The 72,089-nt window shown below is 38.7% G+C and overlaps 2 protein-coding genes across 6 annotated transcripts in view; both read left to right on the forward strand.

Moving 5' to 3' along the window:
- Positions 1–254: 254 nt before the first annotated feature.
- On the forward strand, positions 255–31,595 carry LOC108442929 (integrin beta-1-A-like). 3 transcript variants are annotated; one of them, XM_037530971.1, is made up of 17 exons: positions 255–854; positions 14,904–14,970; positions 17,564–17,649; positions 19,481–19,697; positions 19,896–20,066; positions 20,256–20,494; positions 21,001–21,156; positions 21,241–21,336; positions 21,451–21,540; positions 22,220–22,360; positions 22,471–22,673; positions 22,750–22,988; positions 23,654–23,876; positions 25,280–25,509; positions 25,718–25,884; positions 27,854–27,961; positions 29,587–31,595. In XM_037530971.1, the coding sequence occupies exons 2-16, from the start codon at positions 14,904–14,906 to the stop codon at positions 27,929–27,931; spliced, it is 2,403 nt and encodes an 800-aa protein (XP_037386868.1). In that variant the 5' UTR covers positions 255–854; the 3' UTR covers positions 27,932–27,961; positions 29,587–31,595. The 3 variants fall into 3 exon arrangements, with proteins under 3 accessions (XP_037386868.1, XP_037386869.1, XP_037386870.1); XM_037530972.1 differs by having other exon boundaries at positions 27,854–27,937; XM_037530973.1 differs by lacking the exon at positions 27,854–27,961 and having other exon boundaries at positions 259–854.
- An 8,842-nt stretch (positions 31,596–40,437) lies between these two features.
- Positions 40,438–72,089, forward strand: part of LOC108442945 (integrin beta-1-like) — a 35,169-nt gene continuing 3,517 nt past the window's right edge. Inside the window, exons 1-15 of one of the 3 annotated variants that reach the window (XM_017723266.2) lie at positions 40,438–40,603; positions 42,958–43,024; positions 49,166–49,266; positions 50,553–50,760; positions 52,718–52,888; positions 53,546–53,781; positions 58,664–58,816; positions 58,963–59,058; positions 59,675–59,764; positions 65,085–65,225; positions 65,787–65,989; positions 67,055–67,293; positions 69,974–70,196; positions 71,353–71,582; positions 71,939–72,089. The exon at positions 71,939–72,089 is cut by the window's right edge and continues 16 nt beyond it. In XM_017723266.2, the coding sequence (XP_017578755.1) occupies positions 42,964–43,024; positions 49,166–49,266; positions 50,553–50,760; positions 52,718–52,888; positions 53,546–53,781; positions 58,664–58,816; positions 58,963–59,058; positions 59,675–59,764; positions 65,085–65,225; positions 65,787–65,989; positions 67,055–67,293; positions 69,974–70,196; positions 71,353–71,582; positions 71,939–72,089 (2,303 nt within the window). In that variant the 5' untranslated portion in view covers positions 40,438–40,603; positions 42,958–42,963. Of the gene's footprint in view, positions 40,604–40,864; positions 40,933–42,957; positions 43,025–49,165; positions 49,267–50,552; positions 50,761–52,717; positions 52,889–53,545; positions 53,782–58,663; positions 58,817–58,962; positions 59,059–59,674; positions 59,765–65,084; positions 65,226–65,786; positions 65,990–67,054; positions 67,294–69,973; positions 70,197–71,352; positions 71,583–71,938 lie in introns of those variants that run through there. The other 2 variants (XM_017723267.2, XM_017723268.2) reach the window with 2 other exon arrangements.

The raw sequence follows: 72,089 nt of genomic DNA on the forward strand, positions 1-72,089 counted from the left end.
AATCTGCATCTGTTGTACAACATGCTGACTCGCATCCCACAGCAGTCTAGACTGAGATGTTCCTGTGTGAAAGGAAAAGAGCAGGAAAATCTCCTCTCATGACGCATCATGAAGGTGGGACGACAAGCGCTGCGGGGCGCGATGTTTGCCCGGCCTTTCTGTTTGAGGCATGCTGGGTATTGTAGTGAGAGAACGTTGATAGACGTAAACACAAGCGAAGTCGTGAGCGGTGGAGCAGATGAGGCGGAGGCTAGCAGCGCTGCGCCTCAGACAACTTGACAAACGGCAGAACAACTTCTCAAAGTTCTGGTTGGAGAGTTTCCGCAAACTTGGCTGAACAGTCACGCGGGCCGGAGCCGATGACCCTGGTCACGTATATTTAGACTCAAACATGTTACGAAAGTTATGACACACCGCGCTCAAACTCCTGAAGACCTCCCGCTGGGACAGACCACCGGCCGCCGTTAGGATTTCCGGTTTGGGCGGGTTTAGGAAGAGGAGGCGGTCCGAGAGCTCCACGTCCGCTCAGCTGCCCGCAGCACGCGCGCGCACACACACGAGCAGCACTCCCTCTACATCCAGCCAAGGGCGAGCTGGACTCGCTGCCCTTTGTCTCAGTGTTGTCTGTACTGACCGTCGTCCTTTTACACCGTCACTTTACCAAAGAAAGGGAACATTAGCCGCTCGCCGTGTTTGTGAGGCCGGCGTATTTTTGGGGCGCGCGACGAAAAACGTAGCCCGGAGTGACCGTTTTCAGAAGAGGAGCTCGCGCCGAGCAGACTTCACTGAGGGGACCTTTCTGTCTGCAAATGCTCTGAAAACGCGGTCCAGAGGCGATTCGTCCGTGGGTTGAGGTCAGTATCTGAGTGAATGGGATCCAAAACAAGTTTTTCCAGAGTGAGTAAGCGAGTTGCCGCGGTGTGGAGAGTTTATCACCGAGTCTCTGGAGTCCTGGTGGGGCTGCTGTCGTTGGCTGCTGGCTGGGAGCGGAACGAGTGCGGGGACTTTGGGTGGGGATGTGTGGGTAAAGCTAAAAAGACGCAGCAGCCAAGAGTCTTCACTGGCGTTAACTCACTGAACTCCCTGCCTATTCATTTAATCTGTGGTTAAAGTTGTTCTCGAAGGTGTGGTCACTGAATTTCGTTGGTCTGATGGGTGGTGGGGTTTAAGGCCCGGGGGGAGGGGGAGGGGGTGTCTGAGGAAGAAGAATGGCCGCCGCCGCTCCTGCAGCAGAACAATGCTTTATTTGGTAGTTAGTTGTTGGTGGGCTAACGTGAATACGCTCTGGTCCAGATTTAACAGCCCCTCTCGTTCATGTCATTACGAAGCGATGCTTGGCCTTCTGGAAGCGCTTACACCACCACACGAGATTAAAAAAGATGGAATTTATTCACAGCCTCTTTACTACTACACCTTTCAAGGAAAATGCAATCGGGCTTTCAGGTTTTCTGCTTAACTTAATTGTCAAGATGTAAACACAGCGATGCAGAGTGGTTTGGTGTGAAAAGCTTCGTTCTAGAGAAGCTTGGGTCAGAATTGTTCACAGTGCTGGTGATGGGAACCAGACATCTGAGGAGTGTAATGACTTTTACAGAAATCTATACAGTGAACCAGTTTCAGTTACTTTTCATGATGTCTAAGGGTTTGTTTCATGATTGTGTCGAGCTGGAAGGATTTGGCCTAAAGCACATACATTTCGATCTGTTCATGGCGTTGAGGTACATGCAGAGCCAAAGGTTTTTTTCAGGTTTCCCATATTGTAACATTTGGCTGTATGTATTACATATAAAAACTCAAGACGCGTGTAGCTTTACAGAAATGGTTTGGAGAGTAAATAAAACGAATGTATAATGTGTTGTAGACACGACAATCTGGTTCCTATCACCAGTTCTTTAAAGAAAGGCGAGTCGGTAGGTTTCGCTACAATGAAACTCAACCACAGAATTGTGTAGGACATTTGAAATATCAGTGCATTTCCTTTTCACTCAGACTTAAAATGGTATTACATTTTAAGCAGCCTGTGAGTGACTTTTACAGTAGCTTGAAGCAGTAGGTTTTTTTTTCCAAAGTGAAATTAGATCGTATTAGATAGAAGAAACCTTTGAAAGCACGGTAAGACAATGAGCCCTGCAAACTTCCTGCAGCCTTGGCTTTCTGTAACTAACTGAGAGCAGTGGTGCTGTTTATCTGGGACGTTTGTGCTGTTGTCCGCCTACATTAGAGAGGTTTACTTTTCTCCCCAACACCTTTCTTCCATATCTGGAATTCAAATTCGGTGGCCTGGATTTTTTCAGACTGACTCATCATTACTCCCTCCACACATCCCAGTCCAGATATCTCAGTTGCTCCCCAACAACGAATTTGTGTAGACCTACGGCTTTCTTGACCAATTAAACACCACAAATGAATAAACCAAGATCACCCGTTATGCTGATTCACATGAAAGTAGAATCGAAATCCTTTTATTTTGCAAATGAAACATTTGGCTGTAAATTTCACCCAAACTCAACCCACATTTACACACTGACCGCACTAATAAGCCTACTGCATTTTACTGTATGCTACTATCATTACCTCGCTTCCACTTGTAATGTGTTGTTCAAGCATTCACAGATGAATATTTTCCATATGTTATTAATATGTTGGCTATGTAGCTCCCTTCAGTTCTTTAGAAACATTTAGTTGTTTTAATTCCTCATATTTTTTTCAGTCTGACTTGTAGTTTATGGGTGTGGACTGAAGGCTTTTTCCAGACTAGACAGTCTTCAGTCTTCAGTAACACAGCTGAGAGATTTTGCTGCCGTAGTGCCCGCCATACAACCTTGAGCTTCCTTCCTACTCATGGCTTATTATTACATGAGGAAATCTGATAGTTTCACATAACTGTAAAGCTCAGCTTTTCCCTGAGAGAGAGGTTCTCACGATTCTTGATTGTTTTGGGAATCATGATTGTTTTGGTTTAGAATTGAGATTCTCACTTCAGTTCTTTTACACACTAATTTAGCAAAGAGCAATGCTTATATTTTAAATGGTATTACATTGCATTTACATTTATCACAAAAACAATACATTACATGTTAAATTGTAAATATACTGCTCTTTAAATAAGTGTAAATGTGTGATGGTAAAATTTGCTAATGTAAAAATTAATGTTTGTAAAAGACAGTCTCAGCATGCTTGAGCATACATGGCACAGGGTCTCTTGTCATTGGTCACAGGGTTTATTAAGAATTGTATTGAGATTGTGAATTGAATGCAGCTAATTTTGAGGTCCTGTGCAGAATAGCCTGAGATGGTAAACATGTGTGCCAGTGTCATCAATGGGAGATAAGATGATTCACTGACGTGGGACTGTGTCTTTAATATGGCAACATTAATTACAGACAGGCGCCCTCATCTGCTCTGTAATTCTGTCCGACTCTACATCACAGACTGAACTGACGCATCGACTCCAAAGCAACCCCCATAACAAACACAGCTGAGTGAGTGAACGAGCGTGTGTTTTTAATCATCCGAAAGAGTTCAAGAGTGAATCGACAATGAGCTCGCTAAGGGAGGTCTGGAGCTGACCATGGGTTATTTAGAATGTGTGAGGATGTAAGTGGTTAACCAGCTGGCTTTCCACCATGTTTATGGTGTGTGAGACAACATCCTCTCGACAGCAGTGCTGCTGCTAATACTTCCTCTAGAAAAGAACAGATCCTAAGGGTGTATGATTGTCTTAGAGAAGCAGATATAATGCTAGATGGTCTGTGAGTGACTCAGGGATGGATAAGGCTGTGTGTTTGGTTGTTGATTATTAATGTTGTTTACAGTCTTGGGCAGTAGCATCATTATATGTAGCAAAGCTGTTGGATAAACTGTTTCCCAGTAGAGTGGTGGAAGCACTGCTGTTTTCCAAATCGAGCAGCTTTTCAGTAGTGAAGCTGTTTATTGATTTAAGTGGCCTGGTAGCCTTGACAAACCCTGTATTGTTTTATTTCCTCAGGCTATATATAAATAAATAACTTGTTTTAACCATGTGTTCTTTGTTGTTTACTGTGGACAACTACAAAGTTTTCAGTGAAATGAACAGTTGGTTTACCTTGTTGAATTCTTAGTAATTGTTGGAGCGATACATCTATTATTTCAAGGAGAAGACAAAAAGGTCTGTGTGCGTTTGAAGGCTACCTATGTAATATCATGATCTCTCAGCAGAGAAGATAGAATCTGAGGTCTGCAGATCAGTCAAAAAGCCTCTGAAGTAATCAGTCCTTACAGATGACATGCAAATAAAGGAGCAGTATTGTTCTTGTACTGCAGAATGGGTAACCATATTATGTGCATTGGTTAAATGTGTAAAATTGTAGAGGTGAGTGCAGCACATTGATTCACTCTGTTCATGCTTTTCTCCTGCTTATTCTCTCTCTCTCTCTCTCTCTCTCTCTCTCTCTCTCTCTCTCTCTCTCTCTCTCTCTCTCTCTCTCTCTCTCTCTCTCTCTCTCTCTCTCTCTCTCTCTCTCTCTCTGCCTCTGTTCGTCTCTCTGTCTGTCTGTCTCTGTTCCTCGCTTTGTCTCTCTCTCTGTTTGCCTCTGTTCCTCTCTCTGTTCCGCTGTCTCACACAGACACATTGACAACAGACCCATTTGTGAATGGGCCCTCCTCTTACAGATTGTTGTTGGCACAACGACTGGCTGAATTTATCTGGTGTTATATCTGATTCAGTTCCTTCTTAAATTAATTCTCAGCTTCATAAATAGAGTTCTCTGATGCACTTTCTTCTTCTTCTTTCGGCTGCTCCCTTTAGGGGTCGCCACAGCGGATCATCTGCCTCCATCTTGCCCTATCCACTGCCTCCTCTACTTTCACACTAACCATCTCCATGTCCACCTTAACTACATCCATAAACCTTCTCGTCTGCCTCTTCTCCTTCTACCCGGCAGCTCCATCTCCAACATTCTTTGACCAATATATCCACTATTCCTCCTCAACACATGTCCAAACCATCTCAACCTGGCCTCTCTGATGCACTTTCACTGGACAGAAATCAGCACAGAGGATTCAGAAAATGACAAATAACAATGTAATGTTAACATTTCTTGAACTCTTTCTCTTTCTGTTGTTATGTTGCTTGTAGTTGATTTCTGTTCAATGCATCTGCATCCCAGAAGACTTGATTTGTAAAGGGGAATGTGAATTGAGGGTCACCTGAGCACTGAGTTCTGAAATGTTCTTGAACACCTCTGCCATTTTCTTTCCAAAACTGATGCATACAGGTTAACTCCAATAAGTTAGTCTTATCTATATTATCATCACAATGCTATTGATCACTGAGACCCAAATCTTCAAATAAGCTTTTAGCAAGTATGTACATAGCCTAGCTAGTAGGAATAGCTAAGTTAACATTAGAATAGTCGAGGTTAGTACCCGGTACATAGCTGATGGTCATTATCAACTGCTCGTGCAAGAGGATAGCATTAATGTTAATTCTTTAACTGTGACGCTGAAGGTTTGCTCCCCAATCCAAATGAATACTGAAATATTTTCCTGTTCTGAGGAAGCACAAAGAGATGTAGTAGCAAAAATAGTTAGTCTTAAGAAAACTCACATGGGAAAGCTCAACAGTCCGACCAGTGTGAATAGTTATCCAGTTCAAGAGAGGGTCAGAAAAAGATAGCTGTAGGTAATGAAGAGAGAGATGTGGGAGAGCCAGCTAGTGCTGCAGCAGCAGGTGAGATGGACAGTTGGGAGTGTGGAAGAGAGATAGTGTGTCTATGTGTGAGTGGTGGAGAGAGAAAAAGAAACAATATGTGTATGTGTGGGAGAGAAAAAGAAAATAATTTGGTTATAAACACAAGGTATGTATATTTTTGTTATTGTTCAGTTATTTAAAGTGTTTGGCAGTTAAAACATTTGCATTGGAACTAATTTATTATTATTATTATTATTATTATTATGTAATTTAAAATGTCCCCATCACCCCCGGTCAGCTGCAAAGTAGAATTCTCTCTTTGAAATACCATATTTCCAGTAGCCCCTCTCCAAAGACCTGTGTGCTCTTAGCCTTGATATCCAGATTGGTGTATTTTATACACAGGAGACAATGGGTCTCAACAAGTCTTTTCTAGTGAACCAAATAATCGCAGAGACTGCTGATAGCTGAACTTGTCAAGGCTGGTGTGCTGTAATGATGTGTGATTCTTTCTGGATCTCTGATTCCCTCAGGTTATGTCCTGCTTGCATGTACATGTATCAGTAATTCAGTACGTCCCTTCACTTGGGGTGCACAGTATTTTGATCAGTATATGATTCACCAGTAAGTATAACTATCAGTCCTGTGTTGGAATTGCTAACTAAATTTAAAACTTGTTGCCCCTTTCGCCCCGTGTGTGAACACTTGCATGTTTGCCCACCAGTGAATGAGCTTTTCCATTCTATTCAAACTCCATGAAATGGATAGCTTGATGACTAACACCATCACCCCACACATTAAAATCAGAGTTTAAATTTCCATCCTGGAAGGAATGCCACAACAAAGTCTTTTGGAATACGTAATGTTACAATCGCAGGCCACTGAAAGTGTTTGCATAGTATATAACTGTTTAGAGATTGTCTTGTCTGATTTGGGTGTGTCATGGTTTTGTAAAAGCTGAATCGGATGTGTTGAAGCAGGGAAAATACAAAAAAGGACAGAAGATGGAGTTTTCAAGTCTGGCATTAAGAATATGTGGTATGGACAAAGATGGCCACAATCATGCATGAGTTATGAATGTAGGAGAACAAAAGGCTGGTGACTGTGTGCTATAAGGTCCTACCTAGCAAGCTCTGAGTGCTGATATGAGACAGCATGTCTTAATATGGTGTGCCCAGTTCTATACTGACTTGCATTCTGAGTCACTTCCTTCAGTTGCCTTGTTATGATATGTTAACAATGGGAAAGGACGGGAGTGGCAGGGGAGATTCCGGTACAGCTGATTGGTCAGTCATGAGTCCATGGCTTCTGGGCATGATGAACTGGACTGGAGCTGTTTTGGAATTTAGCCCTATGAGTGAAAGTGCTGGTTTAAGAGCAGCTTCAATATCAGAGCTCAGTGAGGAAATGCATTGAACATACACATACAAGAAATGTCAGTGCTGTATTAAGGTTAATGCCACCTTTATTAGAGAAATAAAAATGTTGACTGTGTGTGTTGAGCATCAGTGTGTTATACAAAAGGTGCTATAGTCAAACCTCTTGTTAAAAATAGGTTATTTTGAAATGAAGCTCATTTACATATGATTTAATTTGATGGCTTTGTTAATGAGAAAAAAATTGTAATATCTCAAGTCAAGTAATGTCCTCTTTGTAAAGTCTAACCTGCAAATCTCCCAGATATAGTGACAAAAAAGGGCCCTTCTGACACATATACTTCAAAATGATTTCCATTACTAAAAGATACTCAACTTCCATCTCAGCAGATCTGTTGTAGTTCCAGTGTCTGTAACTGGAGGGTCCATGGTATGCAGTGAAAATGTGTGATTATGTGTAATGATGCAATGATATTAAATTTGTTGGCTGATACCAAAATTCAGGACAAACTCAGTTGAAAACCAAATACCAGGGGAAAAAAAATAATCATTAAAAATAATAAGATGAAATAAACTTGCCAAGATAATCACTAAGGATGTTCACGTACTCCAGTAAGTGAATACTGAAATCACTAATTGGGTATTTGTTATGATTACTTGCAGGACAGTGAAGAAAATTGAGACACCGAGTACCTGAATGTGAAGGAGTTGTGATAAAGGTGGGGACAGTGTGGGACAACACACCTCTAAATAGGCTAGCTGCTGTAGCTAACGCTAGGCTAGGAGAGTGTTGATGTGCTAACAGGGATTTCTTCTTTGTTAAGGTGCACTGAGTAGGATTCTGTGTTTTTAAATGGTGTTGAACCTGTAATACAGTCTTGGATAGTCTTGGGCAGGGGTTCCCAATACACTGATTGTGACCGACCAGTTGAGTGCAGAGTGCATGTTGAAAGCTATCACATTTCAACACTTTCTTATTGCTTCTGGTGGCGGACACAAAAATGTGATTGATTGCGAAATGTGGCCACTGTCTCTTTAATTTACTGCTTGTTACCATAGCTACGCCTAAGCCCGCCTAAAGCACTGTTGTGAGTTTGCCTCTCTAGAAATGTAGAAAATCATTTATAGGTAGCCAGTTTGTGCAGCATCATTTGCTGAGTGTGAGACCTGCACAAAGAAACCAAAAGCTTACCTCTTCCATGCAGAGCAGGAGAAGGACTTGTCACACTCCAAATACATCTGCTTGATTTGCCAAGTAGCCATCGCACATCCAAAGAAGGGGAATTTCGAGAGGCATTTTGGAACTACTCACAGAAACTCTGACGACGAATTCCCAGCTAAAAGTGAACTTGGGAAGAAAATGGTCCAGACTACACATACTGCCCGACATCATTTAGTGCAAATCATCAAGGTTATTGTGGTTTTTCAGTACATTGCTCTGTATTGCTGATTTATTAATAGGTTTATTATTATTATTATTATTAATAGGCCACCGAAGTGCATTAACAAGTTCCAGAGTTTCTAATAAGGGATGACACCAGCCGTTTTCTTTTATCACAGTGACCTGTCTACTGGAAAAGTACGTCTCAAGCCACAAAAGCATGGGCACCCCTGGTCTTGGGAGTTGTCCTCTTTTGTGACCTAAAGGAAATTATATGTTGTAGAAACAAATCCACACAGTGTTTTTCCCTTTGCTGTTGATCTAACTGTTTGTGTGTATGTGCTGTCCGTTTTAATTATTATTTCCCACTTTTAAAAGACAAATTGCTGTAGGCCGGTTAAATTTTCATTTTTTTATCAAGATTTCTGGTTATTTTTGTCTTAAGGCAGAAAACAGAATTTTTGATGTCTGTAGTTTCAGTGTGTTATTAGTTGAGTGCCAGTATGTTTGTTTCCTGTAAAGGTGGGGTTTTCCTTCTGCAGTCTCTTCCATCGAGCTAGATCCTTTTTACGGACACATGCTCTTCCCGATCACTCATCTGTGTGTGTGTATGTGTGTATGTGTGTATGTGTGTATGTGTGTATGTGTGTGTGTGTGTGTGTGTGTGTGTGAGCAGGACACAGAAGAACAGCGGCAGACTTTAATTAAGGAAATGGCTCAGCTGCCCTGCTCCAGGGGTGGGGGAGGGAGTACTGCACTGTGACTTATAACAGAAGATCAGCTGTGTGTGCGTTTTCCATCATATAGCTCCTTTTAAAGGAACTGTCTTTGTAACAAATAAAGCTTGGAAGCGGTCAGTCAGCCTTTAGTCATCCTAGCAGCATTCATGATTCCATTACTCTCCTGGATTTGGTTAGTCATGAAGATTTGTTATGGTTAAGAAATGGAGCTGTTACATTGTGAGAGAATTAAAAGTGATTAAAACAAACGTGTCTGACAGACAGAGCCTTTTACAGAACATCTTTAGAAGAATGCCTTCTGGAGTCAAAACTGTCGTTTTATTGGTTGCTATGAGAGTGGGTCTATGAGATGGGTTTAACAACAGCACACACAAGTCTCAGGAATGTGTAAAGAATTTATATCTGTGAATACACACACAGGCACACACTCACGCATGTCTGAAGGCTGTTTTTTTTCACACCTCCCTCCAGGGATGCCTTTTAAAATCTGAATACCTCACAAACACACACAGGACTCTCCTTTCAAGACTGATGATTATCTCTCTCTCTCTCACGCACACTCTGAGGAGGGCACGGACCAAAGTTTAACGAGTTCTCTCAAGGATCAAGATTGTGTTACAGTTTTTGTGAGGTGCTTGTGTGTCTGTTTGGCTGAGATTTGCTCAGGCTTGTGTTGTTTGCTGGTGAGGAGATAAATGACTCGTGTGAATCTGGCATGTGGGAACACTCTGGCACCATACTTTATTTACTGAGAAGTGGGTGTTTGAGGGAATAGCGAGAGCTGCAGTTTTACAGCCACAGAAATAGGTGATTGCCCTTTCTGTAAATGCACCCCCTCCCCATTTGGCTTGGCATCCATTTGAGACATTCTCGTGTCATGTTTTAATCCTTGTAATTTCCTTTAAATTCCATTTTGATTTTCAAGAAGGAGTAAATGTTTGTGTTGAACTGAGAGGATGTGTATGACTTCCTTTAATGAAGCTTGTTGAATGCTTTTGCTGAAACCAAATCCACTGAAAGTAAACTTGGTCAGTTTAAGGTTATTTTAAACTACATCTAACGTAATTTTGTTTAGATTCCACAGTGTATGCACTAACACCCCTGTGTGATAAGTAGTATACGGTGGGCATTTCAGTCAGAAGAGAAGTGGTGAATGTTGACCTGGTTCTCCATCCCACAAAGAAAACCGCAGACTTTTGAAAAATTGCAAATAACAACTTTAAGCATCGTTTTTTTTTGTAATATTTGTTGTGTATTAGTGGTTTACCAATGTTTTTGCCACTGAGCTCAAGCAGTTGTGTAGTTCTGGTAATAACTGCGGTTATGCAGTTCCGGAAGGGAATACGTTGACCTAGCACTGAGTAAAAGGAATCCTTTATTTAGGATTGATACCAAATGTCAGTCACTAAGTCAAAGACTTGAGTAAATTTAGTTTTCCTTTAAATCCATTTTTGTATATTCAATAGGCCTCTCGTCATGAAATTTTTAGTCAACTCTTGTCATGTAATAATAGCAATTAACAATATAATTTTCTTTTTCATTGTAAGCAGCTATAGAAGTACAAGGATAAAGTAGCTAGATTAGCTTATTACCGATATAGTTTTCTATCAATGTTTACATTATAGCGAATACTGGTTGTACTGTACATCAAATGATAGCCTACATCAATGGTGACCGCTATACAGAATCGTTTAGAGTTGAGTAAAGCTCCATTATTTTCTGAGGGTGAAAATATAAGCAAAAAAAAAGCTCATTCTGCTTGCACACATTCTAAAACATTTAGAATTCAGTATAAAGCTAACAAATGAACACAGTCATCCTGCTCTTTAAAAGTTGGAGCCCAAAATTAGAACGTGTTTTGCTTTCATAAGACCAATGATGTGTCTCAAAGAATGGATAAACTGCTTTCTGTTATTTACATTTGTTTGCATCAGCCCAGCACATCCGATAATAAACACTTTGCTTGTTGCAGCAAAAAACAATTCTGACATCTGTCAACTGGAAATATTGTGGTTAGCTTAAAGAATTGCGATCGTTTGAAATAATTGCAATTAGCAATAATGTAATAAATGCAGCGGGTCTAGTATTCAGTAAACTGTCGATTCACTGACAATTTGAGCTGAGAAAGAAACAGATTCATGGATAAACGGATCAATATATCTGTAAACTCCGGTTTCTTCCCACAGTCCAAATACATGCTGTCAGGCCAAGTGTGTGTGGGTCTGTGTGGGTGAGTGCATGTCTGTGTGTGTGCGCTGTGATGGACTGGTGGCCTGTCCAAGGTCCATCTTCTGGCCTAGAAATCAAGTCACATCCACACAGTGCATCTTTCTTTCTTCAGGAGAACGCACATACACGGCAGTGTGTTTAAATCGGCCAGTTTATGTCCTACTGTACACGCTACCACAGAGTTGCACATTTAAGGAATTGGGAATGTTTAGTCTTGACTATCTAAAGTGGTTTAAAAAAATTGTTGCTTAACATTAACTAATTTCTGCTCTCTTTCACCTTCGCTCCAATATCTCCACAGACACACATACTGTACTAATGAAAAGAATATTGCTTGCCTGTACACTGAGACATGGTGTCGAGAACTCCTTCAGTCTTATCGGTTACAGCAAACAGGTGTGGCCTGTGTCTTCATCTTTGTGGGGCTGTCTGTGTGGAGATATGTGGTGTCTCTAACTGCCAGCGTCGTCGAGGGAAATGTCCACATCTGTTAACTCCCTGTTTGGATGCATGTGTTCTGATAGGCATCACATTTTTTTTGTTGTTATGGTAAAGTCCTGTTAAATTGCACAGGAAGGAGCCATGCTCACAGGAAGAGACTGTTTGTGTGGGAAAGGCAAGCTGCACCAGTCCTAGGTTATTACTTGGAAAAACTATTGTGTTTTTGAAAGTGCTGCACAAGTATGGCTGGTCATTTTGACAGATTGAGATTACTGGCGCATGACAAACTATAGTGTTTAACAAGCTGTACAGCACTGTGCTTGAGTAGCTGCAGCCCACACAAACATGAAAGTGCTGGACAGTAATAAAAACATTCTGGTGTTTGTTACTGGTGAACTTTTATTGGTCAGAATTTGGTAGAAATAGAAGTTATTGTTCACTAATGGGTGACTTTGGCTCTCTTTTGCGCTCCCGATCAGAGTTGTCCTCCCATAGCAGCTGTACACTAATCGATTATCTTGCCATGAAAACTTTTCCTGGGTGCTCACTGTGATCGTGTTCACTACACATGCTCAGACGAGTCTGAGAGAGGCAGTGGGATGGGGGTAGGGGCCTGGAGTGAGAGAACAGACATGAAGCTGCCTGACCAAATATGGGTATGCAGGCATATCTCTCTTGCACGCTCAGGCTCTCTTTCTCTCTCTCCTCCTTTTCCTGTGTCTGTGTTGACTCGAGCTAAGTGGAATGTTGGCTAGTCCATGTTGGTGTTACCTCCAAAAAATTTTAGAGGCACATCAACAAAGTCCTCTGTTTTAGTGGATAGATATTTTATCCACTGCAATTGCTTCTCGCAGTTAACTGACCACAACAGTGCATTACCGTTTGTCTGGTGACCTGACACATTATCACAGTGAACCACAACACAATTCTCTTGCAATTTTTTTAAATTTATGCCAAATTTGTTAAAGTGCATATTGTAGTTTATGGCTTTTGACTTCAGATGATGCTTGTTCCTTTATTAAATAATAAAATCAATATTCGAGTCTCTGCATATCAATACCATTTTCTCATTCAGAATATTGCTATTCTGTATTATGTCGACCCCTACTGTCCAACCATTCCACAATTTTAGGGCAGTGCCTCACAAGTGTATCGGAGGTCTAAAACAGTTCGACACAAGGTGGTGGTTGAGAGTTCTTGAAACTGAAAACTGGAAGAGAAAACTCTGGTCTTTTTCTGTATTAGAATGTTTTGTGTCTCTGGAGACACATCCTCTATGCTCTATGCTCGTGTTGTATAGACTCAGTTGTTTTTCATACACTCACACATTCAGACACACATCGGTGTGACTCTACAGAGCTGTCTGACGTTGTTAATTGCTTGGGATATTTTTCTTAGAAGATATTTAGTGTTTAAACATTGTGTTCGGTAAATATGTTTTCAGTAAGTAGGAATTAGGGCTGCACAATATTGGGGGGGGCATTGCACATTTTTATGTGTGGTGTATGTTGTGATATGTTTTTTATTTTTTTTTTTTTTTTAAGTTTTCACCTGATGAATCGCGTCATTTGGAAAGAATTAATCATTCTAGCATGAGTGGGGTGTACATCTGCATGAAATATAAAACTAATATAAATATAAAAGCTGATAAATGACTTTTTACCCTGAAAACTTTTGAGTATGAATCATGCTTTCTTGAGCTGTACAGTTGATTTCAACACACCAAATACAAAAGCAGGTGAGCGCTGTGTACAGTTTCCTGTGTACTCAAAAACACTTAAATTGGGTAGATTAGATCAGACAGACTTCTTTTTGTAGTCATGGAAAATGAGAACCATGCAAGCAGCAAAGTTATAGCATGACACATTTGATATTTATTTGTTGTAAAGTCCCTAGATAGGACCATTTGATTATATTAATGATCAAGTAATCTACTGATTATTGTGGTGAATAATCAAATAATCAGCCAAACAATAAAATGGACCTAATTGAATTATACTAAAACAAAGATTTTCAAAAATTCCAAAGTACTTTATATTGAAAAGATAAACTGGGATGTCTTTAAATTCACTTGTATGCATTTTAAATGCAGCTATATGGAAAGATATACATATAAATGGATCAGTTAGATTTGATTTCTTATGCAAGTGTGGTAATGTAAAATATGCATTATTGTCATGCTGATTCATCAAGAAGAAAAAAAATGTTAATAGTTTTTTTTGTTTGTTTATCATTGTTGTGAACATGTAGTGTGAAGTTTGACATTTAAATTATTTAGCATTAACATATGTCATGGAAAAGTCAGTAAACAAACTCTACTAAATCAATTGGAATATAATCCACCCACAAAGTGATTATACTATTTTAAATAAAAAGTGATTTAGCCTAATGCAAATGTTAGCAATGTGCAAAAAGACAAGCGAATGCTGGATTTCGTGTTGTACATTATTTGAAGCGTGAGGCTCTAAATTGGCAGAGTCCTTCATATTTTATCTTCTGCTTGGCCTCCCCCAGCCTGTACATGTTTTAAATGGATTCTTAATTGATTCAATTCTAATGGAAATTTGAACAATAGCACTGCTTATTGATCATATGAAGGATCAGAGAGATTTACTTGACTGTGATCAATGCTGCACGTTTCTTACACAATGTCCTCGAAGGCTCTTCCACCCTGCCTTTTAATGGCTCTTCTACAAGCTAGATGCTGGGTGTAAATAGGGGCAAGAAATATGATAATTTTTTATGTGGCACTACGTGTCCTATTTTGTCTGTTCCAACTTATTAAATCTCAGGAGAATTAATGTGATACATATCATCATGTATCATGGTTTAATATTTTTTGCTATGTTGTTAGGTGTAATCATGAGGGGTCATTCTAAAGAGATGGAACTTTAGCTTGTGTTATATGGCTTAGGTGATATTGTAGTTCAAGATTTTTTTTACTTATTATTTTGTTTTTCATTTGAGAGATTTGTAGGATGGAGCTTTGTGAAGAGTTTTTGATTTATGTTGTGGTGGTAAATGCTCTTTTAATGCGTGTTTTTTTTTTTTTTTTTTTTTTCCAGATGGAGGTGAAGGTGATGTTGATAGCAGGTCTGCTGGGGCTTTTCTCCCTGTGCACAGCTCAACTTGGTAAGATTATTTGCTACACACAAACAGTTGATCTAGTTATGAGCATATCATTTTTGTTCGAGCTTGGCTAGTTAGGGTGTGTGTGTGTGTGTGTGTATGTGTGTGTGTGTGTGTGTGTGTGTGTGTGTGTGTGTGTATGTGTGTATGTATGTATGTGTATATATATATATATATATATATATATATATATATATATATATATATATATATATATATATATTGTGTGTGTATGTATGTTCTGCTCAAAAAAATAAAGGGAACACTCAAATATCACATCCTAGATCTGAATGAATGAAATATTCTCATTGAATACTGAATTGTTCTGTACAAAGTTGAATGTGCTGACAACAAAATCACACAAAAATCATCAATGGAAATCAAATTTATTAACCAATAGAGGCCTGGATTTGGAGTCACACACAAAATTAAAGTGGAAAAACACACTACAGGCTGATCCAACTTTGATGAGATGTCCTTAAAACAAGTCAAAATGAGGCTCAGTATTGTGTGTGTATGACCTCCCTACAACACCTGGGCATGCTCCTGATGAGGTGGCGGATGGTCTCCTGAGGGATCTCCTCCCAGACCTGGACTAAAGCATCCGCCAACTCCTGGACAATCTGTGGTGTTGGTGGATGGAGCGAGACTTGATGTCCCATATGTGCTCAATCGGATTCAGGTCTGGGGAACGGGCGGGCAAGTCCATAGCTTCAATGCCTTCATCTTGCAGGAACTGCTGACACACTAGCCACATGAGGTCTAGCATTGTCCTGCATTAGGAGGAACCCAGGGCCAACCGCACCAGCATATGGTCTCACAAGGGGTCTGAGGATCTCATCTCGGTACCTAACGGCAGACAGGCTACTTCTGGCGAGCACATGGAAAAGAAATGCCACCCCACACCATTACTGACCCACTGCCAAACCGGTCATCCTGAAGGATGTTGCAGGCAGCAGATCACTCTCCACGGCGTCTCCAGACTCTTTCACATCTGTCACATGTGCTCAGTGTGAACCTGCTTTCATCTGTGAAGAGCACAGGGCGCCAGTGGCGAATTTGCCAATCCTGGTGTTCTCTGGCAAATGTCAAGCGTCCTGCACGGTGTTGGGCTGTGAGCACAACCCCCATCTGTGGACGTCGGGCCCTCATACCGTCCTCATGGAGTCGGTTTCTAACCGTTTGTGCAGACACATGCACATTTGTGGCCTGCTGGAGGTCATTTTGCAGGTCAGTGCTCCTCCTGTTCCTCCTTGCACAAAGGCGGAGGTAGCGGTCCTGCTGCTGGGTTGTTGCCCTCCTACGGCCTCCTCCATGTCTCCTGGTGTACTAGCCTGTATCCTGGTAGCGCCTCCAGCCTCTGGACACTATGTTGACAGACACAGCAAACCTTCTTGCCACAGCTCGCATTGATGTGCCATCCTGGATGAGCTGCAGTACCTGAGCCACTTGTGTGGGTTGTAGAGTCCGTCTCATTCTACGACGAGTGTGAAGTGTATATATAGATATAATATAAAGTGTGTGTGTGTGTGTGTGTGTGTGTGTGTGTGTGTGTATGAATTGTATGTGTATATATATAGTGTGTGTGTGTGTGTGTGTGTATGTATGTACGTGTGTATATATATATATATATATGCATGCATGCATGCATGCAGTGAGCTCGGTAAGGTAAAATTAATTTGTATTTAATATAAATGTACTTCCTTTTTTTCATATACATTGGAGTACAGATTTTACAGATTTTAATTTATTTAATTAAACTAACCACAACTAATCGCAAGAAAACGGAGTGTTTTTGACAGTGACATCCATGATGCTGTGTTGAAGTCACTCATGGGTGTGGAACGTTTTATGATGTGGTGGACCATGATAGCTTTCGAGAACTACAATGGTACACTTAGCAGTTGGCTAGTGCTCAAAAGAATTTGCTAAAATTTGCTTCCGTATTTTGGAGGATTTTTATATAAATAAAACTTATCTAAATAAAACTTCATCTTAAATAGAGTTGTCTTATAGGACACCAAGTTTAATGCTAGGTTAACCTTTAGGATTATAGGAGCACATAAACCTCTTATCAAAGTCTTGGAACTTTCATTCAAATATTCCTCTAGACTCCAACATCTAGGCCAACAATACTTTTTACATGGATTTAAGAGAACTGCCTTTGTGTGTTTTAGTTTAGGTCATTGCCTCATAATTATGGAAGAAGTCAGACCGTAGTTGTCTCCTCCGTGCTTTAACTTGTACGGTCACAGAGGCACATCTTCCTTTTATAGAACAGAAAGAGGTTTACTTGAATTAAATTATGTCTCGTGGCAAGCCATACTTATTTAATAATGAGCAAAGCCCACTATTCTACAAATGTATACTTTCCAAGAATTCTTCTAATTTAGTATAAGTAACCTACAAGATGTTATGCAATTATATGACAAATGGTTTCCCAGATCTTTTAATAAGGTTTATGGGAATACATTAATTGGTGAGTGTATGTTGATCATAATAGTGTTTGTGTGTCTCTCTCTCTCTCTCTCTCTCTCTCTCTCTCTCTCTCTCTCTCTCTCTCTCTCTCTCTCTCTCTCTCTCTCTCTCTCTGTAGATGGTAATGATTGCACTAAAGCTTCAGCTCAGTCCTGTGGGGAGTGTATTCAGGTTGGAGAAAAGTGCGGCTGGTGCACCTTTGAAGTAAGTAACTCCAAATACAGAAACAAATAGTTTTTATCGAATTTAGAGAGGAACAGTGATCGGTTTGTCTTGCATGTGTGTGTTTGTACAGTTTCAGAGTCCTTGTCTATCAGGGGAAAAATGTTTCCTATGGTTAAATGGTTTGTTAATCTCTAAGACTGTAATAAGAACAGAGGATATTTTGAAAATTCAGATAAAACAGTGATTGTAGCGCTGTAAGGATTAAATCGGCCAATATAATTTATTAAGCAAACATTAAACAGACTCCAGTGCTTTTGAGTGACACACAATTAAAGTTGATCAATAATATAAGTATTCAAGCATTCTTTTACCTCCATAATGTTTGTTGATTTTCAAATTAGATCTATTTTTCTGTCTTCCAAAAAGGGCTTCAGACACAAGCATAAAATTAAAATTAGGTTAATGGCTAGTAACTCAACTTGGATAAGGTTCCCAGAGTGTCTTTGTGCAAAGATAATTTGTAAAATCAAGCGAGAGTTAGCCTTGGTGTGAATGCTTTTCTGATATGCAAAGTTACCTGAACATAATATTTCATTTAGTGTATTTAACTGTGTATGTAACTCAGGCCACTGGGTGGCATTGTAGTGTTCTTGAAGTGTGCTCCTACCACCACTGCTACTGAAATGTAGTTCTTCTCTTGCCTTGTTCTTGTGAGGCTGCTGAAACACTCAGGCTTTGCTGTGCGTCTCATAAACAATTTCAGAAAGAACTCGGACCTTAAATGGTGTCAGAACTCTGTGTTCTCTTTACTGCTGAGTGTTCCATATGAGTCATGTTCTAGAATTCAATAGGGCTTTAGTAACAGTGAGTCAGCTTCCTGTCAGGCTCTGTTCAACGGTGGGGCGGGATCCTTTATGACCCCTGGGGTAAAAAAAAAAAAAATATTTTACATAGTTTTATATTGCAGTAGAGCAGGGCCAGTCTTCTTCCAAGAGATCCTGCAGGAAAACAGATTGCCCAATTGTTTGTTTGTTTGTTTATTTATTTATTTAAGAACAATTTGTGTGCTGTACTTTTAAAGTGAGATGGAGTGTTTCAACAGTTTGCTAATAGTACCTTTTCCCAAGACTGCTTAATTGATCAGTTTACTAGTGCCATATGAACAAAATGCTGGTCAAACAGTCTTTATTTGTTGGAGGAAAACTAAAAATATTTTAACTTTTAATGTTAACAGAACAGTAATAATAGGTTATCAGTGCAATTATATATTACGCCTTGCATGTCTAATTTTTTGTCAGCTCGCTGAGCAATCCAGCACAAAATACTGCTAACAAGTGCTTTTACTGAAACACTACTGTACTGTGTTATTGTATATGGACTTTGTAGGAGGTTTGACATTGCTGTGATTTTAGTCCTGTCACAGAGGTAACTCTTGATGGCATGAATTGTTAAGTGACCAGTTGTTGCAAACATTAAGCATGTGTTTGTTGTATTTTGTAAATAGCAAATGCCCTAAAGGTTCTAAAAGATCTAAAAGACTGGAAGTTGAAAGTTGCCCGGAGAAAAATAAATATATAAATAAATTAAAAAGGGGTATGTTTTTAATGTGGCCCTATAATAAAGCGTATTAAATGTAGCCTAGTGGTGTGAAGCAATGGGCGTATTCCATTAAGGCATATGTGTGTATAGCCCGGACCAGTGTAAACAAATGCTCAAATGCCCCAGGCACACTGCTAGTGGTCTTTTTTTTTTTTTTTTTTTTTGAAGAACACAGGTGTAATAGTGTCTGCAAGAATCATTTTATTAAGGCAGTGTCTGTAACAGTTTTGATATGAAACATCCTAAATGTTGCACACACCTGTGTCTGCAGAATTTTCTAAAGCAGGGGGAATCCAAGTCAACACGCTGTGATGAAGTTGAGGCTCTGATTAAGAAAGGCTGTCCTAATGGGACCATCGAAAACCCTCGAGGGTCAGTCACCGTGAACCAGAACAAACCTGTCACAAACCGTAAGAAAGACGTGGCACAGACAGCGGACCAGATCACTCAGATTCAGCCTCAGAAACTCACACTCAACCTAAGAGCAGGTGCCTACCATAACACACCCAAATTACAATCAGAAGGATATACTTGTGTAGACAGAAGTGTAATAAAGAAATTAATAAAATTCATTAAAGTTGATTAGCTAAAATTGCTAATAATTAATTTATTAATAGCCATGATAGCTGAGTGAAGTTATCCTGTGGCTTATTCTCAACTTTAGCCTCAAACTGATTTTGTTTCAGGTGAGCCTCAGAAGTTTTCTCTGACATTCAAGAGGGCAGAAGATTACCCCATTGATCTTTACTACTTGATGGACTTGAGCTTCTCCATGAAAGATGATTTGGAGAATGTGAAGAACTTGGGAACTGACCTGATGAAAGAGATGCAGACCATCACATCAGACTTCAGGATTGGTAGGGAAGCATCAAAGGTTTATTTTCAGGGTTTTTACTCGTCAGAGACGATACTTCTTCAGTGAAATGTACATGACCAGTTAATGCTGCTTTTATCCATACATAAATTGCCAGTGTTGGTAATCTTACAGTCGTTTATGGAATTTTTTTCAGCCGAAACAAACTTAAATGTCTGTCTGTTATTGCCAGGCTTTGGCTCCTTTGTGGAGAAGACTGTGATGCCCTATATCAGTACAACCCCAGCCAAGCTGCTGAACCCCTGCACTGCAGATCAGAACTGCACCAGCCCCTTCAGCTATAAGAACGTGCTAAAACTGACTAAAAATGGCGCAGAATTTAACAAACTCGTCAGTAAACAGCAGATCTCTGGAAACTTGGACTCTCCTGAGGGAGGCTTTGATGCCATCATGCAAGTTGCTGTCTGTGGGGTAAGTTTGACAGGGTGTTTTAAAATGGCGTTATTGTAAATAGATAAATGAATGAGTTTATTGCTAAGAATGTGAATAAGGTGATCTTTTAAGCACAAGCCATCTTTTGTTTAAAGAATTCTTGTTTATATGTAGCATACAGCTGTATAACGATAACACCATATTCTATTTTCTTATTCACTACGGACTGATCAACAACAGCATTAATGGATTAAGGCTAACCCAACAGTGTAGATGCAGAAGGAATTTCTTTTGTTCATGAAAAATATATAAAAATTTGGGGAAAAAATTCTTAAGGATGTTCTAGCCATTTGTCTTTTCCATTTCATAGTAATGTCTACATTATGCCATTTCCACGTATCATCTTAAACAGTCGAACTACAGTGCAGCAGCTAACAGCAGATCATTCTTTTACCTGTGCTTATAATGTGTTCCCATTATGCAATGTACAGTGAGATGTGTAGGCCATCTCTGAGTTCCATTTTCTTTGTTTGGGCTGTTTTTAGGAACAAATTGGCTGGAGGAATGTCACGCGCCTGCTGGTGTTCTCTACAGACGCTGGCTTCCACTTCGCTGGAGATGGTAAACTGGGTGGAATTGTGCTTCCCAATGATGGAAAATGCCACCTGAAGGACAATATGTACACCATGAGCCATTACTATGTAAGTTTGCTACAGTCCAGTGCCTAGTGATCTACAAATATTCTCACTCACAGAGGTGGTATTGAACGTCTTCTTTCTTTGTAGGACTACCCTTCTATCGCCCACCTTGTGCAGAAATTGAGTGACAATAACATTCAGACCATCTTTGCTGTCACTGAAGAGTTCCAGTCTGTGTATAAGGTAATAACTAAGTAATTTATGCTGGCAATTCACATTACACTAACTGAATGCCTGGAGAAGGCACAGCCAACTGTATAAAGTATCATTTAAAACAGTGAATTTCTTCATTTTTAGGAGCTCAAGAATCTGATTCCAAAGTCTGCTGTCGGAACATTGTCTTCAAACTCCAGCAATGTGATAAAGCTTATTATCGATGCCTACAATGTGAGTAGATTTTGTTTGTTTTCCACCCATTCACTTTACTTAAATGAGTAGTACACATGCTAGGCTACCAGATTTAAGCATAACAGACTAGTTTAGTGGAAAATTATTGTAGATATTTGAACTCGTCAGCAATACAAAACACAACATCCCTTCAAAGTACTACTTCAGAACCTCTGCCCCACTCATTGCCAAGGCGAATGACTCTGGGCTAACAAATTTGCTTGTGGGGGGGGGGGGGGGGGTTGTGTTTTTAATTTTTATTCATTTATTTATTTATTTATTTTGTAACTTTTTCTTTGTGTGTGTAGAGTTCAGCATGTAGCCTCTCCCCTTCCCCCATCCTGTGTATAAGCATGAATGCCCCTGTTGCTGATTGACTGGAAGAGTGTTGTGTTGTTTGGTCTGAACCACTTTGTTTCTCATGTACAGAGCCAGGGATGTGTATGAACACTGGATTTATTTTTTCAGTGCACACACAGAACAATCAGCTAGTGAACTGTGAGGAGATGCTGAATTTGACAAAAAAAAGTGTATTTGATCAAAATCACTTGCAGCACCTTTAATTGCTTGCTGTAAGAACTTTGAGTTCTTTATCTCCATAATTTTCTTAAGGTAGATGTAATTGTGCTGTTTGAATATTGTGTTTTCTTTGTTAATGGTTTCTAAATCTCCGTTTCAGTCTCTGTCGTCTGAGGTGATTTTGGAGAACAGCAAGCTGCCTGAAGGAGTGTCCATTTCATACGTGTCCCACTGCAAGAATGGAGTGAGCGAAACAGGAGACAATGGAAGAAAGTGCTCAAATATCTCCATCGGTGATGAGGTGAGAACAAAGGTTAAATCTTAGCAAAGGGGTTAAAGGCAATGTGTCCTGCCCTCTCTGACAAGGCGAGACTGTTTTGGGGTTGTCATGTGACTGTGTTCTTGTTGTAGGTGTCTTTTGATGTAGCCATCACTGCTAAGGGCTGTCCGTCTCATGGTAAATCGGAAACAATAAAGATCAAGCCACTGGGGTTCAACGAGGAAGTGGTGATTGTCCTCAACTTCATCTGTGAGTGTGAATGTCACGACAATGGAGTCGCCAACAGTGACAAATGTCACTTCGGAAACGGAACTTTTGAGTGCGGAGCATGCAGGTAGGAGCCCTGAAATATATAGCGGAGTATACCTGAGTTTTGAATTGTGGATAACAATTTCATATTTTTTCCTCAGATGTAATGAGGGGCGTATTGGCAGAGTTTGTGAATGCAGCAAAGACGATGTAAGGACGGAGGATCTGGATGCAAACTGCCGCATGGACAACGGGACAGACATTTGCAGTAACAATGGCGACTGTATCTGTGGAACATGTGAATGCAAAAAGAGAGACAACCCAGAGGAGAGGTACGAGGGGAAGTTCTGTGAGTGTGACAACTTCAACTGTGACCGATCCAACAATAAACTCTGTGGAGGTGAGGCTGCACATTTTAACATCCTTTCTTTTACTACCCATTATCATTAAATTTGTTAGAATGGATATCTCTGTCAATCAGATGATAGTAGGCAGTGTTTGACCTTTAACATGCATATGGCAAATATTAACCTAGGCATAACCAGAATACTGGACATAAGCAGGATATTTTAAATGATTCTTTATTGATTAAAGCCTCTAGGATATTGTTACTATATTCTGAGCAAGTTCTTCAGAACAATTTATCTGGTGTTTGTGGTTATAAAGTCCAATCAAGACATGAAGAACAAAAATATTTTTACCCAGTTGGTTTAATTAAAACTATTATTTGTTCAGTTTAGTTAACATACACAATGCTAGCTAGTGTTTAACAGCTAGGAAGATCCCGCACTCACTCAAGTCATGCATTAACAATGTTATAAAGATAGGTTATATCCTTTATATCACTTATTTTTGTGCCTGGAACCCTGAAACTTCATTAAAAATTAACTTCTAAATAGAAGACTATACATTTGATACCCTTCTAAAGAAATTCCTAAGCATTTCTTTTTAAAACGTTTATATACTGACAACAACAGCAGACATTTGAAAAATACTGGATCTCTACAGTAGCCCACAGGTCCAGTAGGTGAAAAGTTAATATATTCTGTTTTGTCTCTGTAACAGGTCATGGTCAGTGTGTGTGCAGGGTGTGTGTCTGTGACACCAACTACACAGGCAGTGCATGTGACTGTTCTCTGGACACGCAGTCCTGTGTGGCCAGTAATGGACAGATCTGTAATGGCCGTGGGACCTGCGAGTGTGGAGTGTGTAAATGCACTGACCAAAAGTTCCAGGGTCCCACCTGTGAGATTTGCCCCACCTGCCCAGGAGTCTGCACTGAGCACAAGTAAGTCCAGACCAAAGCAGCTTACAGGGAGCTCAGGCACTGAATACATTTGCGTGGGTTGTAATCCAGCTGTTATGCATTACAGACTTTTTTTTTTAATGCAATGTTACTTTTGACTCTTTACTAGGGGTGGGAATCTCTAGGCACCTCACGCGTCTATTAAATTATGATTCAGAGGCTGCGATGTGATTAGAAAACAATTATTGATGCGTCTGTTTTCCTGTACAGGACTTCTTATTTCTTACTGTGTGAGAGCTTGGTACTTTTAAAGCAAAGTATTTCTAATGATCCATCATGTACTTCCAAAATCCTTTTATTAATAAAACAAATGAAAGTGATCTGGCAAGTGGACTGGCTGCTACTCATCTATTATAAACTGCACTGTTGCAGTGACATAAGATCTTGTGGCAATGGATGTTCACGCAGCACGTTACAGCTTTTCTACCTGTTTTCTTTTTTTCTTCTTTTTTTTTTTTTTTTTTTTTTTTTTTTTTTTGTTCTGTAACTTCGATTTTGGTCTTGTAGAGAGTAGAGGGGTCGCTGTGTCAGTAAAATGTCTTTGAGACTGGGCACTGTATCTCAGCTCCAAAGTGTGCAACATAGACCAAATGCCCTGGTTCTCAATGACTGAGAACTGGCATGCAGACTGTCACATAGCAATGCTGTTTTGCATATCTAGTAGCTAACAAAAAGGCAAAGAGAGAGATTTAAGATTGGGAGCATTTGGAGTCAAATGAAGTTGTGAGGCTGCAGTCAGCTTCTCTTTCGAATTTTCCCATTCCACCTTAAATGGTGCCGCATTTATTTTCGGCACCTCAGGCAGAATTTAAGATGGAACAGGAAAATTCGAGCAAGAAGCTGGTGAATCAGAAGATTTTGTAGAATGGTCAAACATTGTCCTGGTGGAGATGGAAGGAAAGCAGCTAAAGCTTAAAGCAGAGCAAAGTAAGTCTGCATTTTTGTTCATTTTTTTAGCCTCTACTAGGAAATTGGCACATACTGAGACATGCTGGACATTAAATGTTGTGGCTCCCAAGGTGGTTTGATTTTTCTTCTTAACATTTGGGTTGTTGACTCCTGTACTAAACCACCTCTTAATGCAGAGGGTGCCGGTCGGATTTCTCACTCGTTCAGTTGTGTTTTTGTTGTGTGCATGTCACTGAGTATCTGGGCGCAGCATTTCCAAGTTCTGCCTTTTGCATTCCGTCAACATTACATTACCAATTAAAATGTAGAAAATCGATTTTTGACATTTGTAAATCGATTCTGAATTGTCCACATTTGCATCACGATGCATCTACAAATCTATTTTTCCCCCAACCAGTACTGCTTACTGTACAATATGTCAGGTGCTGCATTACATGCTCACTTTGTTAATCATTGTTAATCTGTTCTCTGTACAGAGCCTGTGTCCAGTGCCGTGCATTTCAGACTGGAGAGTTTAAAGACACTTGTCAAGAAAAATGCAGCTATTTCAATCTGGCCATAGTGGATAAGAAGGAGGATCTTCCACAGCCAAACAGCCAGCCCTACCTCACTCACTGCAAAGAGCGTGATGCCAATGACTGCTGGTTTTTCTTTACATACTCCACTGGGAATGACACAGTTCAAGTCTATGTGGTCAAGGATCCAGGTAAGTGGGCAGAATTTGTAATGGTTTGAATGCTCGATTTTGGCAAAGACCTTCTTGTCTTGTACTGATGGATGTCCTGAAAGTGTACGATTTAAACATGTCAAAATTTGTTTCCTGATGTTTTCTGCTTTTGATGTTTGGTTAATAGATGGCAAATGATCTCTTCAATTCCACTCCATGTACCTTTCCTTCCTTTATATGTTCCCAGAGTGCCCAGCTGGTCCTGACATCATCCCCATTGTAGCAGGCTTAGTCGCTGGTATTGTTCTGATTGGTTTGGCCCTGCTTCTGATCTGGAAGCTGCTTATGATTATCCATGACCGCAGAGAGTTTGCAAAGTTTGAGAAAGAGAAGATGAACGCCAAGTGGGATGCGGTATGTATAATTATATTTTGTCAATTCAAATTAGCATTCCTAATATAAAATCATTTAATGATGGTTCTTCTGACCCTAGTCAGAGACTACTAGAAATTTTGTGACTGAGGATCCAGCACCACTTTAGAGGAGTGAAGTTGAATTGGAAATTCGGTGGTGTGGCGTCGGTTATCAATGAAGTAACAATTTTATGCCAATGTTTTTTCTTTGCCGGAAAAAAAACCAGTAGATTACTGTAAATTTGCTGTGTGGTGTTGTTGAGTTCAGTGGTAACTCTGGTAGCCGAGGTAAATGATCAGTAAGTTAAGGGGAGAAAAAATCAAACCATTTGGATTTTAAAGATCAGAACCAAGTCATGTGTAGAAAATACCTTTTAACAAGTTGCATCCAGAGGTAGAAGCGCTTCAGATCTTTTCCGCCATTTACAACAGTGCCATTGCAGTACAAGTACTGTATTAAGCTTCATGTTGATGCAGCAACACCAGCTATAGAGCCTTCACAGCCTTCTGCCCCAAAACACATATTGCTAGCTTCATTTACTCATAGTGTAGTCTATTACATCACGAAAGATATGGTCGCTCTTGCAAAAGTGGAACAAGAAGGCTTTAAAAAGCTGTTAAAAATATTTGCACAGCTGTGTGTGTTAAGTAGGGGAGGAAAACCTGTAATTGTTAAAAACAACTGAAGAAGGATTCTGAGAGATGGACCTATTTATTTAATATAGCCTGTTTATTTGTTACTTGTTTTATACATTCTTTAATTTGCTTGTTGCTATCTTGTGTGGTTGTACTTTTCCAAACACAGAAGGAAACCCTGAGGTGGATATATTTTCCCCCGTTAGCTTGCAAATGCAAAGGAAAGCCTAATGAGCTGACGTTACTAATAGGAGGTTAAATATCAGCATAAACAGTTACAAGGATAGCAGTTTGGTTTGACCAGGTGCCAAAAAGACTTCCAGGAGCTTTAACCATACACAACATTTTCATTGTGTATATAATTAAGAATTGCTGACTCCTGTGAGTCACCAATGAATATCTTTACTCTAAACTAGGGCTGCAACAATAATTTGATAGTCGAGTGATCTATCGATTATTGAAGTGAATAATCAATTATGAATTGCCCAATAACCCAATAACTCGTATGTAGCTATTAGCTTTTAAGTTTAGCTTGAGGTTGTTGTATGCATACTAGCAATAAATAGAGTAAAGATGAATAACTTATTCCAACATTGTTTTAATGAACTTTCCTGCTAGTACAAAGGATAAATAAAATCTTTTTCCTGTCAAAATTTAAAATCAAGGATGTGCAGAGTAGCAGCAATTAAATTATTTTTAAAAACTAAATCAATTTTCCTTTAATCCAGTAAATAAAAAAGAAATCTAAATTTGAAACTTAAACAGTGAATCTATGCTTTGTGCATTCTGCTGTCTGTCTACACTCAAAATTCTACAATCACAGGTCTTTATTGAAACAGAGGATAGTCAAAGCAAGCCTCTTACTGAGAGCAGATATTCCCTGCTGCAGAGAAGATGCGGTCTGCTGGAGCAGATGGGAAAATTGCGAATGTTTGAGGCAAACTTTTCTATGAACAGTTAAATTTGAAAGATTCTGTGTGAACATTTAATTTCAACATTAAGAATTGGTCCAGAACTCCTGAAACCTCCGAGTGTTCTCCTATGTTCGCCAAATTCAAACACACTGGTGGCCTTGATTAAGACAACGATGCAGTGTTTACAACTGTAAACTTATCTGGAAAGTGAACAGGGTCTCTTCTAACCTCTCTTTTCCAACTCCATTAACGATTCCAGAGAACATGCATTTAGTTAAAAAAAAAAAAATTGTTGCACCCCTCCTCTAAACTATCTGAGCATCTTTTCACTGCAGTTATTTGCTCAACATTTTTTTTCTTTCTTTTCCTTTTTTCTGTTCTTTATCTGTTCTTCATTCTGTCATCTCTTCTCTCCTTCAGCAAGAGAACCCCATTTACAAGAGCCCCATAAATAAGTTCCAGAATCCAAGTTATGGACGCAAAGGCGGGGCACTCTAAGCCAGAGTCTGTACCCTCCTGCTCCAACCAGTCTGTCTGCCATTCTGTCTGCATGCTCTTCTCTGTCTGCTGTCTCTGCACATGTCTGACCTGTTCACTCTTAACCACTAACACAAATGCTCTTTTGAGCGCTAGAGTACCGAGGTGCTTGGACTTTGACGCAGATGGGGAGAGGGGGGGGGGGTCATTTTAAAATGGTTTGCACTCGAGATTTAATGCACTTTGTGCCATTGACTTATTTGTTTGAGTGTTATTAAATAACTTATCGTGACTTAAACCCTGTTAAAGTACTTGTTACTTCCAAGTGTGAACAGGGCCTTGAAAACATTGGGTAATTTTAGTGAACAGTTGGCTAGTTGGTCTGTCTGATATCAGAATAATCTAGAAACACTGTGAGACTCAGAAAAACATACATGCACAAAAACACAGTGGATTGTATCTCCATCCCGTAGTGCTTGTCTTGTGCAATTCTGAGTGAATCACACTGCAACCCACTTCTCTCTTGTAGTGTGAGACTGTTGTTTAAGACACACCACATATTCTGAGAGTAAGTTGGGTTGCAGTGAAAAGAGCGGCAGTGGTTTCGTTGCCTTTCTTTTTGTGTCATGTGGTGAGCAAGTGCAGTCTGAAATACATCCTTTAAGCTGAATGGCTCACTGAGTACATTGATCATAAAGATTTCTGTCACATTGTTTATTGTATTAAAGATGGAACGAATTGGCCCGATGATATAGTGGGGCACGAAAAACACCACAATGTATTTGTGAAGGGAAGGTTCCAGCAAATAATGCTACAGTAGCTGTAAAAATAGTACCTTTTAGCTAACTGTTCCTCTAATCATTATAACATGTGGCAAGTATTAACCTCTTATACTCAAAGATGTATCTAGTGCTGTTGCGGTGTGAGCAAGAGTGTACGGTCTGTTCCTGCCCACAAGCTACTTGACCAGCTGTTCATATATTTCTGCTTTTGCATTTTCAAAACTCCTATGCATTCAGTGCAGAGACAAGCACTCAGTTACTTAATACACTTCCAATACACATATCCACTTCAAATTCACACACACAACCTGACTTTGTGCTTATAAATATGAAAATATGTATTCATAAGCATATACAAACATATGTTTAAAAAATGGGAAAACTCAGACACCACAAATATATATGTCGGCCGTTACAGCTTCAGCACATGTACCCTAAAAAGCAGTTCGGTTTTTGTAATCCTCTGAAATTAACCAGGTTATGCAAGCCTAGTTTGACAAGTGTCTTCACTTTCTTTTATAGAAAATCAGTGTTTAGTTGCTTGAACTGTGTGCTTGGGCTTGTTGTCTTGAAATGTGAGATGAGTCCACTTCTAATATATCTTCGTACATCACTCCATTCGTGTTTCCTTCAATGACATGTAATGCCCCAGTACCCAGGTCTTTGCTAGGGCTCTGTAGGTTTTTGTACGCTAGTTTTGTTCTTAGAACTTTATTTTTCTGAGCAGCCTGAGCTGTACTGTATGTTCCGTATTTAAGTTCCCCCACGGCATTATCTAACCAGGGTGAGCCCACAGTGTGGTGTGAAGTGGCCTAATCTCATCATCCTTTGCCATTCTTTTCCATGCCAGTCTTGTTCTGATAAAATTTTTTCCCCATTTTTTCCCATTTCCAGGGTGAGAATCCCATCTACAAAAGCGCTGTGACCACAGTGGTGAATCCTAAGTACGAAGGGAAGTGAAGGACAAACCATCCGTCTCAAACACTGTATGCAAATGAATTCAGGAGCAATGGAGGAGGAGGTTCATTTTCTTTTTTTTTTTTTCTTTTTGTTTTTTAAAACACTTTGTTAGCTGTGCATTTCCCACAACTTGCATCATGTTTTATCTAATCTGTATTTCTATGCATTCTGTACAGTGTGTATAAACTTGAGTTTTTACTTTTAATTGTGGAATTTTCAGAATGTGGTGTTTGTGTGTGGTGTTTTTATTTTTTTTATATATATATATCTGTATGTTGTTGCCTCATGACTGGCTTTGATCATGAAACAATGAGTTGTGCCTTTTGAATATGAGGTATTTTTACGCTGACACAGTGTTTCTCAGTCCTCGTCCTGCTCTTTGTCTTGGTGTATTCTCAGCTCTGACCTTACTTAGCTCAGCTCACCATCTAATTTGCAGTTCTTGCATGAGTTAAAGGGGTTAAGCAGAGAGACAGTAAAATGCAAAGTGCAGCGTTGCTCCAGGACCAGGACTGCGAAACACTGTGCCTAACGAATGTCAAGGCCTATCATGTAGTCAGGTTTGTTCAGAGTGTTGGAGAAAGATGGAGTAACCCAGTGATGGGGAGCCTTTAGTGCAAAACACTGGTTTAGGTCTGATCAATGGAAACGCATAGTAATTATTCCCGTAAAGGCCGACAATGACAGTTATTGACACTGATTATTTGAAGACTCGTGTGTTTCACTGGTTTGAGCAAAATCCTTGATGGTTTGTGATCAGAGCTCTCTATCACTGGTGTAGCATGTAGCATGTAGCGGGCCACTGGGTGGAGAGTGCATGGTGCTGTTTTCTTTCTGGAGGTAAGTTTCCATTACTTAAGAACCCCCCAGCTCTTTTCCAGTGACATTACCTAAGGCAGGACTCTTAGCTTTATAAGCTGGAATAGAATAAAAAAATGGGGACCTTAAGCTTTGATTAGAAACCACTGCTCTAGAGAACAGAGAACAATGTTGTGTACAGCCTGCCGACTGATATGCAGGCTGTGGTAGTTTGATGTATGTTCAGGAAGACTACAGCTGTCAGCTTTCTGTGGATGTGCTTTTAGAGATGCACTCTTCCTTTTTTCAGTCGCTTTATATATTTGTTTTAAAAATACATGAAGTAAATCTAAAATTATGTTGCATTGCCAATCATTATGTTAAAATTAATCGTTTTAAGTACAAGGGCTCTAGTTTAACGGTCTGAAAGAACCAAAACCTTCATTGCATTGACAGTGTGCCTAACAGCTCGTTACAGATCTACTATCATCACAGCTGTTGAAAAGCAGACTAGAGTCCAAAACTGTCATCTGAAAAATCTGTGAGCACCTCAGGGCCAGAAACCAGGGACAGATCTTTGTTTTCAGAATGTTTTAAGAAAGGTGTGATTCTCAATTAAGAACTAAACAATTAAATGGAAACCATTATATTTTCTATGGAGAACGCAAATGTATCGAACTGATGGGTATAATAACTCGCGCCTTTTTAAAGGCTTTGTTTTCAAAATAGAGGATAAAACTCAGGTTCTTGGTTCCTCTCAACCACGACAAAGCCAAATATTTACTGCCTTCTGTGCACGTCTTTGAGCAGCCTTATTTTGATTGTTACCCACCAGAAGTGGACTTCCTTTGCTTACTTTGTATAAAACTATTCTTGTTTTTTCCTGTTGTTTTTTCCTAACCTCCTCAGTCCTGAAAGGGGCCCAGAAGAGGCGCAGTCAGACTGTATTGGCGCCGTCGGTAAAGATCAGTGTTAATGAGAAGGACCTCTGAACTTGCTGTCTTTCAAATGCTGTTAAACCTTTAAAGCCACACGCCTCACAGACTGCGTTTTTTAAAGTGCCTTTTTATTTCTGCATCCTGCTCACGCTCACAATCCTTTGTTTCAAAAGTTATTTATTAAAATAAAGAACCAAACTGATGGACTCAGCTTTTCTTTTTGTGACTAATGTTTGATAATGTGAATGTTTGATCCTCTAACAGATTCTAAATGCTGTAATTCTGCCCTGCGCAGAGTAGTTCATAACTACCTGATACTTGGTCACCTCTCGCGTACAGTACCTGCAGACCCCACACTTAGTTTGATTTGCATCTGGGCTTTTTATATTGGAGTTTCTTGTTGTTGTTGTACTTAGATCTGGCAACGATGATCCATTTTTCCTAATTTTCCACTTCCAACTTAATAAAAATCCTCCAGTTTGCATTTTCTTTCATTCCAACTGATACCAGCCAATATTCACATCTGTGAAATATCACTGAGGAGCTCAGCATGCTTAGGAGAAAGCACTCGACAAAGACCGTTGACCTGTTAGCTGTTAGTGCTAATCTTAATAATAATAATAATAATAATAATCATGGGAATTAGATTTGCAGGAAATGCAGTGTAAGGAACAAAAATACTCTGTTTCTGTGAAATGAGTCACAAAATTTAAATGTAATCAAAGCAAAAGAAAGACAGGAAATCCAAAATGGGGGGAAAAAAGAAAAGATGGATAAATTAGAAAATGAAGGAAGAATGGATTAAAATACAGACCATTTGGGTGAAAGCTTCACATAAGGAAAAAAAATACATTCATAGAGGACTGAAAAACGAGGAATGAACAAAGTGAGGAAAAGAGAAGTGCTAAAGTAGAATAAAGAGGAGGAATGAAAAAAAAATCGGGATAACAATTCAGTTCTAGCAAGTTAAATTTATGTATCTTTATCAAAACCAAGGTCACGCTACAGATTTAAGTATAACAGTATAATAACTAGCTTATAAAACATCTATTAGCTCTTGATAGCTAACAACTCACAAACTAATCAGGTGTTTCTAGTTATTCATTGACAATGCAGTAATAAGCGTCTGCTTAAAATATATTTAACTTGTGTACCAATTCGAGTTTAATCATTAGTTATAAGTATTACAGTAATGTATGTTAATGTTTGCATGCATTTCTTTTGTAATTTATAACTAAGATTAATATTCCAGGCTTATTATTCAGGAAATACAGGGACATCAGTGCAAACATATCAGAAACACTGTGTATTTAAAAATGCATCTAAAAAAATGATAATCTTGTGTCTTTTGTACACTCCAATAAAAAGATATAGGTTTGGCCTATATTAACAAAAAGCAGATTTTCTTAGTAATATTTTACAAATGATATCCATGTATATGTGTGTGTGTGTGTGTGTATATATATATATATATACTGCTCAAAGAAATAAAGTGAACACTCAAATAACACATCCTAGATCTGAATGAATGAAATATTCTCATTGAATACTTTGTTCTGTACAAAGTTGAATGTGCTGACAACAAAATCAAACAAAAATCATCAATGGAAATCAAATTTATTAACCAATAGAGGCCTGGATTTGGAGTCACACACAAAATTAAAGTGGAAAAACACACGACAGGCTGATCCAACTTTGATGTAATGTCCTTAAAACAAGTCAAAATGATGCTCAGTATTGTGTGTGTGTGGCCTCCACGTGCCTGTATGACCTCCCTACAACGCCTGGGCATGCTCCTGATGAGGTGGCGGATGGTCTCCTGAGGGATCTCCTCCCAGACCTGGACTAAAGCATCCGCCAACTCCTGGACAGTCTGTGGTGCAACGTGGCGTTGGTGGATGGAGCGAGACATGATGTCCCAGATGTGCTCAATCGGATTCAGGTCTGGGGAATGGGCGGGCCAGTCCATAGCTTCATTGCCTTCATCTTGCAGGAACTGCTGACACACTCCAGCCACATGAGGTCTAGCATTGTCCTGCATTAGGAGGAACCCGGGGCCAACCGTACCATCATATGGTCTCACAAGGGGTCTGAGGATCTCATCTCGGTACCTAATGGCAGACAGGCTACCTCCGGCGAGCACATGGAGGGCTGTGCGGCCCTCCAAAGAAATGCCACCCCACACCATTACTGACCCACTGCCAAACCAGTCATGCTAAAGGATGTTGCAGGCAGCAAATCGCTCTCCACGGCATCTCCAGACTCTGCCACGTCTGTCACATGTGCTCAGTGTGAACCTGCTTTCATCTGTGAAGAGCACAGGGCGCCAGTGGCGAATTTGCCAATACTGGTGTTCTCTGGCAAATGCCAAGCGTCCTGCACGGTGTTGGGCTGTGAGCATAACCCCCATCTGTGGACGTCGGGCCCTCATACCATCCTCATGGAGTCGGTTTCTAACCGTTTGTGCAGACACATGCACATTTGTGGCCTACTGGAGGTCATTTTGCAGGGCTCTGGCAGTGCTCGTCCTGTTCCTCCTGGTCTGTCTCCTGGTTGCGCCTCCAGCCTCTGGACACTACGCTGACAGACACAGCAAACCTTCTTGTCACAGCTTGCATTGATGTGCCATCCTGGATGAGCTGCACTACCTGAGCCACTTGTGTGGGTTGTAGAGTCCATCTCATGCTACCACGAGTGTGAAAGCACCACCAACATTCAAAAGTGACCAAAACATCAGCCAGAAAGCAGAAAGGTACTGAGAAGTGGTCTGTGGTCCCCACCTGCAGAACCACTCCTTTATTGAGTGTGTCTTGCTAATCGCCAATAATTTCCACCTGTTGTCTATTCCATTTGCACAACAGCAGTGAAATTGATTGTGGACAGTTTGATTTCACAGAAGTTTGATTTACTTGGAGTTATATTGTGTTGTTTAAGTGTTCCCTTTATTTTTTTGAGCAGTAAATATATATATATATATATATATATATATATATATATATATATACTTTTTATTGGAGTGTACAAAAGACATTTGTTGGGATATAAAAACACAATATTTCATGTTTTACCATATAAACAACTTCATTGTTTTTTTTATATTTTTTAAATGTATGCTTATTCTACATGTAATGCCTGTAACACATTCCAAATAAGTTGGGACCGGAGTATGTTAAACTGATATAAATATAAAGGAATGCTTACAACAACATGTAATTGTTTGCGGACAGACAACAGAGATGTTTTGTAAGCAGACATTTTTTTGCTGTCCTTCAGTTGTGCAACTGTTCAAATCCTGTCATATTTTCAGCTTAATAATGTGCCACACATTTTTAAATTGGGGGGTAGGCAGGCCACTCAAACACATGCTGAAAATGACCTGCTGCTGTCATTGAAATAAGCATGGACGCCTCTGAAAAGATACTGTCTAGAAACAGTTTTCTTCTTCGGTCTGGAGAACATAATGTCCAATATCTCTGTACACAACAATCTGACAATCTGAAAGATGACTTGTCATGCTGCTTTTAACACAGTGCAGTCTGAAATGTTGAAGGTCTCTGGCATTCATTATGGTTTTCGGCCTTGCCCTTTACACACAGAGATTTCTCTAGATTCCCTGACTGTTTTGATGACATTTTGCACTACAGAGGATGAAATATGTAAATCCTCACAATCCTTGGCTGAGGAACATTGTTTTTGCCCATAAAAGATTAGACCTTTCCTGGATGTTCCTTGTATAAGCATGATCATATCACCTGTTTAAGTTTTTTAGGACATTTTCAATGTTTCTAGGTTTAAATAGTCCCTATCTGTCATGATTGGCCCCTCCCAGTCCGGTCCATGTGTGTTTGTTTGGGTCTAGTCCACATGCTCTTTGTTTGGTTTCCTAGTCTGGCCCCTTGTTTTGTGACTCCACCCCTGATTATTCCCACCTGTGTTTCTACCTGAGTCCTGTTATCTCTTGTTAGCCCTCTTGTACAAGCCCTGTGTTTTCCCCTGTGTGTTTGCAGGTGTTTGTTTGATGTCTGTCGTTAGATGTTTGTATGTTTGAAAGCCTGTTTTGACGTGCTGTTTGTGTAGTCTTGGATTCGTCTGTTTGGTTGTATTTTGTTATGTCTGACTCTCTTGCTCTTGGTATTGATTATTGGAATCTGGACTTGCTTGACCACAAAGCTGGATTTGCCCATAATAAAAGTGGCTTATCTCAGCACATGCGTCCGCCTCCTCGCTCCCCGGCGTTATACTATCCCAACTTTTTTATAACGTCATGTGTTATATCAGTGTCATGTCATGAGTTTCAGAATACGTATATATCAACAAAGTCAATGAACTTAATGGCTTAAAACAATACATATCTTGTCTTTGTGCCATTTTTGTTTTCATTCAGGATAAAATAGTTGTATAAATCACTTATCATCTTATCATAAAAAAATATTTTTCTTAAATCTGTGTGCAACAGTTGTCAACACCCCTAAAAATTCTTTGGAGTGAAATCTAACTGACCTGCATTCCCATTCCCCAGCTCAGCAGTGTGATTAGGAATGCTTAAATGGTCAGCCATGGCTTCCTGATTTACTGGGAAATTTATATGTGACCACACACAGGCCAAATTCCCTCACTCATCCATCACTATGAGAAAAAACAGAGAACACAGCAATGATGTACAACAACAGGTCCAAAATCAGGAAATAGCTAAACAGTTGGAAATGCCCATTTCCTCTACCAGGGCAATAATTAAGAAGCTTAAAACAACTGCAGATGTTAAGAATCTGCCAGGAAGAGGACGCACGTTTACTGTCTACTGAAGTCTGCCAGACTTTACAGGAACTTTAATCAAACCGTGTTTTGTTGTGAGATGAGACCAAAATAGAGGTTTTGGTATGGATACCTAGAGAGCCATGCAGAAAATGAACTTATCCCCACTATCTATGAAGTATGGTGGTGGATCTGTAATGATGTGGGGCTATTTTTCTTCCAAAGGCCCTTGGCAACTTATTCATATACATGGTATCACAGACTCCATCAAGCACCAGCAGAAACAAAGCAAAACCTCACTGACTCAGCCAGGAAGCTTTAACTTCCAGCTCAAAAGTGATATAAAGCACACGCCAAAATCAATAAGAAAATGGTTCACTGACCACAGAATTAAGGTTTTGCCAAGGCCATCCCAGTCCACCTAAACCCCACAGAAATCCTGTGGGATGAGCTGAAGAGGAGAGTATAGAGAGACCACCTGGGAAAGTGGGGGGAACAAACTATACACAGCTGGGAAAACTAGGGCGGGTCTACATAGGAGGAACCAAGACAGAGTGGAGTGACATCACTTGAGATTAGGGGCTACAAAAATAACCAAACAGTACAAAAAAAAAGTCATCAACTACGATCAAATAACTGTGTCTTTAAAAGTAATGTTCATATATTGAATAACGCTCAGAGGTCATGATTAGGTGATTATGAAGTAATGACTAATTGGTTCCTTAGAAAATAAAATAAAATGTTATCATTTCAACAACAGACTCACAAAAAACCCCAGAAGAGGCACTTGTTTGATATCCCATCTCTCAGAACAGGAAGAAATACACCACATCAGCAAGATGTTTCGGGTTCCAAAAGGTTGGATGTTTTGTGTGTGTGTTTTTGTTTTGTTGTTGTTTATTCGTTTTAGATCAGGTACTATATGCTTTCCTCACTGCTCGCTATCTTGTTCTCTCAGTTCTCTCATGCATTCTCATGGCCTGTGCCAGGAAATGCCTGAAGACATTTTGATATTAACTTTCAGTTCTTGGTGAAATGTTTCTGCATGTTGAATGGACTGATGTTGCTGCATCAGTGAGCTCTGAAATCTCCGACAGCCGCTCAGATTTGCCATGACACAAGATGCAAGACGTGACAGTTGAACCTTATATTCACCTAATGCAACAGAATAATACAGCGAAAGGTAAAGAGAAAGCTCTGAGCGATGAAATGTTACTTATGTAATAATTTGTTCCTTCATTTTTTTTTTTTATTAAACTTTAATGTAAAGTGAATTGCCACAGTTATAATTGTGTACATTTTACATTCTTCTGCAGACTTTAAGCCACTTTTCTATTTACTTCAGGTCCAGGTGTGTTGAAATTGATTTACATATCTGTACTGTCTAAATTTTGCTTTTATATTTCTAGAACGGAAACTTTACAATAACAGCCAAGCTTCCTCTTATTGTAAGATAATATAACAAGAATCCATTTAAAGGTCTGGTCATCATGAAATGTTCACACAATATAGAGGCAGCTTGTTTTTTTATTTATTTAGTTATTTTTTTATTGCATACAATGTTTTGATACAATGAGGGTTTTGCTAGTTTCACTGTTAAAAGTATCATCTTTTACTAAAAATGCTTTGTGATCAGTTATGAATCTGAGTTTAATCAGGTAGATTAACTCTTTAAACCGCAAGGAACTATTTGTGGGTTCACGCTTCAATTAACTTGCATTACATTACTTATAATTACCAGCGTTATAGTAATTACTGAACCATTTATAATAATTACTGAATCATTTCCAGTATTTATTTGAAACATTTACAGTAGTTACTGAATCATTTATAGTAATTACTAAATCACTTATTGTAGAGAACCTTGTATAATAGTTACTGAATTACTTGAGTAATTCATATATAGTACATATAGAATCATGTATAGTAAATACTGAATCACTTATAGTTGTGACTGCGCCACATACAATAGTTGTTGAATCACTTATTGAATCATTTGTAGTGCATATTGAATCATATAAAGTAATTACGGAATCATTTACAGCAGTGACTGAACCATATACACTGCTCAAAAAAATAAAGGGAACACTTAAACAACACAATATAAGTAAGTACAATCCAAGTAAATCAAACTTCTGCGAAATCAAACTGTCCACTTAGGAAGCAACACTGATTGACAATCAATTTCACTGCTGTTGTGCAAATGGAATAGACAACAGGTGGAAATCATTGGTAATTAGCAAGACACACTCAATAAAGGAGTGGTTCTGCAGGTGGGGACCACAGACCACTTCTCAGTACCTTTCTGCTTTCTGGCTGATGTTTTGGTCACTTTTGAATGTTGGTGGTGCTTTCACTCTCGTGGTAGCATGAGACGGACTCTACAACCCACACAAGTGGCTCAGGTAGTGCAGCTCATTCAGGATGGCACATCAATGCGAGCTGTGGCAAGAAGGTTTGCTGTGTCTGTCAGCGTAGTGTCCAGAGGCTAGAGACGCTACCAGGAGACAGGCCAGTACACCAGGAGACGTGGAGGAGGCCGTAGGAGGGCAACCCAGCAGCAGGATCGCTACCTCCGCCTTTGTGCAAGGAGTAACAGGAGGAGCACTGACCTGCAAAATGACCTCCAGCAGGCCACAAATGTGCATGTGTTTGCACAAACGGTTAGAAACCGACTCCATGAGGATGGTATGAGGGCCCGACGTCCACAGATGGGGGTTGTGCGCATAGCCCAACACCGTGCAGGACGCTTGGCATTTGCCAGAGAACACCAGTATTGGCAAATTCGCCACTGGCGCCCTGTGCTCTTCACAGATGAAAGCAGGTTCACACTGAGCACATGTGACAGACGTGAAAGAGTCTGGAGACGCTGTGGAGAGTGATCTGCTGCCTGCAACATCCTTCAGCATGACCGGTGGGGGGACCGGTGTGGGGTGGCATTTCTTTGGAGGGCCGCACAGCCCTCCATGTGCTCGCCAGAGGTAGCCTGTCTGCCGTTAGGTACCGAGATGAGATCCTCAGACCCCTTGTGAGACCATATGCTGGTGCAGTTGGCTCTGGGTTCCTCCTAATGCAGGACAATGCTAGACCTCATGTGGCTGGAGTGTGTCAGCAGTTCCTGCAAGATGAAGGCATTGAAGCTATGGACTGGCCCGCCCATTCCCCAGACCTGAATCCGATTGAGCACATCTGGGACATCATGTCTGGCTCCATCCACTAACGTCACGTTGCACCACAGATTGTCCAGGAGTTGGCGGATGCTTTAGTCCAGGTCTGGGAGGAGATCCCTCAGGAGGCCATCCGCCACCTCATCAGGAGCATGCCCAGGCGTTGTAGGGAGGTCATACAGGCACGTGGAGGCCACACACACAATACTGAGCCTCATTTTGACTTGTTTTAAGGACATCACATCAAAGTTGGATCAGCCTGTCGTGTGTTTTTCCACTTTAACTTTGTGTGTGACTCCAAATCCAGGCCTCCATTGGTTAATAAATTTGATTTCCATTGATGATTTTTGTGTGATTTTGTTGTCAGCACATTCAACTTTGTACAGAACAAAGTATTCAATGAGAATATTTCATTCATTCAGATCCAGGATGAGTTATTTGAGTGTTCCCTTTATTTTTTTGAGCAGTATATATAATAGTTGCTGAATCACTTAAAATAGTTATTCATTTGCATATAGTACACATTGAAGCATATATAGTGATTACTTGATACTGCATATCTGAATAATTACTGGATTTATAGTTTATCCTTTGTAGTAGTTACTGAATCACTTGCAGTAATTATTCAATCATATATATATATATATATATATATATATATATATATATATATATATATATATATAGTATAAATTGAATCATGTACATGTACATTCTGAATAATTTATAGTTGTGACTGCACATATACAATAGTTAATGAATCACATCACTTATTGAATCATTTATAGTAGTTACTGAATCACTTACAATAGTAATTGAATCATATAGTGTACATTTTGAATCATGTGTAATAAACACTGCAGTTATATATTTGAAAGGTGGGGCTGAAGGGAAAATAACTAGCTTAGGGCCTTGGAAAAAAACACTCCCTTCCAGACAGTGAATGGGCTGGTTTTTTTACATACCTGACAGCAAAACCACAACAAGTTCAAACCTGGGTGCACCAAGTCAGAGCAGCAGCGCAGTCAGAAGCACAGTATGAAGTCTTAGTGACAAGCCAGAGCACACAGGAAGAATGTAGGAGGGGCCAGAGAGGGAGAGAGAGAGAGAGAGAGAGAGAGAAGCAGACTTTGATAGTTGAGTTTCATTGTTGTTTTTTCAGGGTTCAACCAGGATTCTGGCTGAAATGGCTTTCAACTAGTGACCTGCACTTTGAGGAATAAATAATGTGTGAATTTTCTTCAGCTATTTTCTGAAATCAGGTTCCTTATCATTGAGAGTGCTCCAGGTGCAAAGGTAAGTCATGCAGGTACTTTTTAGTTCTTTCTTCAAAAGTGACTGCTTTGACTGCTGCGTTTACTAGTTCTTAAATCCTGTAGCTCTTTGGTTGTTTTATTATTCATTAATCTTGCACTCATGAAAGACATTTCTTTCTGCTTCTTGAGCAAATCACCCAGTGCTTAAGAGGAGATCAAAATTCTGTGTCACTAATCTCACTACTGTTTTAACTAGAAAGCCACTTTCACACACAAGACCTCATTCTAATTCATCTCAAAGGGGAACGACTTGAGAAACCGCTGTGCCTGAGGGGTGTATTTGTTTATAGCTGTGGAAAATTTCAAGAAGTGAGTTGATGACGGCTCCTTTTAATCACAGCTTGCTAATCTGAAATCACTTTCAACACAATTCTGATTCTGAAAGGTGGATATCCTGAAATGTGGCCCACCCTGGACTCTGCTTCCTGTCTAGATTTCACTCACTACCTGGATCTCAGAGTTAATGTTTAATCCTTACATTTACACCTCGTTAGTCAGAGCAACACCTGCATGTTCACATCAGACATGTCAAAGCAAGAAAGCTCATAGGGACATGATTCATTTTGATCTAGTTGATTCTAAGCTGTTGCGCCTAATCATGAAGGCCAACTGTTGTTGCAAAATTTCGGCTCTATTGTGAACCAATGTTGGTCGAAACAAATTGGTTGAATGATCCTTTCAAATCTAGCCATAATGACTTCTCAGAATAAAGTGAGATTTACTCATATTTCCGATCCCCAAAACCTGGTATTGCCAATATGGTACATTTAAAAAAAAGGTTCTTTGGTGATTTTTAGTAAAGACAATAAAGAACCTGCCCTGCGATGGACTGGCGACCTGTCCAGGGTGTATCCTGCCTTCCGCCCGATGACTGCTGGGATAGGCTCCAGCACCCCCTGCAACCCTGACGGAGAAGCGGCTTAGAAAATGGATGGATGGATGGATGATAAAGAACCATGAACACTCAAAGAACAATTTGCATGCTTAAATGGTTCTTTGCATGATGGTGAAATAGTTCTTTTCTCTAGATGGAGAATGTGTCGTAGATGGTTCTATATAGAGGCTTCTTGAAAATGGTTCTGTATAGCACCAAAAAGGATTTTACTATTACTAAAAGCTTGACATTGTAACAGTAGTAGAACCATTTTCAAAAAGCGTCTATATAGAACCATCTATGACGCATTATCCATCTAGAGAGAAGAACTATTTCGCCACGAGGCAAAGAACTATTTAAGCATGCAAATTGTTCTTTGAGTGTTCGTGGTTCTTCACAGAACCATTGTCTTTACCAAAGAACCCTTGAAGAGAGTACCTTTACAGTAACTTTACAGGAGAGAGAAAAATATTCTTAACTTACTCATGATGGATGTTAATGTAACAAGACTTGTTCCTAAATCAATTCTGTTGGTCTGTTCGTCATGACATTTTGTTTTAATGTTTTTGGCAGGGTTCCACTATTCTTACAAGCCAAATATCATATCAGCTCTGATATGGTACTGTACAGAACCCTTTTTATATAAGAATATAAGAGTGTGCCATCATACTTCATAGTCTGTGCATAAGCAAAGAATAATTTAATTATTATCCAGTAGAATGTGAGTGTTGACAACTTATGTCGATAATCATTATATATGTGTTTATATATATATATATATATATATATATATATATATATATATATGCCAGACAATACTGTATATGGTGATTACTGGCATAAGCTGCATATAAAATATAAACACTTATATTATATATATATATATATATATATATATATATATATATATATATATATATATATATATATATATATATATATCACTATTTTCACTATTTTATAATGGATGGGTTAAATGCAGAAATTTCCCCATTGTGGGACTAATAAAGGTCACACGCACACCTTCTAAGTCACTTCTACTTCTGGGTAGCGGGGGTACTGGAGCCTATCCCAACTGTCATCGGGGGAAAGGCAGAATGCACACTGGACAGGAAGCCAGTCCATTGCAGAGCAGGCAAAAAGACATACACATTCACTCACACACTCTCACACCTATAGGCAGTTTACCATTTCCAGTTGGCCTGACCACATGTATTTGGACTGTTGGGGGAAACCAGAGTACCCGGAGGACTGTGATTATTTTGGTCAGGACAGTACAGTGTGTATGCACTCTGTTGTCCTGTTTCTCAGCACTGTGTGCTCAAGGAGTGTCAGACACATTCACTGTTACTTTCTGTCCCACCCTCACTTCTCTCGCTCCTACACACACAGTTCACCTAGCCACATGCTGGACAGTGTATAATCTGCCATGTCTCATGTATTTATGGTTCCATTCCCAGACAGACATGAAAGTGATGTTGGTTTCAGCTCTTCTGGGACTCATCTGCTTCACTATAGCTAAACTAGGTAAGATCATCTACTTCACTACTTCTCAAATCCAGTTCCTACGAACAGAGGTGTAACTAGGATCTTGTGGGCCCTGAGCAACAATAAATAAATAAAACAAAATAATTCCCCCCATACATGACCTTCAGCTAATGACAAACAGACCATGTCATTTGTTTATTTACTCACTATTACCATTTTAAAAGTAGGTGCTATAACCTAGGCTAGTGGTTGATGTGAAAATCTGTGGAAACCTGCATAAGTGCTGATATGAGTGGGCCCAGGCTTCATGGCTCCATGCTACAAGCTCCAGGCCCAGATTTCCCTACCTGCACTGACATTGTTATGCCACTGCTACAGAGAATTAAGCTAAAATGTAGACTGGCTGAGGGTCTTGAAGAACTGATAATAAAAACAATAATAATTATAGGACATTGCATTTATATAGTGCTTTTTGAAGACCCAAAGATGCTTATAATAATAATACTACACAGAACACAAAAAAGCAGACAAAGACAAAACAAAGTACAAAAGTGGACAACAATACAGAGACGTATTACAGACATAACACATTAAGTCTGATGTAAGCTGTATGCTATGAAAAAGAGATGGGCTTCAAGATTTGATTTAAAAGTGGAGAGAGATTTAAGATTATCTGACTCAAAGGGGGGAGTTCCAGAGAGGAGGTGCAAATCTTGGCAACGCATGATCACCAGGACTAGAGATTAGGTGAAAGAATGGATGGTAGGCCAGCTGAGGATGACCTTGGAGTGCAGAAGAGTTTATAAAGAGGAAGAAGATATGACAAATATGAAGCAAAGTTGTTTAGAGGTTTGCGCACAAGCAGAATTGGTGTATGCAGTAGTGTGGTAGTCAAGACCATTAGAGACGAGCCAGAGCCAGGTCTTGCACTGATGTTGGACGGGAATCACAATTGACGTTCCAGTTCATTCCATAGGCGATCATTAAGGGTGGGGGCAGGGCTCTGTGCAGACCACTGGAGTTCCTCGACACCAAATATGGCAAACCTTGTCTTTATGGAGCTCACTTTGTGCACAGGGTCACAGTCATGGTGGAACAGGAAAGAGCCTTCCCCAAACTGCTGTGCTAAAGTTGGAAGCATGTACAGTGACATGCAAAAGTTTGGGCACCCCTAGTCGAAATTCTCTTGCTGCAAACAGCTAAGCATATAAAAAAAAAATGACCTGATTTCCAAAAGGTATAAAGTTAAAGATGACACATTTCTTTAATATTTTAAGCAAGATTACTTTTTTCCATTTTTTAAAGTATCAAAGTAAGAAAAACAGAAAAAGGCCCAAAGCAATATTTACTGCTTGTAAATACATTGTGTGGTCAGCTAAGAGTCTTTCAGTTCTTGTTTTTTTTACTCACTCTTTCTTGCAAAACGTTTCTTGTTCTGTGAGCTTTTTGGCCTGTCTTTCTTGCACTGCTTTTGAGGTCTATCCAGGGGCCAATCCCCTTTATTCTTTTTACCCCTACCCCTTGTTTGAGTGTCACCCTAACCCCTTAGAACGGAGTTACAAAGGGTAGTGTTTGAAATCTTGCCCTAGGAAATGGGACAACCCTCAAACAAAAAAAAAAAGATTAAATACAATAAACACATCACTTCATTAACAGCTAATAGTGGTGCTCTGTAGGCAACCTGGCTCGACTTCAGTGATAGGAGAGAAGGGAAAAGTTCAGTGACCTTGCTGCTGGAATTTAATTATATTTAGGGCATCATATGCTTTCAAAGAACGGGTATAAGATAACTATTTATTATCGCCCACCGCTAATTCTTTGGTGATACGAAGCTGAAGTCAGCTATTCGTGTTCGAATTTTCCCGTTCCACCTTAACTGGTGCCGCAGTTACATTTTGGCACTTCAGGTGTAAACACATACTGAGACGTTAGCATACTTTTAGTGATTTTTATGCTTGTTACGAAGAACAACGACCATAATACATTGAAACCACATTAAACTAAGATAATACAATATTTATTGCAATTTTTTAACTGAACCTCACATTTGTGGGTTTCTTTGGTCGCTCGCACAGCCATCTTGCCGTTTTTTCTCATAACTCTCTGTTTCAGGTGAGCCTCTGAAAAACCTCAGTTTGGAGGACCACATAGCGTTAACACGTCGCCCTACCTCTATCTCAACAAAAAACACCCTAACCCTAGACGTGAACGCTCAAAACAGAGGGCTAAGGAGTGAAGTGGGATTGGGCCCAGATTTGTGATGATGTTTAGGTCAGGAACCTGTCATGGCAAAACCCACAGCTTTTGAGGTGTTTAGAATCATTATTCTGTTGTAGAAGCCATCCTCTTTCCATCTTAAGCTTTTTAACAGACGGAGTGATGTTTGCTTCAAGAATTTGCTGGTATTTAATTGAATCCAATCATTCCTGTAGTGAAATGTTCCCCTTAGCAATGGCTGCAACAAATAGTTGCAACAAAAACCTAAAACATGATTGGTCTATCCCCAGTTCGAGAGGCGTTCTCTTCAGGAAATTCTGCCCCTTTTTTCTCTAGACTTACTTTTACAGCACTGTAGTTTTACTTTAAATTCATCAGCCCACAGGACTTGTTTCCAAAACGTATCTGGCTTGTTTGATGTTCCTTTGCAAATCTCTGATGCTGAACGAGGATGCAGTTCTCGCAGAAAGGTTTTCTTGGTCTTTCAAACCTCAACTTGACCTCCACCGTTTCTGTTAACTGCCAGTTCTTACATTACAAACTGAGGAAACTTTGGCTCGCTTTTCTATTTTCTCATAACCCTCCCCTGATTTGTGGGCATTACTTATTTTACTTTTCAGAGTGCTAGGCAGCTACTTAGAGGAGCCAATGGCTGCTGATTGTTGGGACAAGGTTTAGAGGAGCCAGAGTATTTGAAATTTGCATCACCTGGTCTTTCGTAACAACGCCTGTGAGCAAGTCAGATGCCTAACAAGCTAATTAAGGTTTAAGACCTTAGTGAAAGTTTAAAGTGTGTTTGATTATAACATGGAAGAACGTGAAGGTATTTATCAACTGCAGTTCGCTTAACCGACATGCTGTACTCAAGTGTGTGAGGAATATTACAGTACTGCCACCAAAGAATTACTCATTTTAGACTTGTTTCAAAAAAATATTACAAGGAATCACAAAGTTCAGAAGAAGCATCTACTTTATTTTAAGGAGGTTTAAATTGAAAGTGATTTTTGGAAGTCAGGTCTGTACTGTTAATAAGATCAGAACAATTAAGCTTCACTGTACATAAAGCATCTCTGTCAGCAGATTTGTGTTGCTAGCAAGCCACAACATGAGCTGAATACCCTAACGTACCATAGTGTGTTTTTAAGCAGTATACCAGGAGGAAGTGGTTAAGGCAACAGTGTTAGTTCTCATAGGGTCTAAAGTATTGAGGGACACATACATAAGATATTTTTAAACAACAGGCAATGAAGGCACTAACATTGATTGCTTGCTCTTTACCTGAAGTTCAGACTTGTTTGATGTTCCTTTGCAAATCTCTGATGCTGAACGAGGATGCAGTTCTCGCAGAAAGGTTTTCTTGGTCTTTCAAACCTCAACTTGACCTCCACCGTTTCTGTTAACTGCCAGTTCTTACATTACAAACTGAGGAAACGTTGGCTCGCTTTTCTATTTTCTCATAACCCTCCCCTGATTTGTGGGCATTACTTATTTTACTTTTTAGAGTGCTAGGCAGCTACTTAGAGGAGCCCATGGCTGCTGGTTGTTGGGACAAGGTTTAGAGGAGTCCGAGTATTTGAAATTTGCATCACCTGGTCTTTCGTAACAACGCCTGTGAGCAAGTCAGATGCCTAACAAGCTAATTAAGGTTTAAGACCTTAGTGAAAGTTTAAAGTGTGTTTGATTATAACGTGTTTGTTTATAATGTCAACTGCAATTCACTTAACCGACATGCTGTACTCAAGTGTGTGAGGAATATTACAGTACTGCCACCAAAGAATTACTCATTTTAGACTTGTTTCAAAAAAATGTTACAATGAATCACAAAGTTCAGAAGAAGCATCTACTTTATTTTAAGGAGGTTTAAATTGAAAGTGATTTTTGGAAGTCAGATCTGTACCTAACATACCATAGTGTGTTTTTCAGCAGTATACCAGGAGGAAGTGGTTAAGGCAACAGTGTTAGTTCTCATAGGGTCTATTGTATTGAGGGACACATACATAAGATACATTAAGCGTGGTACCAGACCCTTCAGGCGAAGAAGGAGTAGATAGACTGAGTAAGAGTAAGGGAGTTGACAGGCTGGCTCTTATGGAAGGAATTAAGGAAATACTTCTCTGCAAAAAGTGCAAAATTTAAGGACTAGTTAGTGAAACAAGCAAAGATCTCTGTCACTGGCACACGATCTTTTAAAATTTGATTTATTACATGCAAATGTCCAATAAACACTAAGGGGGCACTGATCACAAACTTTTATGGTCGATTCTGATTCCAGCTACTTCACACCCAAATTAGTCAACAGCTGATTTTGTATTAGCCGGTGTTTTTTTAAACAACAATGAAGGCACTAACATTAATTGCTTGCTCTTTACCTGAAGCTCAGACTTTGCCTGACATTAACATTTGTTAAATGAACACCCTGAAGTCCCAACAGATGCATGGACATGCATGCACCTCAGATAATGCATTCAGAGAAGCATACATTTCCACAGGAAGCATGACCCACTAACAAGGTTCTCATAGCCTATAAAAATACAGCACTTCTAAATGTGCTATAGGGATCAGTTTTACACTGATTGTGCAACGTTTACAATAAGTTGATGTGTATATTAACTAAGCGACAGTAAGCATGGTGGTTTTGGAGTGTGGCTTTCTTTGGCAAACATCTTAGCAGAAAGCTGGGAGGCTCATAGCCTCCTACAATATTCAGTTAGACTCTAAGCTGAAATGGTTATTAAAATACTTACAAGTGTAAAAGTGCAACATAGAAAGTAAGAAGATATTACAAGTGCGTCTTGGAATCTTCAAATGTCAAAACTGGCTTAAGTAAAGTGAAAATGATGGTACACAGCTGTTAGCTTGTATGACATAGAAAGTTCCATAGAGGAAGAAATTAGCATAATGCTAGCATTGGTAATCAGTTTAAGAAAGGCTTTCTACAAGGTAAATTATCTACATTAAATACTGCTACGTAACAAAAAAGTTCACGAATATATGACAGAAGTTCATGAGCTTACTGGAATGACCAACCATAACTTTTATGGTTATCCAGATTTTGCTAAGTTGAGGAGATGACCACAGGGAAAAGAAAGCACCAAGCAAGCTATGGAAGACTTGTGCTTCACATGAAAAACAGTATAAAAGGGTTTGCCAGGCTAGTTGAACACTATTTGTCTTCAGAGTATTCAGATATTTGAGTAGCAAAATTGCTGAGACCATCAACCCTAATTTCACATACTTTTTATTAGCCAAAGTATCAGTGAGGTGGTGGTGATGAAGATGCTAAGATTTTCGTTGGGAGTGACAAGGATGGACAAGATTAGAAATGAGCAGATCAGAGGGACAGTGAAGGTGGAGCAGTTTGGAGATAAAGCCAGAGAGACCAGGTTGAGATGGTTTGGACATGTGTTGAGGAGGAATAGTGGATATATTGGGCAAAGAATGTTGGAGATGGAGCTGCCGGGTAGAAGGAGAAGAGGTAGACCTCAGAGAAGGTTTATGGATGTAGTGAAGGTGGACATGGAGATGGTTGGTGTAAAAGTAGAGGAGGCAGTGGAGAGGGCAAGATGGAGGCAGATGATCCGCTGTGGCGACCCCTAAAGGGAGCAGCCGAAAGAAGAAGAAGAAGAAGATCAGTGGGTAAAAACATGAATGCAGCATCCATGCACTTAACTGACTCACATTCCAGACACAATAAAAATTGAAATACGGATTGGAAATATGTAAATAAATATAACGAATGGTAGGAATGAAAATTTTCATTTCATTTTCAATGGTGCGCCCCTGTTTAAGACTCATTTCTCATGGGGAGAGAGCCATCCGATTTGTTTTATTCAAGATCTTTCTATTTCTTATCATTTTTTGATGTGCATAATTGATCACGCCCTTAAACCTGCTGATGGGTCCTGCATATCAATGATTTGTGTCATTATGAACAGCTCTTCTCATTTCACTCCTCTTCTTCAGATGCTGCAACTGCAGAGGGTAGTGAATGCACAAAAGCTGCTGCCCTCTCCTGCGGTGACTGCATTAAGATTGGACAGCAGTGTGGATGGTGTACCCAAAAAGTAAAGGGTTTTTCTTCTTTTGGTGTTAATTCTTCTTTTGGGGGGAGTGGGCTTGACCTCTGTCTCTTTTGCTTTGGCTTATTGGACTTGGATTTGAGTCGATCAGGACTATACTAGAAGGCGAGAAGAGGATCCTTTCCACAGCCCCACACTCCCAAGCCAGAATCTCTTTAGCTGTGTCTGATGCACTACCTGTCAGCAAGCTACTCTGTAAATAAAATGCAGCTTTAAAAAAAAAAGTAAACTAAAAATAATGCAGCTTTTAAATTAAAAAAAGACCGTGTTAACTTGAATTATTGAATTTATCGAACTTCAAATAAGTTAATGAATGTAAAACACAACTTATTCTTCTGCTAACTTTTCTGAGTTTAATGAACTCAAAATTTCACATTTACCTGGTAGCTTATTTCATTAAGATTAAAAACTGCACTGCAAAAATGATGCAGCTTTTAAAATGAAACAAGATAGAAAAAACAGGTTAACTTGAAATTTTAAATGAATTGAACTGAAGTTCACAGAAGGATCATTTTTATTTTGCATTCATTAATTTATTTTGTTATTTGAATATTTAAAATTCAATTAACTTTGAAATTTCAAGTCAACTCAGTTACTTCCTTTTAAAAAGTTTTAAAAGTTGAAGCTTCAACATTTTTACAGTGATTTTACAGTGTAAGTAATTAGGTTAACTTGACATATTGAAACTTTAAATATTTAAAGAACAAAATAACAATTTCTGTTTTATATTTGTTAACATGCTATTTTAAGTTAAGTGAGCTTAATATTTCAAGTTAATCTGCTTACTTACTTTTTCAAGTTGAAATCTGCAGTCTTTTACAATGTCATTGTTACCATTTTAAAAACATCCCAACTATGGTAAAATGACTATGACACACGACTTGTCTGTAGTCTGCAACTAAACCAACTACACTGGCAGACTAAATTTGATTTGCAAACTGAATGCTGACAAATGCTCACATTGACTGAATGATTTATTATCTTTCACAGCTACCTTGCCACAGTGCTATATCTTATGCTAAATTTGTGTGTATGACTAAGCAGCAGTTACCACAGTTACTCCTCATAGACACATATCTTACAAGTTTGACTTCTGCTAGAAAACAAAAGCTTTAAAAAATTGTCAAACCATGCCTCAGCTAATGTAGTGACAGTGTACTATAGTTTGTTATTGTTAAGCTTTTAAAAATTTGAGTTCCATCTGAATTTACTGTTTACGTAGAGACCAGCACCTACCATGTTTCTCTAATATATGTTTGACCTCACTGCAGGACTACAGGTCTTCACGATGTGATGAGATTCAGGCTCTGCTTGATAAAGGTTGTCCAAGCATCAGCATGGAAAATCCTCGAGGGAGTGTTTCCATCGATGAGGACAAACCTGTAACAAACCGTGAGAAAGATGTGGCAACCAATAAAACAAAGTTAGAAGACATCACACAGATTCAACCTCAGAAGCTCACACTGAAACTGAGAGCAGGTACTCACCTCACCTCAGCACACCTGAACTTACAATACTTACTGTAATCAAAATAACATACTGTGTACTGTATACTCTATACTCTATCAGCATACAGTCATATGCAAAGGTGAATATTACATTTTAATAAAAATTACCTGTTTTTTCTAAGTTCACATATCCTGTACAGGGAACAAACTTAAATATGACATTTTTCTGCAAATTTTAGTGGACAGTTTGTACTTAATTGCTAAGTTGGAATTTGCTAACATATTGGAAAATATAAAATATAAAAAGTGCCATACCTTTCGCACAGGCCATTTTATGTTTTACTTTTTCCCCAATATGTTAAATTCAGCACATAAACAGTAATTGTGCATTAAAATGTGAAGAAGTGTGTTCTCTGTAGACCATGTGTTAACTTACTTTCACTTAGAAAATCAACAAAAACATGTAATTTGACCAGGGGCGTCCAAACTTTTGCAACTGTATACTGATTTCTACAGGCTACTCTTCATAGTGGTATACAGTGTAGTACTCAGCATGCCACAATTACCATCATGTGCTGTGTATCATTCCATTTGAACACACAACCACCAGATAGTTGTGTCCATGATTACATTCTCCGAAATGATTGTGTTGCATCATCATGCTGCGGTACATCACAACACACGAGAATATTTAGCCAGAGTATGTCATCCGTCATCCATTCACGAAAGGTTAAGTCACCAGTTTCCAAAAAACTGTGTGAGTGAATGGTCCAACAGTTTCTCAATAATTGTTCTTAAAGAAATTTAGGAGTTGTACCCTCTACAGTCCATAATATCATTAGACGATTCAAAGAACTTGGAGAAATCTCTGTGCATAAAGAGCAAGGCCAAAAACCAATATTGAATGCCTGTGACTTTTGATTCCTCACATGGCACTGCTTAAAAGCCCAACATACTTCCATAATGAATATTACCACATGATCTTGAGAATACTTAGAAAACTCTTGTCAGTAAACACAGCTGCATGGACAAATGCAAGTTAAGACCTTAATATGCAAAGTGGAAGCCATTTATGAACAACATCCAGAAATGCCGCCAACTTCTCTGGGTTAAAGTTAATCTGAGATAGACTGACACAAAGTGGAAATATGCTTTGGTCTGGTAGTTTATCTTTCTCAAAGGTTAGTCTTTATTTTAGGCAGGACTAACTGACTAGTTCTTAGTGAGTCCTGCTTAGCTGCAGTACATCAGATATATATGTTAAGCAATTTATAGATCAGTAACTTAAAGAACTTAAAGTCTATTCTTAACATACTTGTAGCCAGTATAAGGATTTAGTGCTAATGTTAGCTACCAATAGCTATTATAGCCAGGTTTGTAAGTCATGAGTTAAAGTCTGTATGAATTTTAAACCGTAGCTTTTCTTCCGTTCATACTGTGATGTATTTTGTATTAGTGGACGGTCTCTAAGCCATCTGAGTGTTTTCACAATATGATAGGTGAGGGTGTTGAAACGATATTATTGGTTAATATTACTTTTCCCCACATGCTGGCGCTCAGTGATGTACTTAACATTAACAAGATGGGCAGATCTTGTTAAAGTTTAATTAAAAGGTGCAAGAAAAGTATTTGTCTTTTAAATAATATGATATGAATTAACTAATAGGCTGAAATGGTCATTGATTTCAGGTTGATTTTAACACTAAGTTTCTCCCATTTAATATTAATAGATAATTACGTTAAATTACATTATGTTAGATTTATATCAAATAAAAGACAGTCAAGATTAAATGAATGCACCATGAATGAATCATATTTATGCAACTAGTTAAGTGTTGCAGTAATGTTCCTATGTGCTAGCTAGGCTAGTATTGCTAACAGCTATTTAGTATACCTATTACTTCAGACTAGACTCATACACTCTATCCACCCCATAAACAGCAGTGTCTGAGCTGATCCTTCGTCCTTGCCTTAAATTTGTCCAATAGGTGAGCCACAGAAGTTTTCTCTGAAGTTCAAGAGGGCAGAGGATTATCCCATTGACCTCTATTACTTGATGGACCTCAGTGACTCCATGACACAGGATCTGCAGAATGTGAAGAGTCTTGGAACTGAACTCGCTCGAGAGATGCAGGACCTCACCTCAGATCTACGGCTTGGTAAGAGCTACAGTTGTCACTGTAAACTCAAATTTATGCAACAAATCAGAAATGCTTCACTGGGCTGGACTGACAAAGTATAGATAAAGTGAAGGAAACATTGTCCCTGTAAACAGGAGACAGAGATGGGAATTTATAAGGTGTTAGATTTGAAGGAGTTGTGGTTTCAGGTATGCTCCACCTCACAAAAATATCCAAAATAAACCAAATAAAGAATGTGTTATATGTTAGTTTAATTGTTTATAGGAACATTAAGGACTCGCAGTCTGTATGGTTGTGATCTGTCTCTGCCTATCTAAGTAAAGTTAGCATGCTTAATTTGATGCACCCATACAATTATTTGCAAAAGTTTGGGTGATCCTAGTTAAAATTACATATAAGTAAGTTAAAATAAGTTAGCTTCTCCTCTATAGAGAACATGCCTCTCTACATTTTAATGCATAATTACTGTAACTTCAAACATTTTAACTAATCAACATAGTGTCAGGCTATTTAAACAATGACAAAACTGAACTTTCAATACATACAAAAACATGATGACACACAAAAATACTACATTGTATAACACAATTAAATAAATACATTGGTACCAAGGAATAGTGCGTTCATATAGTCAAAAACAGCACACATAGGCTTTGATATGTCTCTCTTCTGCAGGGTTTGGCTCATTCCTGGAGAAGCTAGTGATGCCCTTTGTGATGACCACACCTGCTAAGATGGCAAACCCATGCGCTCCGCTCTCTTGCACACGACCATTCAGCTATAAGAACGTCCTGAGCCTTACCAAAGAAGGCCGCAACTTCACCGAAATAGTCAGCCGCCAGAAAACCTCAGGAAACTTAGATTCCCCAGAAGGAGGATTTGATGCCATCATGCAGGCTGTTGTCTGTCAGGTGAGTCACCTACTGCAGTTTTTCCAGCCTGTGCTCCGAGTTCTGTATGAGAGACTTAGAACACTATACAGATAGAGAGGCGGCCAGTTTGTAGTGGATTTCTCAATCGTTAACATCACTCCTTATAATGTACTGTAAAACATAATGGTTTCACTGTATTTGTGAGAAACTGTTTGTAAGACTTGGAAATGGACTTCATGTCACACTTATGTAATCGTTTTGCCATAGTGGAAGGGTTTGGTCTTTGTTTACACACTACAAGAGCTATTGAAATTGCTGTTTTATTGTTTTTTAGGCTTGTCATGCTTCATATTCAATCAGATGAAATGAGAGTGTCTCTTTATCAATTCCAGAGGGATGTCAAGCAGCTACATAATAATTAAACTAGCATTTTTGATTATCTGGATGCACACAAACTCCCAAACAACAAGTGTAGTAGTGATCTGGATATCTTAAGGTTTCTGTCATATTTCACTCAATAACTGCAGATTCAACTCAGTTACTGTCATATTTCACTCAGTCACTGCAGATTCAACTCAGTTACTGTCATATTTCACTCAGTCACTGCAGATTCAACTCAGTTACTGTCATATTTCACTCAGTCACTGCAGATTCAACTCAGTTACTCTCATATTTCACTCAGTCACTGCAGATTCAACTCAGTTACTGTCATATTTCACTCAGTCACTGCAGATTCAACTCAGTTACTCTCATATTTCACTCAGTCACTGCAGATTCAACTCAGTTACTGTTATATTTAACTCATTTACTGATGTATTTCACTTTTTTTTGACATATTGACTGTAGGAACCTTTTATGAAGTGCTGCTTGTTTAGCTAGTTAGCACAGTAACACTTACTGTGCTGTACAATATTAAGCCATACAAAATCCGTACTATATCACATGACCCATACATTTATACTTAAGAGCTAATCTTCATATTATATACTGTCTTCCTGTGATAAAATGTTATTTGCAATGTTGCAGTAGCACTTCATAAACAAATGCAGTGTACAAAATCAGGCAGTTTGGATGTGGACTTGTTCTGTTTCATCACAGGAATATGAAGAAAATACAGAGAACAATGAAATCCCACTTTCATGTTTCAGCAGAACTATAAAATGTGAGGGTTTGTGCATAATTATGCATATTTTGCTACTCCAAAACATAAGTGCCTTACATGAGTGCTTTGTGAAGGATGCAGTGTAAAGCACAGGACTGAGAAGACAGATGTAGCACGGCTTTTTTTTGCTTATTAAGCTATGCTACTGATCTGTCTGGTGTTGTTTGGGTCCAGAAGTAGAGGAAACTATATTTTTTTTATATTACAGGGTAACATGTTGGCACATTGAGGAGAAAAGACCTTGTGCATTAGCATTAGCATCCAGTGTTGTACTATAGTAACTCAGCTCACAGAGGCAGCTTCTGTTACTATCCACCAAACTTTACCATGTGTGGTGAACATGTAGAAGTAGTGGACGACTTTTGTCTACTTGGATCAATTATTAACAACATAGAATCCAGCAAACATTTGACACAGGTTGGCACAAAATTTGGTGACAGAACAAGGATGAAGAAGCCAGTAAAGCATCTTCAAATGTTATCATTTGTCTCTAGAAAGACCAGAATTGTCCAGGCTGTGGTGTTTGCTGTGGTTCCTTATTGATGTAAAAAGACAATAAAAAGCAAGACAGGAAAAATATAGTTAACTTTGAACTTGAACTTTGAAAGTGCCATGGACAGCAAAGGAGTCAAGCACATTGATCTATGACCAAATCAAACCTCACCCCTCACCCGAAGGCCAAATTGAGCATACAGTTAGAGTTAAAAAATTAAGGTAAAAGAGGAAGAGGATGTCCAGCAGGAAGATGGATGGACACACTCAGAGATATGATGAACATTTAGGAGCATAAAACTGTCACAGAAGACTGGGCAATTCATATGTTTGCCAGGAGCACCGAATCAATGTGATGGCACTTAATACTAACTATTCTCTGTATCAGCTAAATATTGTCAACTGTGTAGACTTATAAACATTAGCAACATAGGCTCATAGAAAACCTGTTATAAAACATTCAAATGTTAGTTAAAGGCAATATGTTATTAACTGTTAAATACAATATCAATTGCTGATGAAAAGTCTTTTATCTGTCAGACAAGGATGTGGTCACAGTTGTGTCTGTAAAAAGAACCTGCAATAATTAGAAACCCAAGCAGTATAGGAAGTAACCACAGGCCACTTGACAGCTTGTTGATGTTCTTTCAGATGTTCACAAGCTGATCTGTCACTGCTCTGAATGCTTCCATTCTCATGCTTTTGTTAGGTTTACATGAAAACAGCCCCATGTGTTAACTAGGGGTGTGTGATTGGACTCTAGGTTGCAATCAGACAATTTTTGTTCCAAAAAAGTAAACGGCAATCAGACATTTTGTTATTTTTATTTTGGCCAGTGTATTTTTTCACTGGACACTGTGTTACACTCTTAAAAATAGATGCGTCTTCAAGAGTTTTTAGTAAAGAAAATGGTTCTATATAGAACCATGAACACGTAAAGAACTTTGCATGATTAAAAGGTTCTTTGGATCATGAAAGGTTCTTCAGATTGATGGAGAGAGTGTTGTATATGGTTCTTTTCGAAAAGGATTTCACATAGCGCGTTCCTCTGTTGTTACAAGCTTGAAATCGAAACAACAGCAGAACCTTTGTGGGTGCTACACAGAACCTATTTCAAAAATGTTTTACATAGACCCACCTACAGCACATTCTCCATCAATCTGAACCATTTCATGATGCAAAGAACCCTTTGATCATGCAAAGGGAACTTTGTGTGTTGGTGGTTCTATATAGAACCATTCTTTTTACCAAAGAACCCTTAAAGATTACAGCATATTACGGATACTAATCTGAACCCTTTTGTATCCATATCCTGGTCAGGCACTTGTATTTCCCATTGCGTAACAGAACCATGAAATTAGGCAGGGTTCCCTAGACACATGATTTCTTGCACGATGCTAGACTGTAATTTCCCTTCAATCAATAAAGTTCTATCTATCTCTCTCTCTAGTGTTAAAGCTCTACTTGCTAGCTGCAGTGTGTTTTGGGGATTTGGAGACGTCTCTGGTGGAAATTGTGACTGCATACAATATACGGAGGTATATTTTGTAAGACTTTCATCCTCCAGCAGATGAATCTGATGATTGTGAGTGTGTAGAATGTTTTTACTCAAAGTAAAAACGTTATGTTACTTGAGAATGTTGGTGAATTATCAGCTGTTCATTACTGTAATGTTGATTTTGTGTTTGAGACCTCAACATCGAGCCAGACATTCTTTTTGAGCCAGTGCGTGTAACGTAATTACATAAAGTCCAAAAATACACAGTCCAAAAAAGGTCAGTGAAGTCCGACCCTCCTCTGGCCTCTGACCTTTGAAAGATTATTACAGGCTTTACACATACATATTGCAGCTTTAACAGCAAACACAAAAAGCACTTTAACAATGGAGGACTTTCTGATTGACCTCTGCATCTGGTTTTACATGAGAGTCACAGAGAGACATTTTTGGCTAGTTTGCTGTTTTTTTCTGAAATGGCAGCCATCTGACAACATATAACAATTATCCAAGTATCTAGTCAGGCAGGCCTGACCTTCTCCAAAACAAAAAGACTCCAGGTAGATCTGTCTTAACTCCAACTGAATTTGCAGCCTGTAACACGATTTGTTGTTGGTCTAATAAAAAAGTATGTAAATAAGATTGACTCTAGTAGGTGTAGTATGCTTCACAATGTTTTGTGCTTGACTTGTGCCTTACCTAATATCCTCAATGCTGTGCAGTTTAAACAATAGTTTTATGCCTGAAATAGCAGCATTTTCTCTGATGTAAAATCTTTTCCATCTTTAATGTACCATTACAACCAACTAAATTAACGTGAAAAAGATGTCTGGGTGACAGGTGGGAACGATGAAGCCATTTCTCCAAAAAAACAAAAGTGTTATGATCAGGTGAGCCCGAAATGAATGATTTGAATAATGAGCATGCCTTTGTTGACTGAGGCTAAATGATTAATTTCATTTATTTAATCACATAATATGAAAAGCCTCTGCTTCAGACTCACTCAGAAACTCCATCTATAAATAATTATCTATAAAAAATTAACTTGGTGCTGTTCATGTTCAGACAGATGCATATCCACTTGACCTGTACACTGCTAACAAATTTTAGGACTGCAATGTGCATTAAATCCAGATCATCCCAGAATAGAATTTTTCATTTTATCAGCGGGATAATTATGTTCCACAGAAGAAATCTGAACACAGCGTCACAAAAACACCCACCAGTTATGCCCACCCCATTTGGAGCTATTATCCACCAAATTTGGAGGTTTTCAAGTATGGAGTAGTACCCTACTCTGATTCTGTCATGATTACGTTTGACCAGTCAATGATTGGCATTATTTCTAGCACCATTCGCACCCCATCTCAGTCCAGGATGCTTGGTACCCCAGCAAGAAGGGTTATTAATTTCATCATGGGTACTAAGCTATGGTATAGTTCACTTGGCAGTGGAAATAATGAATAAATACATGATTATGAAGTTGTAACCACATTGTACCTTACCTTACTGCACAGTGGAAAACACTGTCACTGAGCTTTGGCCAAAAAAATCAGCCGTCATTGTCATTTGGCTGTAAAGAAATTAAAATCAACCATAAAAATTCATGGATGGTACACTTCTAGAATTAACCCGTGTGTAACTGCAGTGCATTGTCATATGATTCTAACACCTCCTACATAATGTAATTGCTGATTAGTCCTGCTGGAAAGTGTCCATTCCTCTAGCACTGGCTAGTTTATAGCATGTGTGTTTTCACTGTGTGCTTTTAGGATGTTGGCTGGAGAAGAGCGACAAAGTTGCTTGTGTTCTCCACGGATGCTGCATTTCACTTTGCTGGAGATGGAAAACTAGCTGGCCTCGTGCTTCCCAATGATGGGAAATGCTACCTGGAGAATAACGAATACACCAAGAGTGATTACTTCGTAAGTGTGTGTTAAATATCACTTAAGTAAGGTCATGTCATTTACTTAAAGTAATCCGTTTAAGACCTACATAGTGGACACTGTGTCAAATATAGATTTAACATAAACATCAGTAGATCTACACTTATTGTTTTGCCTTTTTGCAGGATTACCCCACAATCTCCCAGCTGGCTGACACTTTGAGTCAGAACAACATTCAAACCATATTTGCTGTGACCGAAAAGGTTCAGCCTTTGTACAAGGTCTGTATCTCCACTGCATTTTTGTAGTGTAGAAATATTGGGCTTACAAAAGTGACTTATTCTTCTTGTAATATAGTTACAATAAGAATAATAATTATTATTATTATTGTTGTTATTATTATCATTATTATTAGTAGTAGTATTGCTAGTGTTATTCTTGTTGTCATTATTGTTAATATTATTTGGGGAAATCTACCATTAGTTCAATACTACTGCATAATTCAGTGGTTCAGGTATAAACAAAGTAATTCAGAATGAGTTGATGCGTCGAAGAGATTTCTTTACAGTGGTTGAAAGCAGGGGTTACAATGTCTGCAACACACTTTTAGCCATTTTATTTACGTTTTATTTACTATCTAAAACTACCAATGAACCTTTACGTCTTCATGGTTTTTATATGTTGATAATAGTGAAATAGTGGAGATGTTTGGAGATGAGAGGTGTTGTTTATCTTCCACCAAGCTTACAAATGTAAGCTTGGTGGAAGATAAACAACACCTCTCATCTCCAAAACTCATCATAGTTTTGTCTTAAAAAAGATGAATCCTTATAGATTTTATCAAAAATCTTAATCTTTATAAAAACTGAGTACAAGAAAACTAATTGTTTTTAACAGGAGCTGTCAGATCTCATTCCTAAATCAGCAGTGGGAACTCTTTCTGCCAACTCCTCCAATGTGATCCAGTTGATCGTTGACGCCTACAACGTGAGTTAACAGTGCTTGTTTTTTTGTACATTTGTTTGTTTGACCAGAACATTTATAATCTTATTTTGGAATCTGAAGATGGAGTTTATAGACCACTCTTGTTAGTTCTGATTGAGAGACTACCCAGACAGGTAGACACATAAAATGAATAATGATAAGGGTAATAATAATGTGATATTAAGTATGTGACGAGGCAACAGAATTCAGACGTGAGCAGATCACAGTAAAAGAGATGTTTAATCTCCAAAAAGCAAAAAGGGGCAAGACAAAATCATAATCGAGAAACAGGCCAAAAGTCCAAACATGGATCCAAAAAGACAGGCAAAGGTACAAAAATGGATAAAGCACAAAGTCGTAAACAGGTAAGCAAAGCAGGGGTCAAAAACATGAAATAATCGCAGTCAGATATGAACGCTCAGTAGTTCACAAGAAACAATAACTTGCTACTAACCTACTCTAAGCCTGGGCTTATATACTAACTCTAAGAGGTCACATGACATTCTGCACAGGTGTACCCGATTAGAATTCTGGGGATTGCATCACTGATAGGAGCGCAGACATGAGTCAGAGGTCACGTGAGTTCCCAAGGAATTAGTTATTTCTGATTTAGAGACTGCTCTTGTTGGTTATTTCTGATTTAGAGACTGCTCTTGTTGGTTATTTCTGATTTAGAAACTGCTCTTGTTGGTTAATTCTGATTTAGAGACTGCTCTTGTTGGTTATTTCTGATTTAGAGACTGCTCTTGTTAGTTATTTCTGATTTAGAGACTCCTCTTGTTGGTTATTTCTGATTTAGAGACTGCTCTTGTTGGTTATTTCTGATTTAGAAACTGCTCTTGTTGGTTATTTCTGATTTAGAGACTGCTCTTGTTGGTTATTTCTGATTTAGAAACTGCTCTTGTTGGTTATTTCTGATTTAGAGACTGCTCTTGTTGGTTATTTCTGATTTAGAGACTGCTCTTGTTGGTTATTTCTGATTTAGAAACTGCTCTTGTTGGTTAATTCTGATTTAGAGACCGCTCTTGTTGGTTACTTCTGATTTAGAGACTGCTCTTGTTGGTTATTTCTGATTTAGAGACTGCTCTTGTTGGTTAATTCTGATTTAGAGACTGCTCTTGTTGGTTATTTCTGATTTAGAGACTGCTCTTGTTAGTTATTTCTGATTTAGAGACCGCTCTTGTTGGTTACTTCTGATTTAGAGACTGCTCTTGTTAGTTATTTCTGATTTAGAGACTGCTCTTGTTGGTTATTTCTGATTTAGAGACTGCTCTTGTTGGTTAATTCTGATTTAGAGACTGCTCTTGTTGGTTATTTCTGATTTAGAGACTGCTCTTGTTGGTTAATTCTGATTTAGAGACTGCTCTTGTTGGTTATTTCTGATTTAGAAACTGCTCTTGTTGGTTCATTCTGATTTAGAGACTGCTCTTGTTGGTTATTTCTGATTTAGAGACTGCTCTTGTTGGTTATTTCTGATTTAGAGACTGCTCTTGTTAGTTATTTCTGATTTAGAGACTGCTCTTGTTGGTTATTTCTAATTTAGAAACTGCTCTTGTTGGTTATTTCTGATTTAGAGACTGCTCTTGTTGGTTATTTCTGATTTAGAGACTGCTCTTGTTAGTTATTTCTGATTTAGAGACCGCTCTTGTTGGTTACTTCTGATTTAGAGACTGCTCTTGTTAGTTATTTCTGATTTAGAGACTGCTCTTGTTGGTTAATTCTGATTTAGAGACTGCTCTTGTTGGTTATTTCTGATTTAGAGACTGCTCTTGTTAGTTATTTCTGATTTAGAGACTGCTCTTGTTGGTTATTTCTGATTTAGAGACTGCTCTTGTTGGTTATTTCTGATTTAGAGACTGCTCTTGTTGGTTATTTCTGATTTAGAAACTGCTCTTGTTGGTTAATTCTGATTTAGAGACTGCTCTTGTTGGTTATTTCTGATTTAGAGACTGCTCTTGTTAGTTATTTCTGATTTAGAGACCGCTCTTGTTGGTTACTTCTGATTTAGAGACTGCTCTTGTTGGTTATTTCTGATTTAGAGACTGCTCTTGTTGGTTAATTCTGATTTAGAGACTGCTCTTGTTGGTTATTTCTGATTTAGAGACTGCTCTTGTTAGTTATTTCTGATTTAGAGACCGCTCTTGTTGGTTACTTCTGATTTAGAGACTGCTCTTGTTAGTTATTTCTGATTTAGAGACTGCTCTTGTTGGTTATTTCTGATTTAGAGACTGCTCTTGTTGGTTAATTCTGATTTAGAGACTGCTCTTGTTGGTTATTTCTGATTTAGAGACTGCTCTTGTTGGTTATTTCTGATTTAGAGACTGCTCTTGTTGGTTAATTCTGATTTAGAGACTGCTCTTGTTGGTTATTTCTGATTTAGAAACTGCTCTTGTTGGTTCATTCTGATTTAGAGACTGCTCTTGTTGGTTATTTCTGATTTAGAGACTGCTCTTGTTGGTTATTTCTGATTTAGAGACTGCTCTTGTTAGTTATTTCTGATTTAGAGACTGCTCTTGTTGGTTATTTCTAATTTAGAAACTGCTCTTGTTGGTTATTTCTGATTTAGAGACTGCTCTTGTTGGTTATTTCTGATTTAGAGACTGCTCTTGTTAGTTATTTCTGATTTAGAGACCGCTCTTGTTGGTTACTTCTGATTTAGAGACCGCTCTTGTTAGTTATTTCTGATTTAGAGACCGCTCTTGTTGGTTACTTCTGATTTAGAGACTGCTCTTGTTAGTTATTTCTGATTTAGAGACTGCTCTTGTTGGTTAATTCTGATTTAGAGACTGCTCTTGTTGGTTATTTCTGATTTAGAAACTGCTCTTGTTGGTTATTTCTAATTTAGAAACTGCTCTTGTTGGTTATTTCTGATTTAGAGACTCCTCTTGTTGGTTACTTCTAAATTTAGAGACTGCTCTTGTTGGTTACTTCTGATTTAGAGACTGCTCTTGTTGGTTATTTCTGATTTAGAGACTCCTCTTGTTGGTTAAATCTGATTAGAGACTGCTCTTGTTGGTTATTTCTGATTTAGAGACTGCTCTTGTTGGTTATTTCTAATTTAGAAACTGCTCTTGTTGGTTATTTCTGATTTAGAGACTGCTCTTGTTGGTTAATTCTGATTTAGAGACTGCTCTTGTTGGTTATTTCTGATTTAGAAACTGCTCTTGTTGGTTAATTCTGATTTAGAAACTGCTCTTGTTGGTTAATTCTGATTTAGAGACTGCTCTTGTTGGTTATTTCTGATTTAGAGACTCCTCTTGTTGGTTACTTCTAAATATAGAGACTGCTCTTGTTGGTTACTTCTGATTTAGAGACTGCTCTTGTTGGTTATTTCTGATTTAGAGACTCCTCTTGTTGGTTAAATCTGATTAGAGACTGCTCTTGTTGGTTATTTCTGATTTAGAGACTGCTCTTGTTGGTTATTTCTAATTTAGAAACTGCTCTTGTTGGTTATTTCTGATTTAGAGACTGCTCTTGTTGGTTAATTCTGATTTAGAGACTGCTCTTGTTGGTTATTTCTGATTTAGAAACTGCTCTTGTTGGTTAATTCTGATTTAGAAACTGCTCTTGTTGGTTAATTCTGATTTAGAGACTGCTCTTGTTGGTTATTTCTGATTTAGAGACTGCTCTTGTTAGTTATTTCTGATTTAGAGACTGCTCTTGTTGGTTAATTCTGATTTAGAGACTGCTCTTGTTGGTTATTTCTGATTTAGAAACTGCTCTTGTTGGTTAATTCTGATTTAGAGACTGCTCTTGTTGGTTATTTCTGATTTAGAGACTGCTCTTGTTAGTTATTTCTGATTTAGAGACTGCTCTTGTTAGTTATTTCTGATTTAGAGACTGCTCTTGTTAGTTATTTCTGATTTAGAGACTGCTCTTGTTGGTTATTTCTGATTTAGAGACTGCTCTTGTTGGTTAATTCTGATTTAGAGACTGCTCTTGTTGGTTATTTCTGATTTAGAGACTGCTCTTGTTAGTTATTTCTGATTTAGAGACCGCTCTTGTTGGTTACTTCTGATTTAGAGACTGCTCTTGTTGGTTATTTCTGATTTAGAGACCGCTCTTGTTGGTTATTTCTGATTTAGAGACCGCTCTTGTTGGTTACTTCTGATTTAGAGACTGCTCTTGTTGGTTATTTCTGATTTAGAGACTGCTCTTGTTGGTTAATTCTGATTTAGAGATTGCTCTTGTTGGTTAATTCTGATTTAGAGACTGCTCTTGTTAGTTATTTCTGATTTAGAGACTGCTCTTGTTGGTTATTTCTGATTTAGAAACTGCTCTTGTTGGTTATTTCTAATTTAGAAACTGCTCTTGTTGGTTATTTCTGATTTAGAGATTGCTCTTGTTGGTTAATTCTGATTTAGAGACTCCTCTTGTTGGTTACTTCTAAATTTAGAGACTGCTCTTGTTGGTTACTTCTGATTTAGAGACTGCTCTTGTTGGTTATTTCTGATTTAGAGACTCCTCTTGTTGGTTAAATCTGATTAGAGACTGCTCTTGTTGGTTATTTCTGATTTAGAAACTGCTCTTGTTGGTTATTTCTGATTTAGAAACTGCTATTGTTGGTTATTTCTGGTTTAGAAACTGCTCTTGTTGGTTATTTCTGATTTAGAGATTGCTCTTGTTGGTTATTTCTGATTTAGAAACTGCTCTTGTTGGTTATTTCTGGTTTAGAAACTGCTCTTGTTGGTTATTTCAATAGCCATGTAGGCAACACTGCCTGTGATTCTCCTTCAACAAAACAGACAAGCAGTTTCATCCAAGTCCATCTGGCTCTTTATTCTAAATAAACACAGTTTCCTGCTCAGCCATTTCACCCGTTTCTTATACTAATAACAGGCTGGTGCTGATGTGCAGGAGAGGCAGGGAGAGAGTATTTCTTTATGGGTGAAATTGATATGAAAGTGTAACTCCACCAGCTCCTCAACACCCCTCAGCACGAGGAGGTGCTGTCTTTAGCCACAATACTGCAACCTTTCCTGGTATTAATACCACTGTAATGTTGTAATTCTGAATTTATATAAACACTTTTTCATTTTATAGTAAATTTGTTGTGGCTAGTTTATGTTTATGAACAGAGACCTATAGTTGCAATACAGTAAAGGAAAACACATTTGTGAACCTGTGTTTAAAGTTTTTATTAGACTTAAACTTGTAACTAAGTTGGAATTAAATCAGTTACCTCTGATTTAGAGATTGCTATAGTATTACCTCTGATATAAACGTTCCTCTATCTGATTCTGTTTCCTACAAGTATTATTGGGTATAATACATTTTGAATGACATTGCTTTTGCTTTACCGTTTGATGGATCTCTGCCTTAGTCTTTGTCATCTGAGGTGATTCTGGACAACAGCAAGCTGCCTGATGGAGTGTCCATTTCTTACGTGTCCCACTGCAAGAACGGTGTGAGTGAAACTGGAGACAAAGGAAGAAAGTGCTCAAACATCTCCATCGGCGATGAGGTGAGAGAAAAGCACTCACTCGTATCTTTAGAGAGACAGTTTGGACATTTGCAGTTTTCCTTAAAGCTGCATTATGTGAGATTCTTTTTTGTTATCGCATTAAAGCCAACCAGAAAAGTGTCGTTTAATCTACTCTTCTTTATTAATCACATGATTTCTCAATGCAGCTGAAAATTCATAAGATTTTAGGTTGGTTTTAACATGAAAACACATCAAGAGAAAAAGTCACACACCAGTTTTGCTTTATCGTTACTCTGAGTAAACAAACCACTAATCAAATAGTCTTCCACACATGATGTGCATTTCCACATTTCCACCAAAGAGGTCTCCATATCCCCAAAACTTACATAGTGTAACTATAAGTGTAGTCAAGTAAATAAGATATGTTTGGTCTTTATTTGAAACATATTAACCTTCTCTATTTGGAAATGGTTTTGTCTTTTTAGCTTTCAGGCTACCACAAACATTTCACTAAATGTTTTGGCACCACTGGTTTAGAACTTTAATTTTGAACCAATGATGGCAACATGTCACTAAATCCTGGTTCCTTTCATCTTGTAGGTGAACTTTGACATAACTATTACCGCTAAGGACTGTCCATCTCAAGGTAAATCAGAGACGATACACATCAAGCCACAGGGGTTCAATGAGGAAGTGGTGGTTGACCTGAACTTCATCTGTGAGTGTGAATGTCACAAAGATGGAATTGTCAATAGTCCAGACTGCCACTTCGGAAACGGAACCTTTGAGTGTGGAATATGCAGGTGGGAGATCGTCCTGAAATGCATATACAATAACTTTGCAATGTCTCCTTCCTTATCTATGTGTATGGTCCAACTTAAAATGCTACCATTTTATTGGAAGCCTTGCAATGATATTGAATACAAAAGGCAACATATTTAAAATGTTTTAATATTTCACCTCGATTTTGGGATACAGTAAGCTTCAGCTTACAAATAGCACTTGTTGAACTGAAAAAACAATACTATATGACGTTTTTGTTCCTTCTGTCACATTACATACAATATGCTTAATCAGAAATGTTTGATATTGTTGACCTTTTTCAATAAAAAATTATGAAAAGGTCAGATTATGATGTTTTGTGTATCGATGCTTTGTGTAAAGTTTACCATCAAAGAGTTCTAATGCATCCAAGAATCATTATTATTTCCAAACCTTAATTAATACCTTTGATTTCAGAAGAAATGTAAAACAAGCAGGCGTCTACTGCCTTTTGATCATACAGTGGATCTTTGTTTGTGTTTTACTGTTTGAGTTAGTTAGCTTGCTAAATGCACCAAAATGGATAGTTTTTTGTTGTCAAACCTTTAGTTCAGCTGGGGTTATGTCTGTTTTCCATGTTTCCATGTGACACATACTGCAGCTTTAGAGTTAAACAGGCTGTTTTTGATACCAAAACAAGAAACTTGATACTGATACATGATACAGTCTGGGCCGAAATGCATAGTACAAAGTTCAGGTGTCAGTTGTTTGTTTTGTTTATTTCAGTGCTTTTTTCCCTCTACATTTTCCCCTTTATACTTAACTGCTCTACACCTAGAGACTGCCTGCAGTAACAACACTGCTTATCTCTTCACTGTGAATGTTACAGTGCTGCAGAGTCTGTGGATGGAGTGGGGTCATATGTAAATACTTCCATGATTATGATATTTACAACATGAATACAAAAAGGCTTGTTTTTTGCAGTTTATATGGATAATATAGTCTACTGTTGGTTCTATCATTGCTTCTATCATTTCAGCAGACCCCAGTAGATTGCTAGAAGACCTATAAAGTAACCCATTGCTGAACAGTGTTGTCTTCCTCAGGTGTAACAAGGGCCGTATCGGCAGGTTGTGTGAGTGCAGCAGAGATGAGGTCGGAACAGAGGATCTGGATGCAAACTGCCGTAGGGACAATGGCACAGACATTTGCAGCAATAACGGAGAGTGTGTCTGTGGAGTGTGTGAATGCAAGACAAGAGACAATCCAGAGGAGAAGTATGAGGGGAAGTTCTGTGAGTGCGACAACTTCAGTTGTGACCGGTCCGGTGGCAAGCTTTGTGGAGGTATGAGCCTTTAGGGGTTCAGGATGGATAAAGAACGTTTATGTGTCCTTAAAGTTCATCCTAGTTTACTACAAGTCTACTAAAGTATGCTTACAGATGAACAGTAAGTGTTAAATATAATTGCATAAGTCAAATACTTCAGTACTCAAGACATTCCATCCTGCAGCCCAAAGTCACCAAAGTCATGGGTGGCATATCCATGACCAGATGGGCACACAGACCATTACCCACTGTTTTGTTCTCCTTCCCTGGATATTGTTGGTTGGTGGACTATTCTCAGTCCAACAATGACATTCAGGTGTTCAAAAACTCCTCCACCACATCAGTGTCACTGCAGTGCTGAGAATGATCCATCACCGAAATAATACCTGCTTTGTGGTGGTCCTGTGGGGGTCCTGACTACTGAAGTACAAGGTAAAAGAGGTTAACAAAGTATGTTTTTTTGCATACTATATGAGCTTAATGTACTTACAGTATACTTTTAAAGTGTACTACAGTATACTGTATTTTTATAAGTAGAACATATACAGATTTATGACTTATGACAGAGTAACCTAAACAAGTGGATCAACACTGGGCCTTTAGTCCTTAAAAAGTCTCCAGGAGGTCTTTTAAACTTATTTTCTTGAACTAGACACTTGTTCATTCATTCTTTGGACCAGTTTCTGAGCTGCTAGGCTGAGTGTTTATAGTCTTTATTCTGGTTGAACTGCAGCTGAAACACAGCTAGTGTTTTGGTGATATGACTGGTGTGGTAGAGTTGTGGTGTAACCACAGTCCCATAAATTGTTGGGGGAGGCAGGGGTGGGTGCGTGCGCATATATCGTTGCAGTGCATGCTGGGGACTGTGCATTGCATTGTGAATAGGGCTAATATTAATAGAAAATTTAAATAATTTGCAGGCCTGTGTCATGAATCCTTGGGCCTTGTGTTTGACATATGGGTTCTGGGTTTTGCTCCTCATTTGATTTGTGTTTTTTTTTCTTCTTGTACTACCACAGTTAACAAGTTAACATTAGTCCTCCATAGTTGATATTGCACATATTCAAACTTATTCAAACCCTCACAAATCCGTTTTTTCAAATATCATTCTTGAGGAAACCAAAAATAGTCCTTCAGTGGCGTGTACCACTTTTTAAAAGAGGTTCTATTAAAACCGGCAGCTTTAACTTTTTCACACAAAAAAACTTTAGACGTATGTCTGTGGGGGAAAAAACTGAGACTAGCTAGATTTCAGATATAAGTGTGGTGCAGATAGAGTGCACGCAGGTACAGATCTATTCAAGGTCTCCTTTGTACAGGTGGAAAACATGCAGACACAGATCTACACAAGCACTAGTGATTGCAAAACCAAAGCACTCAGAGCACAAATATGTTTCTGATTAGATCTTGCACAACACAAGCCTTCCTTCCCTTGGCTACATGATGAATGTACTAGTGGACACTCAGCTTTCCTATATTAATATATGCAATCAGGAGGTCATGTAGGTTGTTAGGGTAGGAGAGTCAGAGTGCACATTACGTTGCAGTGCAGCGCATTGTAAAGCTAATATTAATAGAAATATAAAATATATTTGTGGGTCAGATAGGAATGTGTCGCTGGCATGATCTGGCCCGCAGGCTTTGGTTTTGACACATGGGGTCTAGATGCTAACCACAGAAGACATGGCAACGGACCACTGGTGAAAGCAAAGTTCACTTTGGTAGTGTTCTGTCAGTATGAAAATATTAGTGAAGCACAGAAATGAAAATTCTTTGCCAAAACTCAGGACACATTTGGCTGCAGACTGACACCAAAAAATGAAAATGTTGACAATAAATAAAACCAATTTGGATAAAATAGAATTTACAGAAAGTAGAAGTTTACAGGCTTCAGTATGTGCCACAACATCCTCGACAACAGAACAAATGGTCAAAGTGATAGTAAAATAGTAAGTCTAGTCAATAAATCTAATATTTAGAGATTATTGGAGGAATATTATATTATTTCACTTATTTCCAAACATTTTTTCTCATTTTAAGTAACTTTATTAAGTGAAATTATCACACTATATTAGCATTAGCGTCCAATATCGTGAGTTAATTTCACATAATTAATATACCAACAAGAAAATGTCAACAAATAAGTAAATTTTTCATGTTTATTTGGTTCTAGGCATCATATGCACAGCTCTTAATTCTACAAACATAACTGCCAAAGAGTTTCATTTCTGTGTCATCTGTTTGTTGGATCAAAATGTTCTGCCTTTATTCTCTTCAAGCCAAAAACCAAAGTTGCCATTTTTGACTATTTTGGACAAAAACTTTCAGAGCCTGAAATTACAGTGAAAAATAAATATACATACATGTACTAAGTAGACAATGTAATGTAATAAGTATAGTATACAGTAATGTACAAAAGACTTAAGCAGCCATGAACATAATTTAGCACTGTTTGTCTTGGACTTAAACAGACCAGTGATTAATGTGGAAGAGAGAGGATCACGGATTGTCATTGGCTACAGTGTTCAATTTAGTACATACATGTTGTGACCTCATGAAGCGTGTCAGTGAGTGGAAATATAAGGATTGAGTCTCTAAAGAAGTGAATTTGTCTATTTCCTCTCTCTCTCTCTCTCTCTCTCTCTCTCTCTCTCTCTCTCTCTCTCTCTCTCTCTCTCTCGCTCTCGCTCTCTGACAGGTCATGGTCAGTGTATGTGCAAGAAATGTGTCTGTGATGAAAAATACACAGGCAGTGCGTGTGAATGTTCTCTGGACAAGGAACCTTGTAGGGCCTCAAATGGGCGAGAGTGTAATGGCCGTGGGACCTGCATTTGTGGAGAGTGCAAGTGCACTGACCCAAAGTACCGGGGCACCACCTGTGAGGATTGCCCCACCTGTGGTGGACACTGTGGCGAGCACAAGTGAGTTAGCATCACACCAACAGGCAGTGATGAAGGGCTGCTGAGGTGGTGATTCCCTGTCCCAGTCCTGATGAGCTTGTGGTCCTTAAAACACCTCATTCAGCTCATGAATGGTTGAGTTAAATCAGATGTGTTACAGAAGACGGGAGGATATTGGAGGTCAACAGGTTACACTTAATGCTACTGTAACTGGTCAGAACTCATAACAACCACTGTATGGAGTTCACTGTCTGACCGAAGTTTTAAACAGATGTAAATAAAATATTAAGCATTGAGATGTGAAATAAATTGCAAACACAAATAATGAGAAAAACTTTGGACTGAACTTCGGTCATTTGTTTCTATAAAAAAAAAAATTAAATGAAGGGGTGCTAATAATTGTGGCACACATAAGTTTGAGAAAAATATGACCTGATAAGATGAAGATGTATGTTTTTTTTTTAATCATTGTGCTCAAATAAAGGTTATATTTTTGTTAGCATTTTGAATGAAAGGTCAAAAGGATGTGATAAAGAATGTTTTTTACAGGGTGCCAGTATTTGTGGAGGGCACACCACTCTATGTGTGAGTGATATGATTCGTGGTGCTTTTGGCTAGTAGATAAACTGGCTATATTTGTTATGTAGACATAGCAACCTCTGGTTTCTATCATAGAAATCAATTAATCTTAAATTACTTGTGTAGAAATAAAAAATGCAATTCCCTTTTAATGTACAACTGCAAAGTAATCATCCGTAACAACGTGTATAGCAGGGTTGTTATAGTTCAAAAATTTTTTCCATTAGTTTTTATTTTTATTTACTTTTTCATTTTGGTTTTTGATTCCAGTTTAGTTTGGATTAGTCTTAGGGAATTTTAATTGTTTTAGTAATAGATTTTATGTAGTTTCAGTTTTCGTTTTTAGTACTGTGATGCACACCATGATGGCAGATATTTGGTAAGATTAAAAAAAACAAGATTTTGTCTCCGTAATTCTGTTTTGTTTGAGTTAGTTTAGCAGTAGACATTACGGTTTTGATTTTACTTGTAATGTTTATGAAAATTGTTAATTGTTACTACAAGCACATTTTTTCACAGCTAGTTTTTAATTTATTAATAGTTTTAACTATAATCACCCTGGTGCACACTCACTGTATTTCTGTTATTCCTTGTGCAGGGAATGTGTTAAGTGCCGAATGCACGAGAAAGCAGGAGATCGTAAGTGCCAGGACGAATGTTACTACTTCACTCTGACGAAGGTGAAGACAAAGGAAGATCTCCCACAGTCTGACGGCCAGTCCATCTTCCAAGACTGTAAAGAGCGAGATGATAACGACTGCTCCTTCTTCTTCGTCTATCAAGCCAATAAGACCTCCGGGGCTCACGTGGTGGTGGCAGAGGCAGTTGGTGAGGAGCCAGCATGGGGTCTTCGGCTATCTACACCACACAACTATCACCTGCCTTTAGACCAGTGCTTCTCTATCTAGGGAGCCTGATGAATTGAAGCATAATGGGTGTGAATAGGGAGAATACAAGAACCTGCGCTCTGAGTCATAGTGAAACATACATGAACTCTTGTTTTTGGAATGAATTAGTTTTTAACATTGCATTGAAAACTCCAGTTTGTATCCTCAGTGTAGAAACTTAATGAACTCAATTTTTAAAGTTCATCTACTGTAGGTGTGACGCAGTACTGGAGATGAAGGAAGAAGAAGCTTCTGATGTTCTGCAAGTGCTATAATGCTTTTCTGTTTCGGTTCCAGAGTGCTACACAGCTCCTGAGCTCATTCCCATTGTGGCGGGTGTGATCGGAGGCGTTGTTCTGATTGGTTTGGCCCTGCTTCTGATCTGGAAGCTGCTTATGACTATCCATGACCGAAGAGAGTTTGCAAAGTTTGAGAAAGAGAAGATGAA

Source organism: Pygocentrus nattereri, chromosome 19 (genome assembly GCF_015220715.1).
Source record: "Pygocentrus nattereri isolate fPygNat1 chromosome 19, fPygNat1.pri, whole genome shotgun sequence".
NCBI lineage: Eukaryota > Metazoa > Chordata > Actinopteri > Characiformes > Serrasalmidae > Pygocentrus > Pygocentrus nattereri.

Bases quoted from the DNA above. Each gene is read 5' to 3' on its own strand.
- LOC108442929 (XM_037530971.1), top strand. From the start codon at position 14,904: ATGGAGGTGAAGGTGATGTTGATAGCAGGTCTGCTGGGGCTTTTCTCC. The intron at 20,067-20,255 runs GTAGGGAAGCAT...TGTTATTGCCAG, and splicing joins CACATCAGACTTCAGGATTG to GCTTTGGCTCCTTTGTGGAG. The intron at 25,885-27,853 runs GTATGTATAATT...TCTCTCCTTCAG, and splicing joins TGAACGCCAAGTGGGATGCG to CAAGAGAACCCCATTTACAA.